Source organism: Hibiscus syriacus, unplaced genomic scaffold (assembly GCF_006381635.1).
Source record: "Hibiscus syriacus cultivar Baekdansim isolate YM2019G1 unplaced genomic scaffold, ASM638163v2 tig00110303_pilon, whole genome shotgun sequence".
Taxonomy (NCBI): domain Eukaryota; kingdom Viridiplantae; phylum Streptophyta; class Magnoliopsida; order Malvales; family Malvaceae; genus Hibiscus; species Hibiscus syriacus.
In genome coordinates this window covers 803,430-875,518 of record NW_024062672.1, presented here as the reverse complement: position 1 = coordinate 875,518, position 72,089 = coordinate 803,430, and the positions used below count along the sequence as shown (strand labels likewise).

Here is a 72,089-nt window from a genome sequence, read left to right as displayed (position 1 = left end):
ACCACTAATTTATATATATCGTACGTTTACAGCTAAAACGCCATAAAATGGTAACATTAACGGTGTTTTTGGACAAACGTTGTATAAGCTCATAGTTTAGTGGTGTTTTTCTAACAAACGCCGCTATAGAGTCGTACTTTAGTGGCGTTTTTAAGAAAACGCTGCTAAAGACTCGTACTTATTTTTAGTACATTAGCGACGTTTGTATGGTAGGCGTCATTATATCGCGTACTTTAGTGGCATTTTTGTAAAAAATGCCGTAATTCACCATATATTTGTGGCGTTTGTTTAGTAAACGTCGAGGTTTTACTGTACTTTAGTGGCGTTTGTTTAGGAAACGCCGCAATTGTTCATTCATTTATCTCCCCCGATTCCAAATCCCTAATTTTTCATTCCATTTCTTTTAATTTTACTCCCTAACGCACACCATCGACACCGCCCAACCAAGCCATCAGCATTGCGCAACCAGCTATCAGCACCAGCGAGTATCACGTCGCCGTCTCCAGCGTCCGGTATGTCTCTCTTCTCCGTCGCCATGTTTGTATAACTCAATAGATTCAACTTGAGTTAAATCCCGAAAATATAAATTTAACATGCTACTTTTCTTACTTCTTCCATCAGTTTTCAATTTCATTTTTAAAAATTTATATAAGCAAAATAACGGTAGTGTTAGTGGGAATCTGCATTTGTACTTTCTTGAAGATGCAATTTCCTATTGGGAAATAAACGAGTAATAAGTAATTTCCCTATAATCAGATTAGTTAGAATACGAAATAAAAGCTAAAAAAATAATACTCGAAAAATTGATAACGGAGTTCAGCCAATTGTGCTTACGTCTCCGGACTGCTGCAGATCTTTTACTAAAGAGAAAAATTACAGGTGTTTACAAAACACACTTGAGAGAGAACTGGAAGATTTTGAAGTTAAATGAGCTAGGGTATTTATAGTTGAAGCTTAGGGACTAATCTTTGAAAATACCCTAACGTGCAATGACTAAATGTGTGATTTAACCATTGCCAAAAAATCAACAATATCAGCCCCTTTTGACTTCCCCATTTTCGGTGCCTACATTTGAAAATTAAGCCACCCATTAGCCAAAAAAATCAAAAAGAACAACCCTTTTTTACTTCCCCCATTTCGGTGCCTAACTTCAACATTTCCAGCCTCTTTGAACAGAGAACCGGGTATTATGTCCACTGACGCTCTTGCTATTTTACTTCTCTTTAGTTTATTCATTTATTAGTGTTTGAGCATTTGAATTTACTAAGCTAACATTCAGATTTCTGCATTCCCCAGTGTTTGAGTTAATCTTGGCCTTATTTAATTTCTATCGTTTATCTTTGGTAGCAAAATTGTTATTTTATTGTTTCTATTTCTAGCATTTATAGGTGTTACTTCAGTTTCGTTTCATTCATTGGAAGTGTTGGGAATGAAACTTATGTAGTGTGATATGCTTATTTGTCGGGCTATTTTAACATAAGAATGAGGATATTGATGCTTCATCTTCTTTGCAAAACATTGGAATACTTCAATGTTGCATTAGCTAGAAGCAGTTGAATCCTTCTCCAGCATTATACTTGTATAACCAACTGGCATGTTTTGACTCTAAGGTTACAGTGTCATTTGATGTGCATGAACAATGATTATTGTAGTAACTGATTCAGATTTTGTTTGTAGGGATCCATTATGAGATATGATGTACATTTGAGCTAGTATCTCTTTTGTTCTATTTGTGTAATAGGGTTCTTCCCTGCCATTTATTCCTTGAAAGGGACTCTGCTTATTTTAGTTTTTAATAGTCAAAATTTGTTGCTCATGAGTTATGTATGCTTTGATACTAGGATATCCCCTCAAACAGTTTTTGCGTAATTGTTGATACATTTTCGGCGTATTCGAAAGTAAGAAGACTCGACACTATAATGAACTAATATTAGTGCTAAAACCAAGTTTTATATGCATGGACAGAGTAAAAAAGAAGTTGCTTGTGGATTAAATTTTTAAAATTTAATCCACAATTCTTAAGCAAAATCATCAGAATGTCCACGTGGCAGATTTTCTCACGATGGATCAAATTTTCGTCGGGATGCTTCTGGTGCGATCCTACCGTCGTAACCTAATAATGAGCCGAACAGAGCTCCGGTTGTTCCACACCCTTCCATGGCCGATCTCCTGCTTCAAGGTAATAATCTCTAAATCTTTTCACCTATATATTTCTATTTTGTGATCTCAAATTTCATAGATCCTACGCAGGATGGTCGAAGTTTATTGAGAACGATGGTGGAGTAGATAAATACCCGATGTTTAGAATTGAATTGGGGAAATCCGTGGTGTTGAAAGAATTTTCAATTGCAAAAGCACCATCTATCCTCGATGAAGACAACGCTTCCTCTACTGTTACTCCAAGTAAACGCTTTTCTCTTTTACTTTAATTTTTATATCTAAAACCATGGAATATATAGGAATTGAACTTACTTGCTACACAGGTAAAGTGATTCCATTAGAAAACGGTTGCAGTAACTCTTTCTTTTGTTTCATACTGCAGGTGGAAGGTCGTTAACTGTTTCAAGTGAAGCATTGAAGTGTGCAAGGAGTCTTCTTGGTGACCCGGAACTACATGATTTATTTGGTGAAATGGATGAAGAGGTTATCTGTTTACAATTTACACAGAGAAAAAACTTAACGATGCTTCATCAAACAAGGAAAATTGTTTTTTTTTTTACTTCCTTTCCCTGTGAAGAAGCAATGAAGAATCACAAATTGTGCATGTAACATAGGTTGAACATGTGAGAGTGAGAGGAATTTGCTTGCAGAAGTTGCCAGTTTGTAAACTATGATTTATTTATGTCAACTATTTTTACTTAATTCGAGTCGTAATTAAATTTTAAGGTTGTTGTTATTGGATATTACTACATGATATTAAATTTGGGTAACAAATAGCAAAAAATAACATTTGCAAGGCAAGTTTCATTTACGACATTTTAAGATAAACAACACCACTAATGGACTACAAAATTGTGGCGTTTTCAATTAAAAACGCTACTAAATTACCTATTTATTGCGGTGTTTATATGAAAAACGCTGCTAAATGTCTGAACCTATTAATAATACTAATGTCAAATATGAGGAATAAAATATATAAAAAACATATAACATTTCACACGTATCAATACGTATCATAAACAGATTTGTGGTGTTATATTGGCAACCTTGTCTAGTGTTGATGTGGTTGATCATCATATTCCATATCTCATGAAATAAAACGATACTCCAATTGGGCGGTTTTCATGAGAAAAAAACAAAAAACAAATGTCGACCTTTAATTCCTTTACCCTCCTTATATGTTCTGCATGCAATTGTTATGGGCTAAAGTTTCATTCGTAAAACCTTAAACGATAAATTTTGATTTAATCATTTTAAATTAATTTATAAAATAATTAATGAGCATTGTTGAACACCATTAATTTAATTTAAAATTTTTAAAATTCTAAATGATTCAACGTATAATTATAAAATAATTAAAATCTAAAGTTGAATTATTTGAATAAGGAAAAAATATTTAGAGTTTTTAAATTTAGGGGTTGGTTTTTAATCGAATTATTGTTAAAAAAAGATTGTGGAAAAATAATGTAATTAATATTTTAAATTTAAATAATTTACATTTATAATTATACATCAAATCCTTTAAAATTTTAAATTTTAATAAATTAAATTAATAGTATTCAACGATACTCATAGTTGGTGATATTCAGTAATTTTTATCGTTAGTGGTGCTCGTCGAACGTGATACACTCGTCCTATTATTTTTGGTGGAGCTCAAAATATTACTTAGAATCTCTTAGATACCTAATCGCACATACTTCTGGAACCCCAACTTGCATTTTGTGACATAATACATTAATAAATGTTAACTGTTATATAGAGTAAAGACTAGTTTAGATTAATTATTTGTTATGAATTGATTAATGTAGTCCATCAATTATAAGGATAGATTATTATTTTGTTTTATACTGGTATAGTTTGTTTTATTAATTGATTAATGTAGTCCTTCTACTTTGTTTCAAATGTAGTAATTAATACTAAATTAAAAAAAAATATATATGTTTAAATATATTAAACTCATATATTATAATTGTAATAATACTATCAATCGAATTAAGATTAAACTAACAAATAATGTATAAATTATGTAAACAATTAAACATAAAATACAATACATACATTTAATCGGCTATAATTAACCTTTTAATCAAATATTTATAAAACGCATTCCTATAACAAAAAATAACATTTAAAGCTAGACCTTGGAATTTATTTGAGTTTAATTTATTCATTAATTTGAATTATTTTAAGTTGTAATTTCTTTCATAAAATTGTTAATTTTTGGGGTTTCTCAGTGTTTTGAAAACCGGACCGGCCGGTTCAACCGGGAACTGTTGTCTAGTCTGGTTCAATCTACACCGGTTGAATCACTACTAGTAAACAGGTCAGAACCGTTAAACTGTTCGAACCGGACCGGCTGTAAACCGGAAAAAACCACCAATTTTATTTTTTTTAAATTAAACCCAAACGACATCGTTTGTTAAACGAGCCAAGTCAAACTCAAGTATTGCTGAGCTCGACTCGAACTTGAAAACTTTAAAAGTAAGCTCAACTTAACTCAAAGTCACGAACTAAAAATTATCAAGTTCAACTCGAACTCGAAATATAATATTGAAACTTGAACTCGAAAAGGCTTGAACTCAAAAAAAATTTAGAAGCTTGATTGAAGTGAAAGAATAGTTCACTCAATACTCACCAAAAGGCTCCATGATTTTGAATGCCAACTTACCTCTATTATTTATAGAAGTTAGTTGGGATGCTCTTCTATGTTTCTTAGCCATGTGAGATTGTTTTGTTCTCATATTTTTACTCTTTAGACGATGCTCTTCTATGTTTCTTAGCCATGTGAGATTGTTTTTAAAAAAAATTAAACCAAACAATATCATTTTGTTATGATTTTTAGCCCCAATTTTATTTTTAATTATAGTTATATAATTATATTTATTATTTAATATGTTTTACCTTAAATATTATGTTGTAGTTAATTTGAATCATTTTGTTTCACTTGATTTTATGGTTTTTAACTTATATATGTTATGACTTACTTTAAATATGACTTGTGATATAAAAAATTATTTTTTATTAAATATTTTTGGTATTTTTATTTAATTTTTTAAATAATTATGACGTCGTCCGGTTCTTTCGACCAATCGGACCGATTCTACCGATTGAACCAGTAAACCGATAGCATGACCGATTTCCTAACCGATCCGGTTATAAAAACCATGGTTCCCCCGTCCCTAGGTTTTAACTACTTAGAGAAGTAAAAGAAAAAAGAAACTACTTAGAGAAGTAAAGTCAGAGGAGGGTGAAAGGGGTCTATTTGTTGGGGGAAATTTCGGCAAGTGTTTTGCTTTCCTAAATTTACAACATAGCATCAAATTAAAAGCAACTTGTCCACCACTCACGCTAATTGGGTCTTAACGTGTGGAAAAATTGTAATTAAATGGATAAATGCCCAAACTATGTTTTTTTTGCCAAATAAGTACCCACGGTTTTATTTTTGACTCATTCGGGTGTCTAACGTTGTCCTTTTAGGTGCTCAGGTCGTCAATACAGTTAGTTTTCCCCGTTAAGTGCCACATGTCAACAATGGTAATTTTAAAATTTATTTTTTATTAAATATATTATTATGTTTATAAAAAACCCTAACTTTTCTTATATTATAAAAAGCCTCAAAATATTAAATCCTAACCTTAATCCGCCGTCAGCACCTTCTTCGGCCACCACCGCCATCACCGACGTAGTCCTTGACATCATCTTAGTTATATGTCATCGTAGTTGTCGCCGATTCACCGTCGAAATTGAGTGGGATCACGATTTTCATCGTAGGGTTTGTGATATTTAAAATGTCGATTTGTGGTCGATTGATCGTCAACGGTCACAATTTCATAGGGTTATGGTGGTCGGGAGGAGGGTAGGCTGGGTCGAGCTTCTTCGACGGTAAAGGGCGGCGATTAATGTGGGTTTAGGGGTTGAAATGAAAGTTTTCAAATTTTAGGGGTTATTTCAAATTTTGTTTATTCTTTTCTAAAAAAATATAATTATTTTTTTATAATTTTAAAAATTACCAGGTATTGACACGTGTCACTTAACGGGAAAAACTAATGGTATCCTGGGCACCTAAAAGGGTAATGTTTGTAACGTTAGGCACCAGAATGGGCCAAAAAAAACTATGGGCACTTATTTAGCACAAAAGGGATAGTTTGGGCACTTATTTGGGAATTAAGCCTAATTAAATAGGTAAAGCTTTGTCCCTGCAGTGCTTCCACGTAGTAAATGTTGTGTGGTTTATGTTTCTACGAAAGGGAATTACATTTGACTTGTTTCCTTGAGGTTTTCTTTTATTTATTGGGTTCGATGTGAAAAACACACCAAGGAATAAGACTTGCAAGTTGGAGCAAGCATTGGATGAGTATTGCAGAGCATTGTTTATCCTGTTTCATTTTACTTAAACCTAAATTTGGAGTTAGCAGAAATTCATGTAACACCAATCATTTACTAGTAATTAGTCGACAAGATTTGTATTAAAATTTGGTTCAATTAGTTCACACAACATAGAAAAGTGATAATTAATATATTTAAAATCTGAATCTTAATTGTAAGCATGAGGGAAAAAAAACACAATTCTTAAAGTACAGAAATTGAGTAGGGCTGTTCATTCTGTTAAAATCGAACTGAATCGAACCAAATTATTATTAACCGATTTTTTTTAACCGTTAATCGAACTGAACTTTTTTTCAAAAATATTAACCGAACCAAATAAATTTCGGTTAATTCGGTTAATTTTTGAATTATCCGAAAATTTTTAAAATTTTCAGATTTATATAAAAATTAAATATTTTTTAATTCAAAAAGTTTATAATTAATATAAATAATATAATTATAAAATAAAAATTTTAGATAAATTTTTTAATTAATTAATATTGGTTTAGGTTTAAAAGTTATTGAATCTTAAATTATTAATTGGGTTTTAAATTATTTAGACTGAGCTCATATGTTATATATAATATATATAATATTTTTTAATTCAGAAAAACAGTTTACAATTAATTTAAATAATATATAATTATAAAATAAAAATTTTATATAATTTTTTAATTAATTAATATTTATTTAGGTTTAAAAGTTATTGAATCTTAAATTATTAATTGAGTTTTAAATGGTTTGGGCTGACCCCATATGTTATATATAATATATTTAATATTTAAAATTTAATTTCGGTTAATTCGATTAATTAACCAATTTCGAACCGAATTAACCGTTAACCGAATTATAAAAAAAATTTAACCGTTAACCGACCGAACTAATTCGGTGACCGATCGAATTAACCGAACTAATTCTATTCGCTCGGTTAATCGAATTAGTTCGGTTATTTGAACACCCTTAAATTGAGTAGTAGTTGACATGGAAAATTAAGGGAAGAAAACAAACAAATAAAAGAAAAGGAAAAAAAAAATACTTTGGTGAAAGGATAAACAAATACAAGAAGATTCACGTCAAAGTTTCCTTTTCTGAATATATCGAAGTTTCCTTGATCCTTATAATTTCCTTGGTGAGATATCTAATAAGCAGTGACGACAGAATATGCAACAATTTCAGATACGTCACATTTATTTAATCATCTTTGGAACTATTTTTCTTAATTAAATGTGATTTCAAAATTTTCTTTTGCAAGTGAACATAATAAATGTTTTTTATTTTATTACTTTTCTCGACCTATAATTTATGTTTTATATTGACTATATTCATAATTTTAATTTTTGAAAAAATATATTTAATCAAATGATAAAATTATCTTTAAAAGGTGATGGTTAGATTTAAGATATTTATTTTAATAAATATAAAAGAATGAAATAAATAAGAATAAATAAATAAATATTATTTGTCGACGTTTTTAGTTGGATATTTTAGATGGAGAAAATAACTTTAGTGACCAAAAATCCTATATAATAATATACGATTTTAACCAACTTTTTCCGGATTTGCCAAAATGACCAACAAAAATCGCAATGCGATCGCTAATTCGCAACGCGATCTCCATTATCGCAAATTCGCGTTGCATTTCGCGTTGCGATAGTTGAAAATCGCATTGCGATTGTCTACAGTGTCGTTGCGATTTTCCCAATTCGCAATGCGAATAAGTAAATCGCAACGCGAATTGGGAAAATCGCAATGCGATACTGACTATCGCAATGTGATACTTACTATCGCAATGCGATAATACAAAATCGCAACGAGATACTGACTTTCACAACGCGATTCTGACTTTCGCAACGCGATAATACATAATCGCAATGCGATTTTCAAAGCGCCATTAGTATCCTGGCCAAGTATTTTATTTTTAAATTCCAAACACGAATATTAATATATTGGAACACTGAACCGTCCACAGTATATCCCGTAATCGCAACTCATAACCTAAAACCTAAAATCACAACTCAGTCTCATCTCCATCTCTCACTCTCTCACCCATCTCCGACGAAATCCGTCCCCATCTCCGGCGAAATCCGTCTATCTCCATCTCTCAGAGCCACCCTCATAATCAGAAATTATGGATAATACCGGCTAGTACCCTTCCGGTATCTGAAGTGGAGATGAGACAACTACCGGAAACAATTGTGGATAATACCCTTTGGGCTAAGACCGCAGTTGATTTTTATCTACATGAGCGGAGCCAAGGGTGTTACACTGATATAAGCAAACTCAACGATGAAATGTTTTTGTTGCTTGATCGGTCTTGGTGGGGTGTGCTATTAGGGGTTGAAGACAGTGGCTATTTCGATGGGGAGGTAAGTCTTATATTTGACTTATATATGATTTTGATTAATTTTTTTAAAAATTAATGTAATTCACTAATATATGTCTTTTTTTTGTAAAACAGCATATCGATGCGTGGGTGTCACGTCTTCTAATAATAAGGAAGCTTAGGAAAAATAAAATAAATTCGTGATATACAATAATGCCGGCGGCTTTTCACGCAGTTCACTTGAAGAATCAACGAGATGAATCATTTTCGTTGGGCAACGGACAAGCTAAACTTTATCCTGCATGGTGGGAGGTCGATAAGGTTAGTGTTTATTTTTTAAATTTTTTAAAGGTGTTCATAAATAAGTGCGCAAATAAATGAATTATTACTTATGATTGCAGGTGTTTATCCCTGTTTTAGAACGTCGTCATTAGCTTCTCGTCCAACTTCAGCTCCCATCCCTGAAGATAATAGTATATGACAGCATGATAAATTACATATCACTGTCTGATTTGAGAGATATTATCAAGGGATGGAGCTCTCATTTGGCTAAATTCTTGGATGAGATTAATTATTGGACTCATTCTGGACACAAGAAGCCAAAGAATTTCAATGTCACAGTTTTCAGAGATGAGACCGTGCCACAACAATCGCCGGGAGCCAGAGGGGATTGTGGTCCTCTCGTATGCATGTGCTTGGCGTGTTTGACGACGGGAAGCACAGAGTTTCTACCTCCCACCGATATAGATAGAGTTGCAGTAGGCTTGTGGTTTCGACATTATATGGCTAGAGCGATATATTCGAGACGCTGCCTACCTGCATTCGCGTTATGAAAGTATCCATTGTTAATTGGTAAGTCAAATGCAAGTTTTGTTAACATATATACTCCTTTTGGTTTGAAAATGTTTGGTTAAGTACCTAGAATTCAATAATTTGCTATTTGTAGGTTTTAGATGTGTAGGAAGTCTTGTTTGAGCAAATGTTTGGTTTATGCAGGTTAATCCTTAAGTGAGCTGCGTGAAATGGATGTACGGGTGCAAAAATGATTCGTGAAATGCAATTTTCTTATTATTATTTTTTGATTGTTTAATTGATTTGTAAAAAATGATTTGTAAATGTTCATTTGTTTAATTGATGTGTACATAATTCTTATTTGTGCTTGTTTAATTGATTGAAATGTAATAGTTGATTTGTTGATTTTCAATCTGCATTATGTTGAAGGCAAAACAGACTGTCGCAACACGAAACTGACTATCGTAACGAGAGAATCGCAATGCGAAATGAAAATCGAAACGAAAGAATCGCAATGCGAAATGAAAATCGCAACGCGAAATGAAAATTGCAACGACAAAATCGCAACGCGAAACTAAATCGCAACGCGAAACTAAAATCGCGTTGCGATTTTCATTTCGCTTTGCGATTCCCTCGTTGCGATTTTGATTTCGCATTGCGATTCCCTCGTTGCGATTTTCATTTCGCATTGCGATTCTATCGTTGCGATTTTCATTTCGCATTGCGATGGTCAAATGATTGCCTAATAAGTGATAACAACTAAACATATCATGGTAATTTTCAAACTCAAGTTACTAATACATGCCTAACTCAAAATGTTAAAAGTTCACACATAAAATCTACATAATACAACGTTTGCATTTAAAAATCACCTAAGTTAACAGTCCCAAAAGGTGAAGCCGGTTGTGATTTGGATTTTGAAGAAGATGATTGCGATTTTGATTGCCTTTCGCAACGCGATTCTGACTTTCGCAACGCGATTCTGACTTTCGCAACGAGATAATACAGAATCGCAATGCGAGTTTCAAAGTTCGCAACAGGTTTTAGTTTCGCAAGCCAAATTTTTTGTGTATATATCTACGCAGCAGCAACAACTCATAACCTAAATCCCTAAATCGCAACTCATTCCATCTCCATCTATCACTCTCTCCGGCGACATCCGTTCCTATATCCAACGACATCCTTCCCCATCCGGCAACAGGTCTTAGTTTCGCATCTCGTTTGTTTAGTAAATTAATTTACAATCATGAAATCATCTAATGTTGATCATGTTTGGATAGATTTGTGTTTTGGAGGGTCATGAGAGAATGTTCATGGTGTTTTACAATATATGCCTTTACCCATGAATCTTCAACTAAAACTGTCATTAAAAAAGTTAACTTATGAAACTCTAATGTTACGTGTTTCAAAGAAATTGAATTTAGAGCCCCTAAGTGGATTTAGGCTATCTTATCAGAGAAATGGTAAAGTTTATTTGTTAACCGACAATGAAGATGTTGAACGATTCATTGCTTACATTAGTGTTTCAAGTGATGATGTTACATTGTATGTTGTTGAACCTAGAAGTAGTATTGTTGGGTCAGTAGCAGGTAGTAATCAACTAAGTGGGTCTCAAAACCCACAACCTTTCTCTAATCCAAATCCAAATCAGCTTTCAGCACCAAATTCCGGTTTTCGTATTGACCAATTAGACGATGATGAGCCAAGAGAAAAAATTATGAGTACTAGTCAGTATTCGAAATTTGATCTTGGTCAATACCCGGACTTTGATATTGGTCAATACTCGGATTTTGATGATGTTTCAGAAGAAGAAACTGACCCTGCGTGTAATGATTTTGATATTGGTCAATACCCAAATTTTGATGATGAAACAACCGTTGCCGAGGAAGATATTGTTGATGATAATGAGGAGGAAGTTACGATTGTGAATGAACATGTTGAACATCCATTCTGTAATTCATATAATCCTGAAGAAGAAAAAGAAGAAGAAAAAGTCCCGAAGAAAAGAAAATGCCACGGGAGTATAACTGGAATATGCCAGAATTACTTCAGCTACCGGAAGAAGAGTTGGTAAAGAAAGCAGTTGATTGTTACACAAAAGTTATTCGTATCAAGAAAGATGATTGTTTTGATACAAAGGAAGACTTGAAGATAGCTTTGTATACGAAATGTGTGGAAGATGGCTATCAACTAAAAGTTAACAAATCAAGCAAAGATCGTTTCGAAACAAGGTGTATGATTGACAAAAACTGTACATGGCGTATGATTGCAAAGAGGATAAAAGATTGCGAAATGTTTCAAGTTAGGACTTTTATTGATAAACATACATGTTCAAGAACCCAAGTTTTTTCTCACCATAGACAGGCAAACAAAAAGGTGTTGGGTGGTTTTCTGGCTGAGTTAATGTTTTTGAATGGCAGAGTATATCGGGGACATGAAATTATGACTGACATGAATGCTCGGTTCAAAATTAGTATATCATATTCTCAAGCTTGGAGAGCCAAATGTTATGCCTTGGAATTGTTGAGGGGGTCGCCAGAAGCATCGTTTGCCCAACTGCCGGCTTATTGTCACAATTTAAAGCTGAAAAATCCTGGGTCGGTAACTCATATCAAAACAGATAGAGATGGACGCTTTGAGTTGCTGTTTATCGCCATTGGTGCTGCGGTTAGTAAATCAATATAATTCTGTTGACTCATTTTTGTTAGTTACATGCATTTCACATTTAAATGATTATATTTCTTGTATATATTATTTTGTAGATTCGTTCGTTTATTACTTGCATGCGCCCAGTTATTATAGTTGACGGAGCATATTTGAAAGGTCGATACCTTGGAGTAAACTTATTAGCAGTGGCCATGGATGCTAACAATGGGATATTGCCAATAGCTTACGGGGTTGGCAAATCTGAAACCTCTTATTCATGGACATGGTTTATGGGGCATCTTAGGGATTGCATAGGTCCTATTAGCAATCTGACAATCATATCCGATAGGGCAAACTCAATTGACAACGCTGTTAGAAGGTGTTTCCCAGATGCTTTTTATGGACTTTGTGGTGTTCATTTTTATAGAAATCTAAAATCAAGGTCTGCTGGTATAAAAAAGCACAAATGGACATACTGGAAGGCTGTAAAAGCTTATCGGGAAGTGGATTTCAATAAGCATATAAACTGTTTAAGACGTGTTTTGCCTCAGTGTGCTCAAACACTAGAAGATGTCGGGTTTGAAAGATGGTCAATAGTACATCAACTTGGAGCAAGATATGGTTTCATGACGTCTAATAGTGCAGAATCAATAAACGCTCTAAGTCGTCATTCCCGGAAATTACCCATTACTATGTTAATGGAGTTTTTTCGAGTCTCTATTCAACAGTGGTACTACAAGAAAAGAAACCATGCAGGTATTATTTCTTTGAATTCGTAACTTATCATATATTTTACTAAGTATTATTTATTTAAATTTACAGGAACATTGGAACATCGTGTTACACCATGGACTGAAAAAAAGATAACGAAACGTGTTTTGAAGTCAACGTCATGGAGAGTTGAACCATGTTCAAACACTTTGTTTGAAGTACTGGATAATAACTTAAATGGGCTTGTCGATCTAAATGCAAGGACGTGTAGTTGTATGAAATGGCAAACATCTGGTTATCCGTGTGGCCATGTTATAAAAGTTGCTCTTCATCTAAACCAAGATGATTCAAGCACATACGCTATGGATTGCTACACTACAGAAGTATATCGACAGACTTATGCCGAGATTGTCTACCCTATTCCACATCCTTCTGAGTGGGACATACCGGATGACTTACAAACAGTTTTGCCACCAGCCATGGACAGAAGGCTACCTGGCCGACCAAAAAGTCACGATCGTATACCGTTTAAGGGTAAAGAGAAGAAGAGATCGACATGTACTCGGTGCAAGGAAAGTGGTCATACAAGGTTGACATGTGGATCACCAGTGCCATCACAATCATCTTTTCCTCTACCAAAAAATGGATTATCATCAAAATCCAAAGCTCATATGGTGTCAAGAAAAAGGCAATCAAAATCGCAATCATCTTTAAAATCCCAATCACAACTGGCTTCACCTTTTGGGACTGTTAACTTAGGTGATTTTTAAATGCAAACATTATAGTATGTAGATTTTATGTGTGAACTTTTAACATTTTCAGTTAGGCATGTATTAGTAACTTGAGTTTGAAAATTGCTATGATCTGTTCAGTTGTTATCACTTAATAGGCAATCATCTTAATGTCTATCGCAACGCGGAAATTATTATCGCAATGCGAAATGAAAATCGCAACGAGAGAATCGCAATGCGAAATGAAAATCGCAACGCGAATTTCGCAATGCGAAATGAAAATCGCAACGAGTGAATCGCAATGCGAAATGAAAATCGCAACGCGAATTTAATTTCGCGTTGCGATTCTCTCGTTGCGATTTTCATTTCGCGTTGCGATTCTTTCGTTGCGATTTTCATTTCGCATTGCGATAGTACTTTTTGCATTCAACATAATGCAGATTGAAATCAACAAAATCAACCATTACATTTCAATCAATTAAACAAGCACAAATAAGAATTATGTTAACATCAATTAAACAAATCACCTTTTACAAATCAATTAAACAATAAAAAAATAAGCAATAATTCTTAGAGAAAATAGCACTTCTACTATTGAATCAACTTTTGCAGCCATACATCATTTTCTCCCAGCTCACTTCTGAGATTAACCTGCATAAACCAAACATTTGCTCAAACAACACTTTCTACACATCTAAAACCTACAAAAAACAAATTATTGAATTCTAGGTACTTAACCAAACATTTTCAAACCACAAGCCTATAAACATACCAATTGTTTATGGACATTTTTATAACGCGGATGCAGGTAGGCAGCGTCTCGTATATATCGATCTAGCCATATAATGCTGAAACCACAAGCCTACTGCAGCTCTATCTATATCGGTGGAAGGTAGATACTTTATACTTACTGTGATCAAACGGTCCAACGCCAAGCATACGAGAGGACTACAATCCCCTCTGGGTCCTTTCGTTTGTTGTGGTGCGGTCTCGTCTCTGCTAACTGTAATATTGAGCTTCTTTGGCTTCTTGTTTCCAGAACGAGTCCAATAATTTATCGCATCCAAGAATTTAGCCAAATAAGAGCTCAATCCCTTAATAATATCTCTTAAATCAGCCAATGATATGTAATTTATCATGCTGTCATATACTATTGCCTTAAGGGATGGGATCTGAAGCTCGACGAGAAGCCAATGGTTACGTTCCAAAACAGGGATAAACACCTACAATCATAAGTAATAATTCATTCATTTGCGCACTTATTTATGAATACCTTTAAACTCAATCTAAAATAAACACTAACCTTATCGACCTCCCACCATGTAGGATAAAGTTTAGCTTGTCCATTGCCCAACGCAAATGATTCATCTCGTTGATTCTTCAAGTGAACGGCGTTAAAAGACGTCGGCATAATTGTATATCGTGTATTTCTTTTATTTTCCTTAAGTTTCCTAATTATTAGAAGACGTGACACCCACGCATCGATATGTTGTTTTACAAAAAAGACATATATTAGTAACTTACATAAATTTAAAAAAAATAATCAAATTAAAATATAAGAAAAATATAAGACTTACCCCTCCATCGAAATAGCCATTGTCTTCGACCCCTAATAATACGCCCCACCAAGACCGATCAAGCAACAAATAGATATCATCGTTGAGCTTGCATATGTCAGTGAAACACCCCTGGCTCCGCTCATGTAGATAAAAATCAACTGCGGTCTTAGCCCAAAGGGTGTTATCCAGAATTGTGTCCGGTAGTTGTTTCCTCTCCACTTCAGATACCGGTATGGTACTGGCCGGTAACTCATACGAGAGCCAACTTGAATCCATCATGTTCGGCACGTCAGAGGGTTTCTCAAGAATCCTACATATGACGCCATATGAATCGGGCTCTTGAATGGTGGGAGGGACCTCTTCAACGATGACAGTGGCCTCTTGAACGGTGGGAGGGGACTCTCGAGGAATGATAGGGTCTCTTCAACGATAGGAGTGGACTCTTGAGGGATGACAGGCGAGTCGGGCTTCTTCTTGCGGTGTCTTCGCACTATTGGGGTATACGGAGACTTAATAGCACGTGAACGCCGTCTGATGCGTGAACTATGTCGTGCAAGAAAAACCCGACGTAAAGCATCCACCTTATCGGTCCGCTAAATAATTAAATACAAATATCAGTAAATAAACAGACATGATATTTAAATAGTGAAAATAAAGACAAATATATTTCAAACTTTCAACCAAAAGACAAAATAAAGACAAATACTAACTTCACAGTGTTAAAGAATACACAGTTTAGCAGAATTGGCAGCAACCGAACAAATTTACTTTCAACCAAAAGACAAATCAAAGACAAATACTAACTTCACAGTGATAAAGAACACACAGTTTAGCAGAATTGGCAGCAACCGAATAAATTTACTAAGCAATCTAAGTAAAATGGTTAATCTAAGTGAAATTACGAGTAAATTTATCATCAAGTTAAATATGAAAAATCTTAAACTTACCTCGTTGCGTAGAGTATGAACCTCATTATGCAACGATACTACCATCTCACGTAGAGCGGCAACCTCACCACGTAAAGTAGACACCTCCACACGCCATGCACCATCGTTATCGCGTAGAGTATCGATCTCCTCACGCAAGGCATTGACTTCATCACGTAACTCCCTTGACTCATCCCGTGGAGGTGGAGGTGGAGAACAGGGAGATAGAATTCGTGGTATCTTTGTCGGTCGCCTATCATGAGGTGATGGTGGAGAAGAGGCTCGATGATGTGATGGGATAGGTGATGGCTCTCGTTGTAGAGGTGTATAGTCGGGTCGATCAGGTGATGGCTCTGGGTGAGGTGATGGCTCTCGAAGTGGAGGAAGTGGAGGCTGCTCATCATTCGTACCATCAAGAAAACGCTGACTAGCTTGCCACCAATCAGTGGCAAGCTCAGCCTCCGTGGGTGTCAGTCTCATTAATGGAATGTTGGCCTCCTAAAAATATATTAATAGCAAACAAAGTTAAACGTTTACTATTAATAACTTGTTTATATATGATAGTATTTGTGTTAACTTACATTATTTATTGTCGCATATGGTATTAAGTCTTCCCAATCCAACAGACGTTTCCTCTTCCAGGAAATAGCCCTGGGAATATCATTTGAAGTTTTTATTGCATATGTCTTCATGGTGGGAAAGGCCTCGAATATCCAAATCTACAAACAATATAATAACAAACATTAGTAATTGTTAAATAATTAATTATAATTTTGAAAACATTATATAGAAATTCTTACCTTAAAGGCCCAAACAAAGCCTGACAAAGTGTATTTTGACCCATCGCCCCGCAAACTTTTGCGGTCATCAAAGGCAGACGACAACTTAGTCCAGGTAGCTTTCCATATATATGAACCCCACGGAAACAGATTCCATGCATTTAGGTCCTCTACCAATAATATTAGCTCCTGAGGAATAGGTTGTCTGGCCTCTCTGCCTAAAAAGCCGGCATACAAAAGTATTAGAAGGCATACTCGGACAACATCGACGTCATTCATCCGAGTAAAACCATCTTTCTTATTAAACAATTTCTTCATGTCGTCGACGTGTAAGTTCGGCTTCTCTATTGACTCATCAGGAAAAACCCTGGATAATCATGATGGGCGGGTGATATGACGAGTGTACCGGCCTACATCATCGTGTCCGAATCGTAGACCAGTGATTAAGCAGAACTTCTTCCGCCCAAAACAAGTATACACCGGTAGAAAATGAAACCATATCTCTTCCTCACCACGTTGTATACTGTCGGGTAGATCGCTAGTCATGGTCTGAAGCCACAAATGGGTCAAATTAGCATCTCCACCCGGATGCTGTACTCTCAGCCATGGCCCGAAGCAGGTTTCCTCAAACAATTTTCTTTGTGCAGGTGAAAACTTCGAAGCAATCGTAGTGGCTAGGCTAACTTTATTCCTTAATGTCAATGAAGCCGAAAAAAATTTCTACAAAAACAATAAACATACCAAGTTAGATATACCAAAAACTACACTGTCAAGATATACCAAAAACAATAAACATAAATAGTAGTTTATTCTTGAAACTAAAATTTGCAACACTGTTTTGTCTTTTGGTTGAAATGAAAATCGCAACGAGATAATAAGAATCGCAACGCGGAAATGACTATCGTAACGAGAGAATCGCAATGCGAAATGAAAATCGCAACGCGAAATGAACATCGCAACGAGAGAATTGCAACGCGAAATGAAAATCGCAATGCGATTTTGGTTTCGCGTTGCGATTTTTATTTCGCGTTGCGATAGTTATTTTCGCGTTGCGATTTTATTCTCGAAACTATTCTTCTTCTGCATTACTTCAACCAAAAGACAAAACAAAGACAAATACTAACTTCACAGGCTAAACAGTTTAGCAGTATTGGCAGCAATCGAATGAATTTAATAAGAAATCTAAGTGAAATGGTTAATCTATTATTGAAATTACCAGTAAACTTATCATCAATCTCAATATGAAAAACCTAAAATAATGCAAAAATTTCAAAATAAAAATAAGACAAAACTAACCCTCGGAGGTTGATTTTCCATTTCTGAATGATTGTGAGGGATTTTTGACTATGAATGGCTGTGAGGGATTTCGACGGCGATGGGGATCGAAATCTTCGGAGATGGGGACGGATTTCGCCGTAGAGAGTGAGAGATGGAGATGGGACTGAGTGTTGTGATTTTAGGTTTGAGGTTATGAGTTGCGATTACTGTGGACGGTTCAGTTTCCGATTTATTAAGAAAAAATTCGTGTTTGGAATTTGAAAAAAATATACGCGTTAATACGAATGGCGCTATGTAAATCGCATTGCGATTTACGTATTCGCATTGCGATTTACGTATTCGCATTGCGATTTACGTATTCGAATTGCGATTTCCCTAATTCGCATTGCGATTTACGTATTCGCATTGCGAATTATGAAAATCGCAATGCGAATACGTAAATCGCATTGCGATAGTAAGTATCGCATTGCGATAGTCAGTATCGCATTGCGATTTTCCCAATTCGCGTTGCGATTTACTTATTCGCATTGCGAATTGGGAAAATCGCAACGACACTGTAGACAATCGCAACGCGATTTTCAACTATCGCAACGCGAAATGCAACGCGAATTTGCGATAATGGAGATCGCGTTGCGAATTAGCGATCGCATTGCGATTTTGTTGGTCATTTTGGTAAATCCGGAAAAAGTTGGTTAAAATCGTATATTATATAAGATTTTTGGTCACTGAAGTTATTTTCTCTTTTAGATGAGATAGATTTTAAAATCAAAATAAATGTATCCAGGAAGAGAGAAATGTATCCAGGAAGAGAGAGAAATATTTAAATAAAAAAATGATAAACGTTATTTCCCAACATAAAGTCACCAACCATGTTTAACCATAGTTTTCAGAACCGGACCGATTAGCGAACCGACCATGTTATCGGTTCACTGGTTCAATCGGTCGAATTGATCCGACCGGTCGGAAGAAACGGACGATGTCATAATTATTTTAAAAATTAAATAAAAATACCAAAAATATTTAATAAAAAATAATTTTTTATATCACAAGTCATATTCAAAGCAAGTCATAACATATATAAGTTAAAAACCATAAAATCTAGTGAAACAAAATGATTCAAATTAACTACAACATAATATTTAAGGTAAAACATATTAAATAATAAATATAATTATATAACTATAATTAAAAAATAAATTTGGGGTTAAAAAAATCATAACAAAATGATATTGTTTGGTTTAATTTTTTTTAAAAAACAATCCCACATGACTAAGAAACATAGAAGAGCATCCCAAAAGTCTAATGAGTAAAAATATGAGAACAAAACAATCCTACATTGCTAAGAAACATAGAAGAGCATCGCAACTAACTTCTATAAATAATAGAGGTAATTTGACATTTAAAATCATGGAGCCTTTTGGTGAGCATTGAGTGAACTATTCTTTTACTTCAATCAAGTTCGAATTTTAGGCTTCAATTGAGCTTTTAAATTTTTTTTAGTTCAAGCCTTTTAAGTTCAAGTTTCAATATTATATTTCGAGTTTGAGTTGAACTTGATAATTTTTAGCTTGTGAGTTTGAGTCGAGTTGAGCTTACTTTTAAAGTTTTCAAGTTCGAGTCGAGCTCAACAATACTCGAGTTCGACTTGGCTCGTTTAACAAACGACGTTGTTTGGTTTAATTTTTTTTAAGAAAAAAAAACAAAATTTCTGGTTTTTTTCGGTTTTCAGCCGGTTCGGTTCGAACGGTTCAGCGGTTCTGGCCGATTCACTAAAAGTGGTTCAACCGGTTTAGATTAAATCGGACTAACACACGATTCCCGGTTGAATCGGCCGGTCCGGTCCGATTTTCAAAACAATGTGTTTAACTCTATCCTCGACTCTAGGGGTGTAAACGAGCCGAGTCGAGCTCGAGTATTGCTGAGCTCGACTCGAAAACTCTGAAATGGAGCTCGACTCGACTCGAAAACTCGTGAGCTTAAAATTTTTAAGCTCGACTCGAACTCGAAATCCTGAACTGAACCTCGTGAGCAGCTCGAAATGAAAAAAAAAATCTTAAACTTAATAAGATCGAATCCTCAAACTCAAACTCGAACATGAACCTTAAATATATGAAAGTCTTATTGTCTTTTTAAAAAAAAAAATCAACACATAAATGTTAATATTATTAATAATTATTTTTTTAAAAATAAAATCTTAATATATTATATTTTCGAGCTACTCACGAGCTTTTCGAGTCGAGTATCAAGTAGCTCGTTTCGGCTCGTTAAGAATTCGAGTCGAGATCAAGTTCGAGTCGAGTCCATTCGATCCGAGTATTTATCGAGCCTTGACTGAGTCAATCTCGAGTAGCTCGCGATCTGTCTCATCTCATTTACAGCCCTACTCGACTCTCTTGGCGTACGTTCACATGAAAACGAAAGTGTAAGTAAAATTATACAACCAACAATAAGCCGCCGCGCCTGCCGCCCAGAAACTTAAAAAGCTTATAGTCCACGTGGAAAGATGTCATTCCGTTTGATTAGTCACCATATTTTTCTGAGAAAATTAGAATCTTCTAGACGATTGAAGATTCTAACGAGGACTTTCAACTCAGGATGCTTGCTTGGCTCAGCTACTCGGTCATGCTGACGCGTACACGAGTCGAACTGATTTCACATCCAATGATCCAATCCCTCCACCCGCCAGTCCAATCTTTTATTCCAAAAATCCCCAATACTTGATTGCCTTAGCAGACAAATAGTAAGGGCACAAAAGTCATTCCAATAAGTCAACTATAAAAAGTCAAAACTTCCCATCTTGCCTAAAAACCAACCTATAAATATATCAAACCTCACCTTACCTCGAAGTCCTATTTCACTTTCTTTTCCTCTGAAAAGTAAATCAAAATCAAATACCCAAACAAACTGATATTTTCACACCATACCAAAAAAAAAAAAAAAAGATGAAGCGAAGCTTTCTCAACAGAGAAGTGGAGAATAATATAGCTTTGGCAAATTGTTTGATGCTCCTTTCACAAGGAGGAATCGGGTACGAACAAACCGAGACCAATATTATCCCGACTCGGATTTTCGAGTGCAAAACGTGTAACCGGCAGTTTCAATCGTTCCAAGCTCTAGGAGGCCATCGGGCCAGTCATAAGAAGCTTAAGTTGGGGGAAGCGGACGGCGAGAATCAACCATCGCCAATTAAGCCTAAGACGCACGAGTGCTCGATTTGCGGGCTTGAGTTTGCGATCGGGCAAGCGTTGGGCGGACATATGAGGAGGCATAGGGGCGTTGCGAGTGAAAACCAGCATGGTTCTTTGAATTCGTCTGGTGAAACGGTGATGGTGTCGCCGATTGTGAAGAACTCTAATAGCAGAAGAGTTTTGTGTTTGGATTTGAACTTTACTCCTTTGGAGAATGATTTGGGATTGTTTGGCAAGGCAGCTCCAACAATAAATTTTTTCTTATAAACTATATTATTAATTATTATTGTATATATTTGTTAATTTATTTACATATAGAAATCAGTAGCATACATCTTTATATTTCGATTTCATTCTAAATGAAATATATTTTAAATAATAATCATCAAGTGGAAACAGTAAATGTTAACACAAACCAATATTCAAATATTAATGAGATTAAATAAGTATTATTTTGACTAGTCATAGTGATATCAAATCAACCCTTAAAAAAAGATATATGAAAAAAAGGGATAGACAACGACAAAAACATGTCAAAAGACATAAAGAAACACGCAGTGTTTTGAAAATTGGATCGGACCGGCCGGTTCAACCAGGAACCGCTGCCTGGTTTGGTTCATTCTACACCGGTTAAACCGCTACTAGTGAACCGGAAGGAACCGTTGAACCGGCTGTGAACCGTTGAACCGGACCGGACCGTGAACCGGTTGAAATCCGGTTTTGTTTTTTTTTTCTAAAAAATATTAAATCGAATGACATCGTTTGTTAAACGAGCCGAGTTGAACTCGAAAACTTTAAAAGTAAGCTCAACTCGACTCAAAAACTCACGAGCTAAAAATTATCAAGTTCAACTCGAACTTGAAATATAATATTGAAACTTGAACTAAAAAAACCTCAAACTAAAAAATGTTTTAAAAGCTCGATTGAAGCCTAAAATTCGAGCTCGATTGAAGCGAAAGAATAGTTTGCTCTGTGCTCACCAAAAGACTCCATGATTTTGAATGTCAAATTACCTCTATTATTTAAGTTAGGATGCTCTTCTATGTTTCTTAGCCATGTCGGATTGTTTTGTTTTCATATTTTTACTCTTCAGACTTTTGTGATGCTCTTCTATGTTTCTTAACCATGTGGGATTTAAAAAAAAAATTAAACCAAACTACATCATTTATTATGATTTTTTAGCCCCAAATTTATTTTTTGATTATAGTTATATAATTATATTTATTATTTAATATGTTTTACCTTAAATATTATGTTGTAGTTGATTTGAATAATTTTGTTTCACTTGATTTTATGGTTTTTAACTTATATATGTTATAACTTGCTTTGAATATGACTTGTGATATAAAAAACTGTTTTTATTAAATGTTTTTTTATATTTTTATTTAAATTTTTTAAATAATTAATTAATTATGACGTCGTCCGGTTCTTTCGACCGGTCTGATCGGTTCGACCGGTTGAACCAGTGAACCAGTAACACGGCCGATTCGTTGACCGATCCAGTTTTGAAAACCATAGAAACATGTCATGCATGTATACTTATTAAGAAAAAGAAAAAGAAAAAGAAAATAGAGATATGATATAATAAAAGAAAAAGACAATAAAAAATACTGATGACAACAACAACATTCTATAAAAAATAAAAAAAATAATACACCGATAAAAATAAAATTTTCAATAAAAAATTATTATGGCTTCTCTCTTTATGTTGGTTACATGTTATTATATATTCAATCAAATCCAAATGAAATTTAGTTAACCACAAAAAATTAGGAGAAATTAAGTTAACCGTGTTTCAATAGGTGGCTTTCCACCTCCATAGAAAATAAAAGTTTTGTAAATTTGTGTTATAATTAAAAATAATAATTAATTGACACGATAGTGAATTTTTTTATATTTATAATTAAGTTAACCGTGTTTCAATAGGCGGCGGCGGCGGCGCGCGAGAGTCCCCTTGTTCTCTATCACTCAACAAGGAAGTGGGAAAGCCAAGCCTTAAATATCATTCCCAATAGTGTTTCCAATACTATGTGGGATTGAGCATTACACTTGTTTTCAATACAATGTGATTATTCAGGAAACAATTAACAATCATGCACCTTAAAACAACTGAATCAACAACCAATTGCATTAGTATTATACGATTAAATATGTCATAATTAAATGTCAATTTACAATCAATCGCGATTATTGTAATTTTAAGCAAAACATTCAAAAATAATATCACTATTTAAGGCTCAATCCCACATAGTATTAGGAACAAGTGTTGGTAATGGTCAATCCCACATAGTATTGGAAATACTATTGGGAATGGTATTTAAGGCTTGGCTTTCACACTTCCTTGTTGAGTGATAGAGAACAAGGGGGACTCTCGCGCGCCGCCGCCGCCGCCGTCTGTCTCGTCTCGGGTCGGGTCGGGTCGGGTCGGGTCGTGGTCGTGGTCGTGGTCGTGGTCGTGGTAATACGTGTCTTCTACACGTCCGCGCGAATACTATCTTTTTAGAGAAAATTCTTAAGAAACAAATGCAATACCGTCGTTGCGATTTTGGACTATCGCAACGAACTTGGAATAAATCGCAACGCGAACTTCTACTATCGCAACGAATTTGGAATAAATCGCAACGCGAACTTCGACTATCGCAACGAACTTGGAATAAATCGCAACGCGAACTTGGACTATCGCAATGCGAATATGTAAATCGCAATGCGATAGTCGAAGTTCGCGTTGCGAATCTGGAAACTGATTTGCGATACCGGAGATCACGTTGCGAATTATCGATCGCATTGCGATTTAGTTTGTCATTTTGGCAAATCCAAAAAAAGTTGGTTAAAATCGTATATTATAAGACATTTTTTGTCACTGAGATTATTTTCTCTATATATAATTGCTTGGTGGGTTCTTCATAGATATAATTTTCTGATAATATTGTTGTAATATGTGAGTTTGAGTATGTTTAAAAATGTATTATCTTTTAGTTTATGAACGTAAAGATCTCAATAGTTTAGATATTATATAAAATATATTTTAAATTATTTAGACTCAAATAAGAATAATTCTCTTAACCATGAACTTTGAGATTTTAGTTTATTTTTTAAAAATATATTCGATTCAAATTAGAATTTTTTAAACAAGGTTTACACATAATGAAATTCAAGTGTTTAATAACTTGAAGAATTAAGAATTGAATTTAAATTATAATTTGATTTAGTGTTTTGATTAAAAATTTAATATTGGATATATTAAAAAAAATAAAAATTGGTCAACGATGCATTGAATGATTAGTAAAGGTTGCTTGAGGTTTTGGTTATGTTGATGGACTTCTTGATTCATCAGTAAGAAATTTGTGAAGTTTTGCCGCTAAACAATTGAAGGATACCACATGCATTAGGCTATAGCAATTAATCTCATTAAAGTCGAACCGAAAATCTCCTTTATATGGATACCGTATAATTATTCGTACAAATAATATTTTATAGATTTCTATCAAATAAACAAAAAAATATATATATATATATATATATATATATATATATATATATATATATATACATATATATTAATTTAGGTATATTATACTTTATGCCTAACCTAATTTTAATTTTTATGTTTTTACGAAGTGAGTTAATCAACTCTATCTCCACCTAAAAAATTCCAAACCTTTGTGGCAAGCTTTTATGGAAGTATTAATTACATCTTAATTAAAGTTAACTAAACCACCATTAGTTTGATATTTACCTCCTACCCCTACGGTTGACCAACTATTGTCTTCGAAAAAAATTATTAGATGGACTTGGCTTCCTATGTTATTTATGGTTCTAACCAATACAATTTATATATCTTATTTTTTCTAAGGTGAATTGTCATCTCTTTCCTACATGTAAATAAAGAGTGTAGCATGAACTAAACGACATTAGTAGTCAAAAAATCGTTGTTATCCATTGAGATCCCGAGTTTGAGCAACAATAATACTGAAAGTGTGAGTGTTCAATTATCAATGTCAAATGAATGAGAGTTATCTTTAAATAAATATTATCTTATATTTTAAATTAATAATAAATAAGTATGTATTTATTTAAAAATTACTTTAAAATAGATGAATTTTATGATACCATAAGTTAACGTGGTGAGTCAAATCATGAAATGATTTCTCGTGTTCCTGGGATATCTTAGTGAAATTAATCAAAGCATCAAACATACAAAGATGATTTGGCAAGATCATATAGGTCCGAGTGTACATGTCAGTTTTCTTTCCCTACCCTTAACCGCAGAGAATTTACCGCTCCAATTCAATAGGTTTCCATACAAAGTCCAACCAGGTGTGGAGGCCAAATTTAACGGTTACGATACCCTCTCATTCTCAAGTGGAACCCACTTTGTAATCTACTGCCAGGTATACGGTCAAGATTAAAATGCCTGAAATTTAATACACTGCGCTGGTGCAGATTATATATTCTTTTTCTTCCCACTATCTAAGGGATCGAAAGTTCTCCCAGTTGCTTTCTCAGTGTATATACTGCGACTGCTTTCCTTCAAAGTAGTTGGAGGAAAAAGAAATTAAATCATTTTATAGAGGAAATTTGATTATCTCCGGCAAGTTATCGCCGGGAATCCTAACCGGCGATCTTTCCGGGAAAGGTATTATTTATAAGCGCCCTCAACTATTTTCATTTTTAGATTTTAGTTCGCGCCATTGCTCGGAATAACCTGTTTAAATTATCGTCTGTAAAATACTGAGGAAAACGGAGAAAATTCATAAGATATCGTTTCTAAATATTATAAATGTTACTTTTTGGATTAATGCATACGGAATTTGTGATTGAACTTTGATTTGATTTGATTAATTGATTTTTTCCCTTTGATCTTCTTAAGGTTTTTATGGAAGGTGAAACAAGCTTCTTTTTTTATTGATCGAAGGCGTGTTCAATTGCAAGTGAGTGACTAACTAACTCATTGAGCTGCAAGATTGGGGAGAAATGGTACGAGCCTAGCACTTACAGAAGCTCCTATTATTGCATGCAAGTGTTTTGTTTAAGTTCTGGCTCTTTCTTGTTAATGATTTTGAATTTCCTTTTCCTCTTTTTTTTTTCATTTTCAGGGTTAAAAAAAAGATTTCACTTTTTGTTTGGTTTTCTTGCATCAATTTTGATTTTTGTTTGATTGATTATTGTTTGAAAATTAATTAAAGAACTTAATTGGAGAATTTTTAATTTGTCTCGCTAGGGTGAATATTATTAGTTCAATGTAACTTTTCAATTATCATTAAAGATTCGGTACGAGAAGTTTAAATGTATAAATGAATGGAATCAAGATGATTTTGTGCTTTAAATATGCATGTGTGGTGATTTATGTTAGGTTAAAGTATGAAGAAGTTTGAGGAAATTGAATATTCTATTAAAACAGTAATCTCAATGATTGTTTGCCTTAAATATGGGCATGCTGATTTGTATTTGGTTCCTTTCTGTCGAAACTTTAAAGACTTTGGATGTATTATCATCTCATGCTTCTTCAGACACTTGATTATGACGATTAATGTTAGATTCCATTATTCCGAGCTGTAAGTAATTTAATTGTCTTACTAAAAGTAGTTGTTACTGATAAAATGTCTTAGAGATGCATATGTTACAATCAACTTTATGTTCCATCTTTTAGCAGATTTGGGGAATTCAGATTTTGTAATATACCCTGCTGTACTATACGAGTAGCACATTGATGCCAATGTTGCTGATTTACGTTAACATCTGAGCTTAAATGCTACGTGCCTTATGTGTGAAGATAAAGGTGAATTTTGTGAGGTTCCATTATGTTGAAATTTAGGACTTCAAATGTCTTACTAAAAGTAATTACAAAGGCAAGATGTCTTAGATTTAAAAATATTGTGACTTATACTAGGTTTTCTGATGTCAGATTTTTGAGTAAATTAAATGTCAAACATGATGATCATGTACCATAGATATACGTGTATAATGATTTCATGTTAGGTTTCATTATGTTGAAACTTGAGGATTTAAATTCTTAATGAAAGCAATGCAGATGGTAATGTGCCTCAGATATGTAGACATGGTGATATATATTGGGTTAAAGTTAAACAATTTTTTTACTATCTTACATGCAGTCCCTGCTACTTATATTGACATGCTGATTGAAACCACTTGCCTTTACCAGCTCCTGTTTTTTCTGCATGTTTCCCTTTTGATATGCATTGAACAATGGTGTGAGTGTCAATTATCCGTTTAAAGTGAAGTAATATCCTTCTAAAACAGACAGGACAGATTTCCTTTTGAGTATGTTTTATCACTTTATGTAAAAGATATTTGTCGTTACTATAGACTTAAACATGATCAAATATATTAACTCAAATTTTCTTCAAATTTCGAGATGGAATACATGAACTAACAATACATTATAAATGTAATGAAATTATACAAAACAACACCTTTTATAAATATAAATAAGTTTCCTTTTTGATGTCTTGACCAAGACCAACCATAAAAAAGTGATCTCTTTTCTTTTTTCTTTTTTATCGACCATCATCATCGGACAAACACGTAAATGAAATAACATATGATAAATAGGACATTGTACGTGCTTTTCAAAACTTCAAATGGTTCTCATTTTAATTCTGTGATCTGGTGCATATATCCATGATATCTGTAAATAAAGCGATTATTGTATTAATATATGTCCTTTTTTTTGGGTAAGTACTTGTCAACATTTCATCTTCATTCTTATGACCAAACGCCTAGCCATGAACGTGCTACTTGTCTGTCACATATTACTCCTGTACTTTCCTTGTATCCGCTTGCTAAAATATTTAGATAACATATCAAGATATAAGGAAAAAGAAAATAGAAGTAACTGTTTCAATGTTGCAGCTTGCGGGGTTGGTAATGACTTTCTAACTTGCAGGGTATTTTATTTACTATATTCAGCATTCCATTACTATAGAATATTTGTTAGTGTTATTCTGTCCTTCTCATTTGAATGTCTTACTTTTGATCCAAATACTCTGATGAAAAACTTTATCCCATAAGAAATCACATGAATCTAAAGTTGCCTCTATACCAATAAAGTTCCCAATAAGAATTATTGTATAGTTAGCCTATTTGTTATCTTTTGATAATAAATGCCTCTGCTTTGATTCTCTGTTTTATTGATTTTGGCTGTCTTTCCAGAAAAAAGGTTTTTGGACGCCAAGAGATGGTACATGTCCAACTAATGGAGAGGTGCATTATAATAATTCTTCCAGATCTGAATCAAAGCGTGCTCATCAATGGTTTATGGATGCTGCTGCACCAGAATTGTTAAGCAACAAGAAGCAAGCTATAGAATCAGTTAACATCCAACCTGTTTCAGGAATTGCAGACATCAATGTTTCTCCATGGCACAATGCTTCCAGTTTTCAGTCAGTTTCTGGCCAATTCAGTGATTGCCTATTTGGATCTGAGCCCATGCGAACTGTCAACTTTGTTGATAGCAACATTTCTTCTGTTGACAGTGGAAATATGGATGTGAGAAGAAAGGATTTTGAAGATCGATACATCAATAGTTCATCGGGTTTATCCATGTCTCATACTGTTGGCGATGCCCCGTGTCTCAGTTTTGGTGGAATAAGGAAAGTTAAAGTTAACCAAGTTAAGGATTCAAACAATGGCATGCCAGCTTTAGTGGGACACCCCTACAGTATAGGAGTTAATAGCACAGTTTCAATGTCTACTGTTTACAGTACAAGTGGTAACAACGATATATCGCTGGACCCAACTTATGGTAGTGGGGATGAAAATTCCATCTCAATGGGTGCCACATTTACAAAGGCAGATGCCGATTTTATTTCAATGGGGCACACCTTTAACAAGAGAGATGCTGATTTCATATCAGTGGGGCATAATTACGACAAGGGAAATGAGAGTATCTTGTCGATGTGTCAAACTTTTGACAAGGAGGATGGCAATTTTATATCAATGGGGCAATCATATGAGAAAGGAGACCCCAATTTAGCTTCTTTGAGCCCTTCCTTTGCCAATTTAATTTCAACGGCCCCCTCTTTTGATAAGGAAGATGATAATATACCAATGCAACCTTCCTATCATATGGCAGAGTGTAACATCGCAACAATCACTCCTACACAAGGTAAAGGAGAGTCCAGTATTCTATCCATTCATCAAAACTACAAGGGTGAGATCAATACCATATCTTTTGGGGCTGATGAATCTGAGACAAATCCTTCTGGCAGTATTATTAGTGGCTATAACTTATTGATGAATAATCAGAATCCAGTACAAGCTTCAGAATTGCCTAGCCAGCAACAGTTAGTTCAGTCGAATCCAGAATTAAACGTAAACAGTGCCCCTAAAAGTATTCCTAGAACTGATACCAACCCAAAGCATAAAGAACCAAAGATAGCTAAAAATGTTTCTCCCAACAATTTCCCTTCCAATGTCAAAAGTTTGTTGTCAACTGGTATGCTTGACGGGGTTGCTGTGAAGTATGTTTCATGGTCACGGGAGGTGAGTTATTTCCTGTGCTTAACTTTTCACCAATGGAATTTAAATCATGTAAGCTAAATTTTTCCTTTGCAGAAAAACCTTAAAGGGTATATACAAGGGACTGGGTATATGTGTGGCTGCAAAGATTGTAATTTTGAAAAAGTAAGCAACTCAAACAGTCATCTGCTTTTCATTTTTTAAGTAGCCAACCAAAAATGTTCATTGTCGCAAAGCTTCTGGATCCCTTCCCCTTTCCCCAGCTACAGAGTATTGAGAAGAGGATGAGATTATTAAACCCGGGTATCATTGCCCCATGATTCGAAATTTATATGCAGGCTTTGAATGCATATGAGTTTGAGTGCCATGCTAATTGCAAGACCAAGCACCCCAATAATCATATTTACTTTGAGAATGGAAAGACCATCTATGCAGTTGTTCAGGAGCTCAAAAACACTCCGCAGGAGATGCTTTTTGATGTAATTCAAAATGTGACAGGATCCCAAATTAATCAGAAGAACTTTCGCATCTGGAAAGGTAATGTAGTTGTGAACCTGATGCATACATGAAAGGTTTATTTCGTAACTTCTCTTACTCGGTTTTCTTCTTTTGTTTCTCAGCTTCATATCAAGCTGCGACCCGTGAACTTCAGCGTATCTATGGAAAGGTTGATGCTACTGTGTCATCTTGAGATGAAGACTTTGCCTTGCAAAGCTTGTGAGGCTAATCAGATTTGTGCATAGGAGGAGTATGTATCTTATACATGTTTTGGGATTTAATTAAGCTGAACAGATGGATGCTAACAGACATCATGGGTTTCCAAAATTTTCGAAATGAGACATTTATATTTTGAGTAGAATCTAACTTTTCTGAATGCATGCAATTGAAATAGAGTAGCTGAATCTGTGTCCCTGTCGACCTTGTAATTCTGTTCTCCATTTCTTTATGGAAAACTAGTGCAACCAGGTACGATATCCTGCCAAGGTTGCATTATATCCAATATGCTCTCAACCGGAGTGGCATTTGTGCCCAGATATAGAAGTCGGCATAATATGCAAAAGTTTAGTGATAAGTAGCCTTGGTTGAATAGTGATGCCAAAGAATATGCATTAAAGGAGATTATTCTCATGATACGAATAGTCCACACTTCCCGTGCTAGTATGCATTAGAGTTGTCCAAGTCTTTGCTATTATATGTCTTTTCTTCTCCGAGTGAGATGGATCAGTTGATTCTGCCGCCATGGACCAACCAACAAGACCCCCTGCCCAATTTTCCTCGGAGGAATAAACAAACTTGATGTTTTGATGGAGTGGCTGTAACACCGACTTATTATCTACTAATTTGTGTGGTAGTATAAGAATGTAGATTAATGTGTTGTATTTTATTCAATGACTGAATCCCATTAGTACATACTTGGGCTCTTTCGTCGAACAGTTGGTCCTATACACGAGAAGGATGAAATCTTCTTCTAAGCTTGCAAGACTTTTGATTGAATGGACGTTTATGTAAAGTTTGGTATTCTGGTTACACTATATCGCCTCAGGCTCTTATGTCATACATAATCTAAGGATGAGGGAAGGGATGTCATGGAGTCAAGTTTGAGGTTATTTATATATGTTCTTTAGTACTTGTATTTCATACATATGGTCGAAGCAGGTGACATTGAACCCAAGGGCACCAACCCTTCAGGCCAAGTGTCAGAGACCTATCTTAATCTAGGGTTCAAATCATTGAAGCTCATGACTTGAGAGTTCTAAACATAAAAATGTTCTCACCTCAGCTGGATAATGACATTTCCAAACAACGTAGGCATATTAGATCATGGGATTACATATTACATGAGTGGACTAACAACTCCTAGGCTTAACTCGATTTAGGGGTGTTATTAAGAAGATTTGGAGTTTGAATCCTGACATTTCGAATCTCTACCACTCTACTTAGGTTTGGAGTTTGAATCCTGACATTTCGAATCTCTACCACTCTACTTAGGTTAAGACCTTTGTACCGAAACATGAATTCGGATTATCTATATACACAAGACAAGTACATATCAAGGGTTGTTTGAGTTCAAGGAGATTAAAGAGATAAAATTCCACAACATTAAATGAAAAAGAAAAGGAACTGCCTTTAACGAGCTAATCCTGGCAGCTGGAAAGAAAATAAGAGATAAATACATGAACGATTAGTTTTACGTTAGAGCAACTGTGAAGCTGAACCTTCCATTTTGAATCTGCATACCCTTTTTAACCCCATTACTACCCGCAGCAGTTCGACTTTTGAGCAACTTGAGCTCTGCTTGCTCCAGGGTCATTCTTATTGATTTTGATTGCGGTTGGCTGTAACCACAAAAACAAGGCATCCATCATTTTGACAAGGCAGTAGAAGGAAGAATCAAGGTGAATAAAGAAAAAATATACATTCAGAAGAGAGAATACCTCAGCCTTATTATCAGATTCTGTAAGCCTTTGCTTAATGTCGCTGGCTATCGAAAAGAAAACCTCCTCCACATTCAAATTCGTCTTTGCACTCTGCAGAATTACATTGTTCCAATAGTATCCAAAGAAATGATCAATAGCATTAAAAAAAGAAAAGATCCAGTCGGCAGCTAACGTGCGACTTACAGTTTCGAAAAACTTGATACCATACTCATCAGCAAGAGCTTGACCCTTTGAGGTTGGCACAGCCTGCGAAAGAGGAGATTAATTCTGATTATTACTCGATAAATGTGTCTGGTTCATGTGTATATATAAGACGAATAAGGGGTTGCCTCGGGATAGATTGAACTGATAATCTAACCACCAATACAAACAAGATAAGCAATTTTTCTAAATAATCAAAAAGGGAAAATCCTACCCTTTTGCTCTCATCCATGTCAGCCTTGTTTCCGACCAGTAACTTGTTGACATTGTCTGAAGCATGTTGTTCGATATTGCGAATCCAATTCCTAATATCTGTACATGAACAGAAGTTGGCTCTATAAGACTCGCAATAGATGTAGGATCCACTGTAAGAAACTCCATACCAACAGAAAGAAACCCTAAGCCATCACGACAAAAGCAGTGATGAGGAGGATCAACTACAGACCAATTTCACTGCCTAACTCAAGGTAGCAGATGAGCATAAAAATGATGGAAATCATCCAACAACAATGGCTTATCAATCCATAAATTAACAATGTCACCTATATGCCAAAAACAGAATTAATAAAGCCGGAACATTACTATTGAAAGATGACTCATCAGTAACATCATAAACCAGCAAAATCCCCATAGCTCCACGGTAGTATGCTGCAGAAGCATGATTCATCAGCAAAGTCAGACATCAAGCTTAATGGTCCTGTCGTAATAGTTTGAAAATAAAATAAAAAAGCCAGCCAGAAAAAGCTTAAACACACCTGTTGTAATAGTTCGAAATCGCTCTTGACCAGCTGTATCCCAGATTTGCAATTTGACTCTCTTACCATCAAGCTCGATCGTTCTTATTTTGAAATCGATGCTGTCAAGGAAAATAGAACAGTCAACAAGAGAAAACGTTCCATAAAGTTACCAAACTTTTTAAATCTCAGAGAATCAGCTGAAAAGATGCCTCAACCAATATATAATGTGGAGTACTGAGAAAATGAGTGAAAGAATTAGAGACTACTGCTGTAAATAGTTCATTGAGCACCATCTTTAAGGGTGTGTACAAATTTTCAAGTTGAATACGAATTACCAAGGTATTGTCCAGGACAGATAAATTGAAAACTTAGATTACAATAATTATGAACTCCATTCCATCCCTAAAACGCTGCAGTTTCATTGGAAGTAACCAAATGGTGCAAATACATGGAAATAACTTTGGACAAGTCACTGACAGGAGTTTCCAGGAATACAAACCCGATGGTCGTTATGAAACTAGTAGTAAAGGAACCATCAGAAAAACGTAAAAGCAGACAACTCTTCCCCACCCCTGCATAGATTCAAATGCGAAAATCAGTCGGGAAAAATATTTAAAGCTATGTAAAATTCAAGCCCAAACATGAGATCACATGATCGTTCTCTTTAACTTGTAAGCCAAGCCATACAGATTACACAGCGTGCCTCTTCAACAAAAACAATTCTATTTCCTACTCCGCATCAGATTCGAATCATATTGCAAAGCTTCCCACCAAGTTTTTCATGACACAGCACAACAATGATCCAGATGCATGTCTTGGCATCAAGATTCCACATCAAAGAGTACAATTAAGAAATTCAACAAAAGGACGTCAACAATTAAGAAATAACAGAAGATCAGAGTTTTTCCAATACCCATGTTCCATTTTTCAATGGTGTGACAATAAAAATTATTCTTTTACCCAGGAACCTAAAAAAGAAAAGAAGAGAGCTTACCACTATCGCCAATCAAAAGAAGTTTAATGAGATAATCATAATCAGCCCGAGCTCTAGCAGGTGGTGCAGCCATGGATCCTCTCAAATACCACACACAAGTATCCAAATTTAAAAACGAAAAAACTGATCTTTCCTCTTACAGTCTTACCTACCTGCACTTATAAAACAAAAATAATACTAATAATAACATTCACTTCAAAATAACATTAAAAAAAGAAAAGAAAAATATGATTGAAGAGATGAGACAGAGAACCCAATACGCAGAGGGTAGCAAGCAAATGAGACAGAAAGTCCAACTAATTTGGGATTTTCCTTTTTTGTTGTTCTTCATTTTTTGATTTGGTTTCTGCAATGTGATTGGCTCACAGAACTTGTTTATGTAAACTCGGACACATGTTATTACTTCTTAAGCTATTTTAGTCGTTTTGGGTTAAACTAAAAATTCTCTAAACTTTAAATTTTTTAAAATTAAAATTAAGACAAAATGTTATAAGCTAAATCATTTTTAAAATATTTGTATATGTAATTGATTATTTGTATTATTATTTTCAAAATAAATTTAAAATTATTAAATTAAGAAATAAAAAACATAAATGAAACAAATGAATCAGTTATATTAAAGATATGAAATCTTTCTCTCTCTGAGATTCCTTCCGAAACTGTAGGGAACCCTAATGGTAATTTTGTGGTTGCCCTGAATGGTTAGCTGCTGGATGGCCTGAGCCTTGTCAACACAACGACTTCCCTGGAGCGGACATGACATGCGATCCCGGCGGAAGATTTGCGACTGGAAAAAACCAAGGAATAATGAGAATTTGGTTACAATCATGGAGAAGGATTCGACTGGCTTGAATTCACAAGATCCTGATGAAGTCATGAGGGATATGCTAGAAGAGGGGACTACTCAGAATACGAACAAAGTATCTTTTAGGGACATAGTTACAAGTCAAAGTGGAGTGAACCAAAAGGTTAATTCTGTTTCGGATTTAGATGTAGAGTTGCTTTCGGAGGATGTTCGAATTGATATAGGAGGAGGAGTGCCGGATATCAGCTTTTCTGAGTGGATACATCGATCCATAGACGAAAAATCGTCAAAGTCTATGATCATGCGGCTCCTGGGAAAGTCGATCGGCTACAGATTGTTAAACCGTATACAATTGTTATGGAAGTCGTCTGGTGAGTTACAAGTAGTTGGTTTGCATAATGAGTACTTCCTCATTCATTTTGCTTGGATGAATATTATCATAGGGTCATATCTGGTAGGGGTGTATTTGGTTCGGTTCGGTTCGATTTTTTATTAAAAATTGAACCGAATCGAAATAAACGGTTTTTCAAAATTTAAACAGAAACCGACTCATAATGAGCCTTACGGACCACGGATGCAAGTGGTTAACAAAAGAAAGAAGGCATCATCAAACAAGAAAGTGGGTAACTCTGTCGAAGCAGATAGGAACAGAGGTAATAAGTGGGTCGCGTTTTGATGCTTTGGCAGCAACAAATGCTGTGGAAGAGCATGTTAATATGGAACACAATGTAGTAAATAAAGGAAAGAAAGTGAGGAAGGACGAGTGTCAGTTGGAAGGGGAAAAGGGTCGACCTATGGACCCTTCTAGCAGTGGAACAATGACTCAGCTCAAGGTTGTGGAACCAAATGAAGCATCGAGGAGGATTACTGAGGTGACCGAGAAGAACAGGAAGTAAATAAAGAGATAGTTATGATTGCTGCAAAGGAGAAAATAGTGAAAGTTCAAACTGATTTGACCGTGGGGAATCACACAACTATACAGATTGTGGATGAGAGCCGTGGGGGTGTGCTACGTGAGAGAAATGACAGGAATCCACCAAAAGCTGGTCATGGACCAAACTTAAAAATTGGTATCAAGAATGCGGCAGTAGCTAAAGGCCCCATCAAAAGAGGGGTCATAGCTAAGAAGAAAGAAGAGAAATGACCGACCAAACTGATCCTAGCATGCTAGGTGATTTTTCTGAAAAATCACTTTTTTCTTAAATATGTATGGGGCACCCTTTCAAAAAAAAAAAATATTACGGATTTAACACTCTTTTAAAAAGGTACGGTCATGCATCTTATGATACGTGTGAAAAAGATAAAGTGTTAGTTTCGTAATTTTTTTAAAATAGTGTCTAATATTTAATTAATTTCTGCTAGAGTAATTTTTATGTAAAACGTCAACTTTTTATTTATTTTTTGTGTGTGCAAAAAAACTTTCTACATTAAAATCTTTAAATATTTTTTTTGTAAATTATTTTATAACTCGACAAATTTTGATTTTTAAATGAAATTACACAATATGTATAATCTAGTATAGGAAAACTTTGATGGTAAGTAATTTAAAATATGAATAATTTTATAAAAGTTTTATAACTAGTATTTTTTTTTACAAAATGATGATGATGATAAGAAATATTTTATAATTTAAAAAATTATAAATTTCATATATTTTAGAAAAATTTATTGACTTTTAAAATTAATTGTTTAAAAATATAAAAAATGTTAAAATAAACTTTTAATTATAATTGAGGGATCAAATGAATTATTATTCATTAATTATTATTTTTTAACAACAGTTAATAATGTTTATTTATTTTTAATAAAATTAAAATTTAATATTTTTTTAATATTTTTTAAAATTAATATTAGAAAGAATATTTTAAATATATAGATGATATTTTTTTGCTTTACATTCTTTTTTATTGAATTTTGTTACAAGTTTAGAGAGTAACATAAAAGAAAGGAAAATGTTGGGATTTTCGGAAGCTCGATTCGACAACCGGAACGGTTTGCAGAGAGGGGTCGAAACGGTTTTGTATTTAGGGAGTAAGGAGATTGAAAGATAGAGAATTTCATAGCGATTTATGGTGGTTCGACTTTCTTAACCAAAGTCTACGTCCACTACCTTAGCTCCTCACCAAGGATTTTCCAACAAATTCAGTAATTTGTTCTTTCTTTTGAGGACAAAGAGATAATCTTACAACTCCCTAGTTTTTCCGGGCTAAACTAGAATCTTTCCCTAGCTTTTACACGGGATAAGCTAGAACCTTTCCCCTTTACAAAAGGATAAAATAAGTAAACAAAAAAACCTCTCTAAGGTAGGTGTTTACAAGATTGAGCTCACAAGAACAAAATATTTACAAGAGAAAGATGAAATAAGAATGAAAAACTATTCTCTTGTGTTTGATTGCTTGGATAGTTGTTCTCTTACTTCTTCAAGTGTCCTTAGCTTGTATTTATAGCTTGGAATGTGTTTGATGTTGTATATAGCCGTTGGGGATGTTTTGGAGCCGTTTAGGGATGATTTTTCTACTCAAAAAGGCTGCCCATAACATGGTGCATCGGTGCACTATCAAGGTGCATCGATTACCCTACATTAAATTCAAATAAACTAGTCGTTACTAGCCGTTGCAGCCTTCGTGCATGGATACACAACAGGATGCATCGATGCACATCCTTGATGCATCGATGTAAGAATGATGCATCGATGCACTAATTGCATTCGGTGTTTGAGTGCATGGATGCACTTCATGGTGCATCGATGCACTGTAGGGGTGCATGGATGCACTTTGACACCCTTTAGCATTTTGGCTCAAATCCGAATTTAATGGACTTTGAATTATTTTTGAAACCTTTTAAAACTTTGAATAAATTCAATTAAGTCTAAAAACATTTTGTAAATTCAATTCAAGTCAAAAAACCATTTTGCCTTAAATTGTTATATCAAAACATAGTTCAACAGAAAATCTTTAGATTTTCATGTATTTATTTATACTTTTCTTTTAGAAACATTTTACCATAATTTTTATTAATTAATTTGAAAAAAAAGCAGAATAAATGATTAATTTGAATTATAACTCATATATTTAAAATTCAATAAAAATACAATAAAAAAAGAATTAAAAACGAATAAAATTCAATAAAAAAGAATGTAAAGATAAAAAATATCACCTATATATTTAAAATATTCTTTCTAATATTAATTTTAAAAAATATAAAATAAATATTAAATTCTAATTTTATTAAAAATGAATAAACATTATTATCTGTTGTTAGAAAATAATAATTAATAAATAATAATTCATTTGATCCCTCAATTGTAATTAAAAATTTATTTTAATATTTTTTATATTTTTAAACAAATAATTTTAAAAGTCAATAAATTTTTCAAAAATATATGAAATTTATAATTTTTTAAATTATAAAATATTTCTTATTATCATCATCATTATTTTGTAAAAGAAATGCTAGTTATAAAACTTTTATAAAATTATTCATATTTTAAATTATTTACCCTCAAAGTTTTCCTATACTAGATTATACATATTGTGTAATTTCATGCAAATATCAAAATTTATCGAATTATAAAATAATTTGCAAAAGAAGATTTAAAGATTTTAATGCAAAAAGTTTTTGCAAACAAAAAAATAAATTAAAAAAATTGACGTTTTACACAAAAATTACCCTAACAAAAATTAATTGCATATTAAGCACCATTTTAAAAAATTACGAAACTAACACTCGGTCTTTACACGTATCGTAAGGCGCGGTTCATGGGCCACTCCTTATCCCACGTGGCTCCACATCAGCGTAAGGCGCAGTGCGTAGCCCACGTCTTTCTGTAAAGGGTGTTAGATCCGTAATATTTTCTGAAAGGGTGTCTGACACGTATATATTTAAGAAAAATGGTGATTTTTTTGGAAAATCGCCGGATTGCTAATATGGCTAGTGAGCTCAACCAAACTATACCTAGAGCAAATTAGAGTTGTAAATGAGACGAGACAAATTTTGAGCTACTTGAGATCGACTCGGTCAACGCTCGATCAACAGTTGAATCGAATGAACTCGAGCTCGAACTCAACTCGAATTCTTAACAAGCTAAAACGAACTACTTAATACTCAACTCGAAAAGTTCGCGAGCTACTCGAAAAAATGTTATATTATAATTTTAGATTTTTGAAAATTACATTATTAAAAATATATTAAAAATACATCATTGATAATTATAAATTTTTAAAAATATATTTTTAAATGTAATATAAGATTTTTGTAGGTTCAAATTCAAGTTTGAGTTCGAGCTTAAATTGATCTTGAATCTCAAAATCGAGCTTCAATCGAGCTCGAGTTTCGAGCTTCAATCGAGCTCCTGAAATGTTTTGAATTCGAGTATTTTCGAGTTCGAGTCAAGTTTCAATATTATATTTCGAGTTCGAGCTGAGCTTAGCTTTATAATTTTTAGCTCGCAAGTTTTCGAGTCGAGTCGAGTCGAGGCTAATTTTAAACTTTTCGAGTTTAAGTCGAGCTTAACAATACTCGAGCTCGACTCGGCTCAGCAATACTCGAACTCGACTCGGCTCGTTTACGGCCCTAGAGCAAATACGAGAGATCCTGATTTGAGGGAATTAGGCAGTGGCAATTCTAGAATAATGCAGTGAAGGGAAAACACTACCTTCGAAGGAGACTCAAGTGTTGCTCAGCAGAACTGATCCTGGTTCGTTAGTGTATCTCCGTTTATCTATGGTTATAACTATCTTTTGGAATACCCAATGAATTATTGGTCTTGTGTTTAATAGATATTTTAAAATGTTAATGAAAGCTCAGAAACTTGATATTGTTGCTCTTCTTGAACCGAAAGTAAGTGAAACTAAGACGGATGATTTCATCGGCAAATCAGGTTTCGATTATTCCTTTATAATCGAAACTAATGGGATTTTAGTAGGTACTTAGATTCTATGGAAAGGTATAATTTCAATGGATTTTTTGGTGGTTTCGAATCAATATGTCCACGGTTATTGTGTTGACAGGTCGAGTTCAACAAGCTTCTTTGTCTCTTTTATTTATGCAAGACCAGATGGTAGTATTCGGAAGTTGGTTTGGAATCAAATTCGAGCTCTTACACCGGATGACAATTCTCCTTGTTTGCTTATAGAAGATTTCAATGCTATATGTAATTCGTCTGAGAGGAAGGGAGGTTCGCATAGAAGAACGAGAGTTTGTCCGAGCTTTGGTGAGTTTGTTTTCCAAGCTGAATTACTGGATATGGGGTTTGATGGTCCTCAATATACTTGGCAGCAGGGTAATCTTAGTCAGAGGTTTGATCAGTGTTTGTCTAATAGCCGTTGGTATAGTGTTTTTAACTCCACTAAAGTATTACATTTGCAGAAGATGGGATCAGATCATAAACCGATTTTAATGTCAACCGAGGTTCCAGAGTTGAAGCAAAATAATTGCCCTTTTCGTTTTGTGGCAGCTTGAAACGAGCATTCGGATTTTGAAAGTTTCATGACTAACTTGTGCAATAAGAATGACCCTTTGTGCACGATATGAACCCCTCTCCCCTTGTATCTTTGTGCTTTACATGGAAGATTGTCTCATGCAATTAATCAAAGAGTTGCAAATGGTTCTTGGAAGCAGATTCATCTGTCAAGAAATGTTCCTGGAATCTCCCATCTTTTTTTTTTTTGCAGATGACTTATTCCTTTTTGCTGAAGCATCCATGGAACAAGGAACAAGAAGTGCTTATAAGAAGGTCATGGAACAATTCTGTTCCTACCTAGGACATCCATGGAATGATGATTTTCCAACGAATATTTGTCGACAAAGGTGTTCCCGACTCTGGAAGGGGCAAAGTTGCATTTGGGAGGAGATTAAGAATAATATTTTTTGGAATATTCGAAATAGGTGCCAAACTGATTTCTGGAGAGAAGTTTGGGTTGGTGAGACTGGGCCCTTTGCTTATTACTGCTTGCAGAACGTTGATTCATAACCGGTGCCTGTGTGCAATATGACAACTTTGACCGGTTAATGAGACTGGGAGAGGCTAAAGACTCGTGTCCCTATGCATATATGCTATCGTATAACTGCTACCTGCCCTCCACGGCCAGAGCTTGATGACGATAATCCTGTTTGGAAAGGGGAAACGAATCATAACTTTTAGGTTCGCTTAGTTTACCTTGTGTTAACCCTAAGAGTAGTTTATGAGAATGACGATTGCTGGAAAATGTTATGGAAGTTGAACATTCCTCAACGAATAAAGAAAAAAAAGAAAACTTTCAATACGGAGAATAAATTCTTACGAGAGTAAAGCGTTCACCCCCACTTATTTAGAACAAAGCTTGGGCTTAGAGCTTATGTCATGCAAATGCGAGTAATGTGTGTGAAGAACATACAAACCTTTTACTATAAAGAAAAAAAGAGAACTCTCAATAGAAACTTAAACACTGCTGAAAACAAAGATTAAAATATTAATATCACAATTAAAAATGAAGAAATTAAAACTTCAATAGATAAATCATACGTTAAATATAGACTCAAACACAAAATTTCAAACACAACTACAATGCATAAGCGACTTACAACATGACTCTCTAAAAAAAAGTCCCCAGCAGAGTCGTCAAGCTGTCATAACCATTTTTTTAGAAAAACAATTAAGTTTAAAAAAAACAATTATGACTTTATAAAAAATTGGCGAGTTTGAAAAAATTGAATTGAAGTCGCCATCGACCTTTGAGCATCCTATTTAATGGGTCCGAAAATTGATTACGTGTGGGGAAGGATTAACACCCCCATAACGCCCAAAATTAACACTTAATCGCTTATATATTATCGCAAATGATGGAAATTATAAATTGAATATAAAGTTAAAATATGATTCATTTATTAAAGTTTAATTAATTTGCTTGGAATTATTTATTAGGAAAAATCCTTTAATTAGAAAAAAATATCAAGATTTGCTCATCCTCAGACAGGAAGACTATTTATTCTATTTCTTTCCTAAAAGAATATTCCCTCATTGATTTAAAAAACACAAATCTTATATAAGTTGAATATCGACATTTGCATAAAATAAAATAAATTACTATTTAGAGAAACATGCATTGCATTATTCAACTTAAAATAAAAAGATGAATTAATTAGAAAAATAAACTCGATTTATTTCAAATTCACATTTCGTTCGAACGTCGTATCGGATCGCACTACTTCGATCAAGCAATGCTTTCCACGCCCATTCTACAAATTGGAGTTTTTGAAAATATTTGAATAAATAACATTTAACAAATTCTTAAATAAATAAGCATTTAAAGGTACATAATTATAAAATACTACAAAATAAATATGTAGACATACACATATAAATATTTAATATGACATCGCATGCTAGCAATATTTATAGTAAATATGGTACATGCTAAGTTGGAGGGTAATATACAACAAACAAGCAATACCGGGATCAAAACACGTGAATACAAAAATACAAGGAGTTAATCAGACAACGATCCGAATTTTCAAGCATAAGATGATGATCAAATTGCATATAAACAAAATTTCGAGGAACTAAAAATAAAATAGATCGATTTTTAACAACATTTGAGATAGGGGGCTAAAATATAAACATAGAAAAATGAGAGTCAATAACAAAAATATATCAAATTTCATATATAGCAGCAACAAGTACCAAAATAGAATGAAATAACAATTACATGTCCTATTATGTAATAAATACAGGAGTTAAAACTCAATATATTTAAAACAATAAGGACTAAATTGGAAATAAAATAAAAATTAACACCAAGTCAAAATCAGTGACTAAAATGCATACATAACCAAGCACGAAGCATGAGTTAAACAATTTAAAATATTTGTAAGTGCAAAGGACCAAAAATAAAACGAACCCGAAATTTGCAAGGGTGAATAATAATTATACCTAAAAGCAACAATATACAAAGTGATGACTGAAATAAAAGATTTACAAATATTATGACCAGAGTCAAACATTAAAGAAATGGCATAACATATATGATGGTTACTTAAATACAAACATTAAAAGGTAAGTACTCGAAACCAAAATAACATAATACTTCATTCAATGGCCGAAAGATGAGACTATAAAGACAGAGGGACCTAAATCGTGATTATCCCATGCGCTAAAATGCAAACCCACCCCTATCGAAACTAAGTCGTTTTGCAGATGATATATATGTTTCAAACACAACAAAAAAAACGGTCATCCCTTATTTTTATCTCTTCCTCTCTTTCTGTTTTGGAGTGAATCCAAACTCCCCTCTCCTACCGAGATAAACTGTCGAAACCCTCTGGCCACTGTAGATCGATGGTTTCGGGGAGAAAACCAAGCCCCAAAATCTCCTCTTATTTCTTTAATAACCTTTCAAACACCCAAAACCCAAAACCAACCCCTATTCGAAACCCTAGAAATCAAAAATCTAAGGGAAAAGGAAAAGGTTTACCTCTAGTGGTGGTTTTTTGGTTCTGGTGAAGCTATCAACAGTTAAATCTCCCTAAAAGGTAGGTTTTTCCTTTTGATTATCTTCTTTTTCTTTGTTCGAAGTTCTCTCCCTTTTTTCCAGTCTGAATCCCCTTTTTTTTGTTCTTCAATTCTCTCTGTTTTTAGATATCTCTCCCTTCTCTTTGTTCCACTTTTTCTTTTTATCTTGCATTTGAGAGTTGATTATGGCTTTGTTGCTATCGAGAAGATAGGGTTTGAGTGCCCTATTTTAGCTTGATTGACAACCCTAATTTTCTTTAGGATTTCACTTGGATTTGTTCATATTTTTTATGGGGGTTTTAAACTGATTTACTTGATTTTTTACTGATTTGGTGCAGTTTTTTGTCATTGTTGATGATAGAAGTGGCGGAGGGATTCATCGGTGGCGGCTCACACGACGGGAAGCTAGAGGATGAGCGTGTGCATCTCACACACCAATCGGACGATCCAGATCCACTGGCGGCGACGGTTGGTTGTAGGATTAGGGTGAAATCTCTAATATTAGGTTGCATCCAGCCGTTGGATCTAAGCAGATCTGATGGCTAGGAGTGGTTGCGTAGAAAAGGGTCTCAATAACCCTAAATCCGAGTCAATCTATGCCATTAGATCATCCCCAGATCTAGCGACTCTCGTTCGTGCGGCGCTAGGCAGAATGAAAAGAAACCCTAGCTGTGTTGGGTTGTCAAGTTGGGTTGGGTGCTGGGCCTTAACCAAGTCTGATGTAGTTTGGATCCGAATTTGGGCCTCTTGCTTGGGTCTACTATTGGGCCCGAATTCTTTGTTATTTGGGCCTTGGGTAGGCTGGTTGTAACCTAAAAATAATAATAAAATTAGTGTTAGTAAATAATAATAATAATTATTATTATTATTAATAATTTAAAATCGGACAAAAATGAGTGTCTACAATTAGAATAGAAGAGTGGACAACACTAAAGAGTAAAAATCAAATCATTATACAATAAAAATCTCTATAAATTAGTAATGTTAGGATCATGTAATTTTATTAATTTAAAGAGGTGTTAATTAATCAATAAATTAATAATTTATTAAAAAAAATTAATTCAACAAACTTGTATTATTCTTTATGAACAAAACATATACATTGCATTAACTAACTGAATGATGATCATATACAATGTGACCAATTAAATAACCAGACGGTATTGACCGGTCAAAGATTAGTGTTCTTACGTGGGAAACCAGGCAAAGGACTTTAACTTTCGAAGAAGCTGAGTTTCAATTCGCACATCGTCTTAATAATCAGGCGACGCATCTGCTTGCGACGGAGACATCGTTGGATGAAGGAGACCATTTTTAGATGGAGGATGCTCCGACGAGGGTCCTTGGACAGATGGAGGAGGGCATGCGGTGGTTAGACCCACTGAAGTTGGCATATAGGTCGGAATTTCAACATGCAGGAGATTCGATCAAGCTTGAAGAGAAGATTTCTTTTAGTTAGAAGGTAAGGATGAGAACTTCTTTATTTATTTTTATTTTAGTTTTGTACTGCTTTAGTTTTTAGCTTCTTTTTTGACGTTTTGAGAAGTTGCTGGTGTGTCCAAATCAAATCAACCATGGCATATTAAATACGTAAAGTACTATGCGAGTATAAGAGAAATCACTCTACGTACACTCAAAAAGATTTGTAACAGTGGATTAATGAAAATTTTTATTTGAAAGTTAGTTAAGGTATAATATCGAACACACTCAAACGATTATTTAAGCATCTTTCGGCTAATTAAGAAAATGTCATAGTTATATTTGTAATTTAATAGACTTATTAATTTGTAATATTGAAAGGACCATAAATTTATATAAGGGTCTTCCGAAAAACTGTTATCTTATTAATTTATCAAAATTACTAATTAGACTTTCGGCGTAAGTCGGGACCAAAAAAATATTATTATAGAGAAGTTATTAATTTAACGAGTATTAATTTTTAGAGGTTCTACTGTTTTTTATTTATTTTTTCTTAAAAATATATTTATAATTTAATAATGGTTAACTGATTGTTAATTGTTTATCAAAAATCGTATTTGTAGTTGTAACTTGATCTTCACTTTTAACGGTTTATTTAACTAAAATTGTATAATCTTAGGGTAAACTATGCATTTAATATCTAAACTATTGGTTTTGGTTTGTTTAGTACTTAAACTTTCATTTTTTTTCCAAAATCATACCCGACGTTTAGTTTTGTTTAATTTTAGTACCCTCCATTAAAAACTTAACGCGTTTAGTACCTAAACTATCAATTTTGGTATGTTTTAGTACCTAAAATTTCAATATTTTCAAAGTTGAATGTTAAATTTTGAACAAGGGTACTAAAATGAAACAAAAAATAAACTTTAAATACAATTTTGAAAGAAAATGTAAGTTTAGATACTAAAATGGATCCAAACTGATAATTTAAGTACTAAACGCGTAATTTACCTTTAATTTTAATAATCTGATTTAATAATTTATAAAATATAACAATTTTACCAATTAAAGATTATTGTTAATGAGTTAATCTGGTTACTCCTAATTGTATCAAATTGTTGAACCGGACGTAATGTAACAATTAATTTAACCCAACAGTTAAAATAGTAAAGAGTAAATATTCGAGCTCTTTTCGAAACGGTAAAAATATCGGCGAGTTAATGAAAAATCAAGTACCTTGGCCTGCACATCATTTGATTCTTTCAAATAAAACAACATATGCTTACAAATCATCGATTCATTATATGGACGGTGAAAGAGTTTTTGAAATCAAACTATATAATTAATAAATTTAAAAGATTAAATTTATTATATTAATTAATAAAATATATAAATATTCAAAAAAAATTATTATATTAATTTAAAACTATCACATCAATAGTTTTATGAATTATTTAATAATATAATATTAAAATGAACAAATAAAATTAATTTAATGAACAAAATATTAATAACTGAGTGACTAATTTAAGTAATTTACGAAGAGAAAATTTATTTCACTGGTTGAATGTACAATATTATTTAAAAGAAAATCAACTTACCGGAGAAAATACAATACCTAAGTGACAATCTTCATTGACCTTGAAATTTTTATAACAGTTGATTTATATATTTTGCATCTCATCCAATAAGTAAATCTTAATTAATTAATTATATGTATACATGCATGAAATCCAACAACTTAGCCATTTTGGTTAATAATTGGTATAAATATATATATGTTCTTGCCATGATTTGTTGACACGTGTTAATTGTTAAGTGTTTTCATCGTACGTTAAAAAGACATTTACACTGAAGACAGAGAGAAAACTCATTTGTTGACTTTCGAGTCTTACTTGGTCAAATGCTGTATACTATTCGAACAAAATTATAAAATTATTTTGACAAAATCACAGTTATCAATCTCTTTCCAAACCTTTCCAGATATTAAAATACCAGTTAAATTTAATTAAATTATAATCATTAATTTTTTTCTTTTCTTCTTATTATTTTATTATGTCACAATATAATACACATTGAGTATGTAATTATTTAGAGCCATACATATGGTATTAAATATTAATCAATTAATAGGTTCCCAATTAAAGCAAAACAAAACTATATATGAAATAAATTATGATGTCCAAAATATATTATTCCTCCATTTTAAGCAAATGATAAAGAGTTAAAGCAGTTTCCTTTATGGGTTTTACACCCTTTTTTAAAATCATTCCTTTTGAATTATATATACCGCTTCAAACAACTACTTTTTTCTTTGCATTATTAATTGAAAATCATAATTTTCACTCAAATTTTATGTTTTTATGATTTATATTTGATGTTCAGTAAATAATAAGTTAAAATAGCAGATAGTTTTGATTATTTTATAGCTAACTTTGAGTCCATGGCTAGAACTGCTCCCACAAACTTTAAGAGCTTTGACTTGTAACAGTTTTTTAAATGTTTCGGTCATGATTATGATAATTAAATTGTGATTATTAAAACAAGTCAAAATCTTACGTGAAAGCGAAAGTCATATAGAAAAGGCCACCTATTACTGTAAATATGTAAAAAAAATAAGGGGTTTTGATGAGTCAGCTCAGACGTTTCATATAATTTGCATGCAATAAATACGCTGCAACCTCACTCGTCTCTATGAAAGGAAATGAATAGTTCCTACACTCAATAGAATTAGAAAACCCCATTGAGAAAATCTTACTATATAGCTTTGATTTAAATCAATCCCCTTTCACAATTTGCTAAAATCAACACAAGGGTTTAACCCTTTTTTTCATTTGCCCGCCGGCAGCCTCAGATCAGAGGTCAGAGATTCTGTAATCTCATGTTTCTGGTGTTCTTTCTTTCTTTTTTCAGTAATTTTATGAGCTTTTTGTTGGTTTAATTTAAAGTGTTCTTCGTAAAAGATCATGCTGATACATGTATATATATTATGTCTGTGAATTTATGAGATGTTCTCAATGGAGTTGACTCACTGAGTCGAAGTACAGGCTTCTGCAATTCGAAGGCTTTGGGGGTAAGGCTTTTGAGTTTCCAGCTTCTGGTCTTTTGGGTTTGTGAAAGAAATCCGAGTGAAGATCATGAAGAAAGCTCATCTTTCGCCATTTTCATCACACTCGTACAACTTTGGTAAGAATCATTATTCTAAAATCTAAACCCTATGTGTATATGTGTACGTATATGTATACGATTGTTAACTTTTCTGGGTTTTTTTGGTTGCAGGAAACAATGAAGTTCAGATGCCTTATTTGGATGTCCTTTTGCAGATGGAAAGCAAAGGGTATATGTTCTGTCCTAACTAAGAATATCAGTTGTATTAATAATATATTCTGCATAATACAAAACCTCTATATATGTTATTAAAACTCGAGAGTCAGGGGCGGATCCATGACAAAAATTCAGGGGTTGCAAGAGCTTCATGGGTGGCACTTTTGATGGGTGGCACTTGTGGAGGGTTGCCTGGGATATCCCGGGCACCATGGAGGTCCGCCCCTGTCGAGAGCTAGTTTTGGATACGAATATGTATCGGAAACAAATATATCTAATACAAATATTTTATCAAAAGTATGTCAAAAAAATATTTTATCAAAAGGAATCATTTATATACGTTACATTAATTGTCCAATTCTAACAAACTCTTCAATAAAGTTGAACCAAATACTTGCAAACTTGATTTGAAAATTGCCCCATATATTTATATATGCTTTCTTGTGTCCTGAATTTAGCTCAAAATTCAATTAACCATTAAAAAGAGTACTTGAAAGATACCTTTTCTTTTGTCGGGGAGTTCATTGATGAATCATGAATGGCTATCTTTAATTGCCAAAAAGAATATAAAAGTATGGTAGGTCAAGTTATACAAAACTAAAGTTATATACTTTTTTCTTGCAGGTCAATAACTTTTATGTGTATTGAAGAAAAACCCTAATTTTGATGGTTCTTTTTCCACTTTTTTTTCTTTTTGCAGGAACGTGGAGGGAGAAGCATTTTGTATGGAACCCAAAATCTTGAACAATGACAACCAAATAAGAGATGGGGCCTTTGGTATTCCTTACCAATCCCATTTCAACTCTAATTTCTTGCCAGGTTTGGTTCATGTCTTTATCACATTTGTACCACTTTTAGAAATTTTCTAACCCAAATGCTTTGCTTGGTGTTAGATTATCAGTATGGCAGCTCCAATTTTGACCACAATTTCCAGCAACCAATGTCACTTGGCAGCAAGCTAGCGATTCCACATTTTGAATCGGTACGCTGCCATATAGATTTAACAAATCTTAAACTTCATATTTTAGGTTGGACCGAACATAAGTAAAATTTAATATGTTTAAAAGATGTTATTTTCTTATATGTATATCAGAATTTAGGTCAAATAAATAAAACTATTGATTTCATCTTTACCAGGGAAACACACACAACTTTCAAAATGGAAGGAAACATGAGATTAACGATGACCCGATTAATGGAGTGGATGAGAGGAACAAGAAGAAGAGAAAGAAGTTATCCTCCTTTGAACAACAACTATCTCATCAAACCATTGAGGAATTAGCAGAAATCAAAGATTTCAGGGTATGGGAATTTGCAGTTTCTAATTAAAAACAATAAACAATTAATAAATTCTTTTTTCTTTTTGTCTGTGCGTGTTTTTAGTTGGATATGCCTGTAAGGAGAAGCCAGAAGCTAAGTGACAAAATCACAACTCTTCAAAAGTTGGTTTCCCCCTATGGAAAAGTAACCTTCCATTTTAACTACTTCAAATGATACATACATAAATTAACGTTAGAAAGAGCATATTTATTCAACTATATATTTTACGTGGGTCTGGTTTGATAAATTACTGCAGACAGATACGGCTTCAGTTCTTCAAGAGGCTTCTATTTATATCAAACTTCTCCAAGAACAAATTCAGGTATATCAATTGATTTTTGTTTGTTTTGTTTACTCTTTGTCTTTTTTACAGTCCCCTGTTGAATTTCTCTCAGATGCTGAGCAGTTCATACAAGAGTCCCAGAGCTATTCATCCACAGGTAAATTATTTCAACATTGTATAAATTAAGTCATATTCTTAAACACTGTCAAATATTTAAATTGCTTATCTGAATTTATCCTTTAAGTACTATATAAATTATTTATTTGGACTAAGTAATGACATTATAAAAGTAGTAGAGGCAAAACCATAATTCAACATATCTTTTGGGTTTTATTTTTCATTGTAATGATGTATAATTTAAATCTTATTTTACAAAATTGCATTTATTCAGCAGGAAATTGGAAAGAAGCAGCAAGATCTAAGAAGTAGAGGACTTTGCTTGGTTCCCATCTCATTTTCCCAGAGTGCGACGAAGGAAGAACAATCATCGCTGGAAAATTCAAATAATATGTGAATGCAAATTGCAAAAGCATTGCCATAGTTTTATCCCATTACATATACATACTATATTTCCGATTTTAATTGCCGAAATTTATTGGGTGGAAATGAATAGTAGCATTTGGCTTGATTTATGGTTTTTGATGGTAATAGTTTTCGGTAATATTGTGGGGCTAAATTCATTTTAAAAAATATAATTTTAATCAATGCTATTATATATTAATTTTATTTTTTCTTTGATATTTTGATTTATAACATTTATTCTCATGCAATGATTTATGCAATCTCTTGTATGAGTAAAGGTGAGCATTCAATCGAGTCGAATAAAATTTTTTTCGAGTTAACGAGTCTTATTTTACAACTCGGAGTTGACTTAAATCTTTTTGAGTCGAGTCGAATTTTTGAGTTCCTATTTAAATTTAATTATAAATATTTATAATATTATGGTATTATTTTATTTCAATTTAAATGGGTTTTTTATGATCATATACAATACATATATATTACAATCCATTCTTGTGTAATTTTTTTTATAAAAAAATACAATACATATATATTTCTTTCATATGTGACATACATATATCATATAGAATTGAACGACTCGGCTGAAACTTGAAAATTCATTCACTAATTATTAAAAATTTCGAGTTATTTGAGTTGTATTTTACAACTAGATTTGAACTTAAATTTTTTTTCGAGTCGAGTCGAGTTTATGAAATTACAACTCGATTATTTCGAGTCGAGTCGAAAAAAATTAATTTTTCAAATCGAGTGGAATTTTACTCCCCTATGCAAAGCATGCAAAGGTGATTTCCAGCTGAGTTGGTAGAGCGCAAGACTCCTAACCTTGTGGTCGTGGGATCGAGTCTCACGGTGGGCAATTCATAATTTTGACTGTCGGAGGTCTTCTACAGAAGCTACTCTCAACCTGTCGTTGGGGGCAACTACTACCTTACCTCCCCCTCACCCCATTACATATTGGAATAGGGTCAACTAATTTGTGGAGATAACCATGCATTTTCTTTCCTACTATTTTTTTCAATCATATTTTAGTTGATAGTAATATACACAAAAATATAAATATATATTTACTTTTTTTAAATAATTTAGGGTGATTCAAAGATAATATAACTTAATAATTGGTAAAGTATAGAGGGCAGATACAACACTTTGAACTCAAAACTTTTAGGAATTATAACATTTTCTTTAATCAATGATACTATTAGATTTAATGAGTTTGAATTTAAATTTATTTAAAAATAGAATTTATTGAGTGATCTCAATAATAAAAAAGAATGTTATTTTTTAAAATAGATTTTAAATACGAGCACTTACATCTATATGGTGCTTGTGAGTTCTCATATGTTAAGAAAATTATTAACAAACTATTTAAAAAATATTTTAAAAATGTTATTCAATTTATAAGTGAAATAAAGTGTAAAATCATTCAAATATTGTGATATAAAAAAATTCACGCAGGATGTGAAGAAAATTATTTTTTCAATTAGTGTAGTTGTTACAATACCCATTGGAGGACACTCGAACGACACAAATCTTCTAGAAGATGTTCAGAAGATATAATGTCTTTTTTTAATTACATCCATACATGAAAACTTGTAACTCTACAGTCTTGTCAAAGACGCCTTATCGTTCGTGCATCTTCTCAAAGATATTATATCGTCTGACCATCTTACAACGAATATTGTAACAACCAGTCAACCACATTAGATAAAAAAAAAATAATTCACCCAAAATCTTTGATGATTTTTTTCATCATATTATTCAAAAAATTACCTGAAACAGTAAAGTTTAAATCATTAATAAAACTAATTTAATTATGAGTAAAGTACAAAAATAGTCACTTAACTATATGATACTACTTATTAAGTCCCTCAACTATTAAAAGATATAAAATGGTCCTATGATTATAGGGTGTTGCTTTGTTGAGTCCAGTGACTATTAAAAGTTTCAAAATGGTCACCCGACTATTCATTATGTTCCAAACTCGTCATTTTCATTAAAAAAAATTGACGATATTTTGAGTTAAACGTTAACCAGACTGTGATATGATAAAATATGATTATAAAATCTCAAATAACTATCATATCTCAATGATCATGTTAGACAACTACTAATTTTTTAACGGAAAATGATGAGTTTGGAACATAATAAATAGTCGAGTGACCATTTTGTAATTTTTAATAGTTGACTTAACAAAGAAATATTTTATAATTGAATGATCATTTTGTAACTTTTAATAATTGAAAGATTTAATAAAATAATACCTTATAGATGGAGACCATTTGTGTACTTTACGCTTTAATTTTATAAAGCAATATAAAAATTCAAAGCCCATCATACGACACCGCATTGACTCATCGACATTCTTTCTTGACAAGAATTTTCCCACTGTTAATCCTCATCTAAAAGGAAAAGAAAGCACCACTATCACCGTCCAACAACGTGGCACGCTTTCTACGTAACAAACAGTACGTGGCAGCGTATTATTGAGAATATTTCCTACCCTTGGGATAGTCGCTGAACGCGGCAACGAGCACGGAAAAGAAGAAACGTGAAAGCAAAAAAAAAAAAGGTAAATTACGTGTTTAGTACCTAAACTATTAGTTTTAGTTCATTTTAGTACATAAACATTTAACTTTTTTAAAACCATGTCTAATGTTTAGTTTTTATTTCATTTTAGTATCATTCCATTAAAAATTTTAGTTTTTGTTTCATTTTAGTACCATGTTAAAAATTTAACGCTAAATTTTGATTTTTTTTAAAAGTTTATGTACTAAAACGGACCAAAATTAATAATTTAACTACTAAACACATTAAGTTTTTAACACTGGATACTAAAATAAAATGAAAACAAAAAATATGTCAATTTCATCCAACTGTTCCATACTATAGGGCAGGAAAATAGAAGATGTGCTACTGCTTCTGGGAATTTACCACATAGAATGCAAAGATTGTCCGTCAAAGAAGAAATATCCCTCTTTATCAAATCAGTTTTAATGGGAATGCGATTTTGAATCGCCAACCATGTGAAAACTTCAACTTTCGGAGCAGCCAACCCTCTCCATACTAGTCTAGACCAATCCCCTCGATCCTCCTGATAATGGAACACTTTTTTGCATAAAGAACTTACCGAATATTTCCCATCGCTTAACCAGTCCAACAAATACAGTCTTTATTCAAGCTAGAGGATCCAACACCCTGTAAGGCATTCATTAAGATGTTCCATTGAACTATCTCCCAATCAAATAGTTTCCTACGTAAACGAATCCTCCAAGACCATCTCCCTCATTCTTAGAACCAAAATCTGCAATGACACCGGCTTGATTACAAGATAACATAAACATACGAGGGAAAATGTTTTTAAGAGGGCTGTCACCAGTCCATGCATCAGACCAAAATCTACGTAAAATTTGTTTGAATTGATTTAGTAACACGTGAGAGAGATTAAAACACTCTAACTATAATTAAAATTATATTTTTAAAATCACGCGTTATCTCAATTTTTTTAAAATAATCAAACACTTATAAAATCAATTTTTTAAAAAAGACATAAAAAATTTGTTTGAAAAGATCATTGTCGGAACCAAACGACATTGGTAGTAAATGAATTGTTCTTATTCTTTGAAATCCCGGGTTCGAACTCTTAGTATGTCATGGATATAAATGTTTAATGTCAAACATTTGAGAATGTTCTTGAACATATACTATTTTATACTTACCTCAAATTAATAGAAAAATTAAATTAAATTGAGTCCACCGGAGGGCATTTCATAATTCGGAGGACTTCTACGGAAGTTGCTCTCAACCTGGTGTTGGGGCAGCCTACTATCTTACCTCCCCTTACCCCATTACATATGGGAACAAGGGACAACCATTATACTCCAGATTAATATATTTTAAAATCATGTGTTATTCTAATTTCTTTTTAAAATAGATTTTTTTGTGAAATGTTTATTTTTTTGAAAATAAATGATATTAGATGAATACGCAATAAAAATATACATATCCAATCACTTTAATTTTGGTTATTATATCTATCATTATCAACATCATCATTCATATAGATTCATTTTTTATATGTTCAATTCGTTCATTTATCGAACAAAAATAATGATTGTATAGATGTCTAATCAATAATTTTATCACTCGATCATTCAAAAGATAAGATCAAAAAAACATGACATTAGTGATTGGAATGGTAGTGGTAATATTGGTGGAAGGCTCTCAGACAACACCGATTTGTATGCATCATATACCGAGTTGATAAAATTATTATATAATAATTTTGTGCAACATTTTTAAAAGGTATTATTTGAGTAAAAATATTATATTTTTATTAAAACCTACTTAATAATATATAAATATTTATACTTATTTAGGATCAAAGTTGATTTTTGAACTCAAAATTAAAACCTCATAAAAACTCCAATCTAATATGATTGTATCATATATACATAGTCTTTTACCATTCTATATTTTATTAGACACATGATTTTAATTAGTGAAGACTTTCATTAATTATATCTCCTAAAAGAGATAACATAACAAAAAACATTTTTAAAAATTGAAAGCTTAGGGTTTTTAAGGAGATTTAAAGTAACCTTTTAAATGGCCAAGTAGAGAACACAAAACTAATAAAATAATTGGTACTTTAGGACTTATTTAACTTTCATATTACCCGCATTTGAACATCCCCAAATGAGTTATGGCTTTGAGAAAAGGCATCCTTGACTAAATGTAACATTATGCTCGACTTTCACGGTACATTTTCTTGGGCAAACTCACACAGTACATTTAGTTTTGGGGATGGAATAAACATACATCCTCATAATTTTCAAAAAAATAATGAAATAATTACATTTGATTTACCGATAGTGTATTGATATTTGTTATTCATTAATATTAGAATATAGAGAGTTTGCTAATCATTAATATTAACAGAATATAGAGAGTTTCTAGAGCATTGATTTAGAAGGATCTAAAGAGTTTGTATTGTCCTATATATATATGGTTTACAAATGGAAAATGAATGTGGCATTATGCATATTAAAAAAAATTGTTATTTTCTCAACATGGTATCGAGAGCTTTGGGAGCTGTAGGGTCTTCTTCTTCTCCCTCGTTGTTCTAATCGTTATTCTTTGTTTCTATTTTCCATGGGTGATCAGGATGAAAGGTCGATTGCAGTCTTTCAAAAGACGTTCACCAATAAGCGTTCGAGTGTCGTTTTAGGCTTGCGTAATTACTTACTATGGAAACAACAAGTTCTTTTGGCTGTGAGGAGCCACCACCTTGAGAAGCTTATCACTGGTGAAGTTACTCCGTCGACTCCAATGGTTACTCTAGAGGATGGTTCGGTTACTCTAATGAGGCGTACGAACTCTTTGTGGCACAAGATAATTCTTTGGCTTCGTGGTTTTTATCCACAATAACTTCGTCGATTCTTCCTCATTTAGTTGGGACTGATACAACGGCACAAGTTTGGTCCACAATGACTAAGTCTTTTGCGAGTAAGTCAACAACGACAATGATGAACCTTCACTTTTGCCTAAAGGTCATCCGTAAGGGTGAAATGGGCATGAGAGAGTACATCTCTCTGATTAAGGAAATCTGCGATGCACTCGCCATTTGTGGCTATCTGGTTTATGAGTTTGAGCAAGTGGCTACTATCTTGAATGGTCTCCCGTCTGAATATTGGTTGTTCATCACGGTGATAACTGCCAGTCGTGAGTCGTTTTCTCTTGAATGAGTTATTTCGGTTCTTGTTGATGCTGAAATCTAGCAATGTAGGTTTGAAGAGGTTGATATTCTCTCAATTAACGCTAATGTTGCTCAACTTTCAGTCACTGATCACCGTGTACATGACAATCTTTAATCTTCTGGTTTGTGTCCTGCTTCTTCTTCGTTGCATTAGGCAGGTTGTGGTCGTGGCAAACCAATGATCCAATGCCAGCTTTGTGGCAAGATTGTTCACTTGGTCGATAGATGTTGGCACGATTTGATAAAAAATTCAGCGTGCTTCACCTGGTGGTCGTCATTCTTCCAATATGACTCGTGTTCCCTCTGCTCAATTATGTTCTTTTGTGCCAAATTCTTCTTGTGGTTATGGTCATTTTGGAGCATGGAGTGGTAACTCATTTGTCATGGTTATTGAGCTTGGTTCACACTCTTCTATGTGTACTTGATAATTCCATAAAAGGTCACAATTTGGGATATTTTCACTTAAGTTATTGAATGTCTAAGAGTTGTCCCCGACTTTCACGTGACCTCTGCCCAAGAAATCTACCTCGAAGATCCACCTAGAGGGATCGACGCTGCTACATCCGACCTGCCGATCGCGCTGTCTGCTCTGTAGATCCTGTATGTCCTTGAGCCTCTGCAGCGGGATTATGCCGAGTACTCAGTCGGTAACCCAGGCTGGATCACTGCTATGCTCTGCCCGATACCCATGTGATTTAAATATGGTTTGGGGTTTCTTAGGAAAGTAAACACCAAGTCCTATGGTTAATTTTCCCCTATAAATAGAGGATGAAGCCACATTGAAGAAGACTTTGGTTCCACCCGGATTTGAGATTAAAAAGTTAGAGAGAGAATGTCTCACTTTTCTCAGTCAATCCTACTTGCCGTGATATTTTGCTGTGACAAGCCTGAGGGAGTGGCGTTCTAGGAATCCGAGAAGAGCTAGTTCGCTGGGGGCAAATTGTGGTGGCCGAGGGAAGCTCCGACTGTGCACGTCGAAGGCTTTTCCTCCTTCCCTTAGTTCTTTGCTTTCATATTTTATCATTTGGGTTGTAAGGAATGTATAAACTTGCTTTGTGCTTGCTTATTTCAAACCCCACCATGAACTAATCCTATTTGGTGGGAGTTCATTTTGGATATTTAAGTTTCATTTCAATGAATGATTGTTTTTCTATCCTATAATCTATTTTGTTTATGAAGCTTAATGCCTTAAGGTTGTAGGAGCTACGAGAGTAGCGTTTCCTTAGGAGATTCTTGGGGTTCAATAGAATACCTAGGTAAAATATCCTTAGTGTTCAAGAGAAACTAGGGAGGAACCACATAAGCAAGGGGTTCTAGATAGTAACTAGGCCTAATCCACGCTAGAGATAAGGCTAGAATTTCATTCGACTAAAAGGAGTTGTTCTTAAACAATAGGTTAGATGTTAATGCTGCCCCAAAAAGGTATTGCCGAGACATATCCTGTTATCTGGATCAATATGATCACTGCAGGGGTTTACGCCAATCGATTTTGCCAGGGCATCTTCAATCTATCGAGTCCCTTACTAGAGATAGCATAGGGCACCTTAGTATACTCTGTCGGGCAGAAGAGGCATAGAGATAAGATCATTCTGAGAAGTAAACTTAGGTTTTCCAGAGTGACTCCCATCACTCATTCCCACAGTAGCTTGTTGTGTGAGAAAGACAAAGTCCTATAAATTAAATCCATTATTTATATTTTATTTTGCCTTGATATTTCCTTTTGTTTGCACTCATCACAATTGGATTTACCACGACATATCCATTTGCTACCACATTACCATCGTTCCATTTCCTCATCAGTCATTCCATTTTGCCACAACATTATCATTTGTATATACCATCACTTACTTTACTTAGGTGACAGAGTAAAGTGCCTTGACAAACTTATTTGATTTCCTCTAATCCTTGTGGAGACGATACTCAACTTATCATTGTATTACTTGTTCGATTGTCTATACTTTCACATATATCCGCACTTATTTATAGTACTCACAAATAGCGGACAGTACTCAAGGTGCATCGAAATCGACTGGGAAATGGTTTGTGGACTCTGGAGACACACATCACGTAAATTCTGAAGCTTCCAATGTTGTTGGAGGTGAGGAATACACCAGAATGGGTAATCTTGTTGTTGGTAATGGTAATGGTTTACAAATTTCTAAAGCTGGTCAATCCAGTTTGATTACTTCTACTCACACTTTACACTTGAACAATCTTCTTCATGTTCCACATATTTCTCAAAATTTGGTCTCTGTTTCTACTCTTGCTAAAAATAATCATGTTTTTCTTGAATTCCATGCTCATAGATATGTAATTCGGGATGAGGAAATGAAGGTGATCTTACTTGAAGGTCGTGAGATGGGTGGACTTTATGAGTTTGATTCTCCTTTTTTGCATAATAATATACATGTTGAATGTAATGTTGCATGGGGAGTTGTTTATGTTGACTTATGGCATAGAAATTAGGGCACCCTAGTCGTGATATTGTTCTTGATGTGTGTAGAAATTGTAATGGTAATGCCACTTTAACTAATGATATCACGAATTGTTCTGCCTACCAATATGGGAAGATTCATTACTTTCCTTTTTCTTCTTCTCAAACCATTTATGTCTATCCATTTCACTTAATTTTCATTGATTTATGGGGTCCTTCGCATGTTACATCCAATGGGTATCACTATTATGTATAATTTGTTAATGCTTGCACAAGGTACTCTTAGGTTTATTTGTTGAAAGACAAATCCCAAGCTATGTATGTTTTTTTTATTGTTTCAGTGGATGGTTCGGGTGCAATTTGGCAAGGAAATTAAAGAGGTTCAAAGTGATTGGGGTGGTGAATTTTGACCTTTCACCAAGGCGCTACAAGAGGAAGGAATCTGCCATCGACTCACTTGCCCTCACACTTCCGAACAAAATGGTATTGTTGAACATAAACATTGACATATCGTCGAAACGACACTAGCATTATTAGCTCAAGCCTCCTTACCTTTAAAATTTTGGTCATATTTAGTGGTGACGACTGTGTATTTATCAATCGGATGCCTACCCGAGTTCTTCAGAATTCATCTCCGTTCATGAAGCTATTTGGGAAATATCCGTCCTATGAGCATTTACGAGTATTTGGATGTAAATGTTTTCCTTGCCTTCGTCCATTTGAATCTCACAAGCTCTCATTCCAATAACAAGCATGCACATTTCTTGGCTATATTGTGCAACATGAGGGATACTTGTGTATGGCGTAAAATGGTCGGATTTATATCTCTCGACATGTTAAGTTTAAAGAAACCATGTTTCGATTTGCAAGGCAAAATTCAAATTTAACAGGTTCTTGTAATACCTCAAATTTTGTCTAGTGACTACAATATAAGTTTTGAAAGTTTAGTGGTTAAAGTATAAACTTTGAAAAGTTTAGGGACCAAAATTGTAATTTTTAAAAGTTATATATTTTAGTCTGTAAATAAACAATTTGGATTAAAACAGAGATTTTAGTGAGAAACAGATTTTTGGTATGAGAATTGTGTTAAAAGCTATAAAGCAGTAAAGTTCGATATTGAAATTAGATATTCAGATCGAATCGAAATTTTACGAAAATTTGAAGGAGATTATAAAATGTTTGAAAATATTATTTTCATATTTTAGACCAGAGAAATTTGGCCCAGAACAGCACAATTTTTTAGATTTGATCGAACAGTTAAATTTTAGTGACTAAAATACAATTTTTGAAAATTGCATGGCTAAATTTGAAAGTCAAAGTTAAACTGATTCATCTTTGACATAGGAATATTTTAATGGATGATATGACAATGGCATTTGGTAATTTTCAAGATTCATTAAGGGTATTTTTAAGGGTATTTTTTAGATTTCTCATTAATTGAATTTTAAATTCAATTAATTAAATAAATGACAAGTGTCTTATCTTTTAAATACTAGAAAAATCAAGAGAATTAGCACATTTTCAGCTTATTTTCTTCACTTGGGCGAAACTTCAAGCCCTCCCAAGGTAAGATTTTGATTTTTAAAGCAATATACTTGATTTTTGGATTTAGCTATTAGATAGAGAATTAATCTGCATGAAATTCTCTATCATTTGGTATCAATATTTCATGGTGAAGATGATTATGTGATGAAATTTCATGATTAGGGTTTATGGAGGTTTAATGATCTTGAAGAATTGATTAAGGATTTTTATGTTTTTGATGTTAGTAATTATTTCTAAAGTATGTGTGATGATTAAAATTAATTGTACATGCATAAATAAGGTTTGGCTTAATTAGGATTTATGGAAGTGTTAGGATTTGGATTCAACTTGATGTTGTTATGGTTAAAATAGCATGAAAATGATGCAAGGAGGATGAATTCATGCTTGAAATTGAATGGAATCTTTGCTCTTTTGTATTAGGTATATTCGGCCAAACAAGGAAAATTAAGGGGAAATATTGAAAAAATTTCTATGGTCTAGAAATGATATTAGAAGTATTCAATGTGATTTGGGAGTTCATTTGGATCAATTTGGAAGCATAGATAAGAAAAAAAGGCTAGTTTCCAAGTTTTGAGAATTGTGAGACTTTATTGAAAGAATGTAATTTTTGAAAGGTTCGATGCTGATTTTTAGTACTTGAAATGCTGAAAATTTAATTTGGAAAGTTGATTAGAGCTAAATTGTAAAATTTGGAAATTTTAGGTTGGAATTCGAAAAGCCTTGATAATATAGGGACTTGGGTATTAATTTTTAAATGTAAAAGTACCATTTGAGTGAGTTAGAATAATTCTAGAAATTTTGGAAAGTGTGCTGATTTTGGAGTTTAAGTATTAAGATGGGATTGAATTTCAAGTTTATCAAGTTGTAAGGTTGAAATTGAAAAGTCTAAGAAAGTTTAGGATGAAATCGTAAGCTTTTGAGTGTTGAAGTATTGATTTGAACTTTTATTTTAGTTGCTGTAAATTTTATATTTAATGGGAAATGATCATGATAGTGAAGAGCTATTATGAAATTAAAGGAAAAGTTGAGTTGAATTCTAGAAAGAATTTAAAATATGTGGTTTGATTTTATAATTGGTAAAAGTTGAAGAATCATGTTGTGAATAATTATTTATGGAATTGAATAAGTGTTTCGAGAAGTTTGAAGTTATAATGGAGTTATGAGTTAGGTTTATATCAATTTAGTTATCGATTTTATTTTATAGATTTTCAAATGTTAAAATGAGCTTATATTAGTGCGATACTAATATTTAGTTCAAACATTTTTTGTTATAATTTGGTATTGACATACTACGATAAATATAGCAATCTGAACGATCCCAAAGGAAAGGAAAAAAAGCTCTTGACTAGGATTATTATATACAAGTTCTGTAGTGAGGCAAATGTGAGTGCAATTATTTATTTAATTATTTTGATCGATGATGACTTACGATAAGTCAACCTCATTCCAATTTACAGTATGATTTATAAAGTTTATAAAGAATATTTTTATAATATTCTATATCAGTGTTATGAATGATTTAGGGTATGAACTGCCCAAGCATAATATTTTGATTATGGATTTAATTATGATACATGAGACTTTTGTATGTGTAATGAGAATTATTGATACACTTGGCATGTCATTAGTTGAGTATTTATCCATTATCAACTTCGATACATTCGTGTATCAATGTTATCATATCAGCTTTGGTACATTCATGTATCAATGTTATTATATCAGCTTCTGTACATTCGTGTAACAATGTTATTATATCAGCTTCGGTACATTCGTGTATCAATGTTATTATATCAGCTTTTGTACATTCGTGTATCAATGTTCAACACCATTGGTGCTTATTCAGGTTATAATGGCACTGAAGTGCATCGTATTTCAGTATCAGTTATGATTTGCACCGTGTTGTGCATAGTGTGCACTTTACTCACGTATCTTATGTTCTCATAAATATGCATTGGGCTATGACAATGAATATGCAAGTTGTGAATGATTTTCAGTTGACAGAAAGCATGATATGCTTATTTTATCAAATATGATTTATCATAATTTTCATGAGTTCATGATTTAAAAGAAATTTCAGGTCTTAGTGAAGAAATCGATTTGGTTAAGTTGGTTTTTCAGTTTAATGTTTTTAATTCGAGATATTTTATTTATGTTTATGATATTTTCAGATTTTTCTCACCTTAGATTATTATTGCATCACTAAGTTATACTTAACGCGTGATGATTTTCATGCGTAGGTTCTAACAAGGATAATTACGATCAGTAAGGAGCTATCAGAGCATCTTTTTGGACAAACACACATATCATCAATATCAATAAGACATCTATGCTGTTACTTTTGACTTTGTAGTGGCATGTATCGTTATATCAGTAGTTTTTACTTATCATATTTATTTTAAATAGTTTGTAATAGTAAACTAAAACTATTTTAGTTTATTTTACTTAGTTTAGTTTTATCAGTATCTATGCATGAAAAGAATATATATTATGTTATTATATTTTTAAAAGATTTCTCGAAAAGACATGATTTAGTAAATTACTAAGTAACAAATGGATTTATTTTCATGTGACAAAGAAATAAATTATAAGTCGAGATAGACTTTAAGATAGATTTTAAAGTTAGAATATGAGTGTTTTCAAATAAAACAAAATTTTAGGCAAAATTTCAGTTTAGTAAATGTTTTTAAGTTGATGTGACATCTTTGACTTGTATATCGAGACGTATACGGGTTAAGGGTGTTACACTTCTTCATGTTGCTCTCTTCCTTGCACCTCATTTGATGTGGTGTCTGGTGTTGCATCTGCTTTACGTAATCATGTGTCTTCATTACATCATTCGAATAATGGTGTTATCCCTTTGGTAGATTTTGCTTCATCGTCTACTGCTCCGATTGGAATCATGGTGGGTGATATTCCTCTCGCTTATTCCCCTGGGCAGTCTGCTCTCGCTGAGCAACCTGAAGCAACAAATGATAATGATTCACAAGAGCCAAATGATATACCTACTACCAGTACTGCTCCTTCCTTACCTTCCAATATTCACTTGAAGCAAAGATGGAATCTTCAAGCCAAAAGTTTTCACTGTTCAAGCCTTGCTTGATGGTGATGAACCCATCACGGTTCATCAGGCATTGAACTCTCATACTTGGAAAGTTGTTGTCTTGGAAGAGTACAATGCCTTGGTTTGCAACGACACATGGCAACTTGTTCCATTACACTTGGGTAGAACTGCCATCAGTTGTAAGTGGTTGTTTCGCATTAAGAAAAATGCAGATGGGTCGATTGCTAAGCATAAAGCTTGGTTGGTGACGAAAGGTTTTTCCCAAGCTCCCGGTCAAGACTTTCATAATACATTCATTCTAGTTATTAAGTCATCTACTATCAAAGTGATTTTGTCTCTTGTAGTCATGCATGGATGGTAACTACGACAAGTCGACATCAATAACGTTTTTCTTAATGGAGAACTTAGTGAGGAGGTCTTCATGGTTCAACCTCCGGGATTTGAACAACATTCTTCTGATGGTACCCAATTGGTGTGCAAACTTAATAAAGCGTTATATGGTCTTAAACAAGCACCTCGCAGCTGGTATGCTAAATTACGCTCATTTATCACTCATATTGGATTTTGAGGGACACAAGCTCATGCTTCATTATTCATTCGACGTAAGGGTGATTGCTTGATTTTTTCCTTGTATATGTGGATGATATTACTGTCACAAAGCATAATATTGATGATGTGGAACAAGTTATCTCCTGTTGGGTCGTGAGTTCGCTCTAAAAGTCTTGGGAGAGTTAAACTTTTCTTGGGTTTGGAAGTCTCTCATGATGCTACTGATATTGTTATGTGACAACACAAATATATCCTTGAATTGCTTAACAGGACGGGCATGCGAGGTGCACATCATGTTCCTACTCCAATGGTCGTGGATCCGAAGCTTTGCAAAGATGGAAGAAGTTCACTGTCAAATCCTCAACTGTATAGGAGTTTTGTTTGAGCTCTTTTGTACTTGAATCGCACTCGTCCTGATATTGCTTTTAGTGTCGATAAAATCGGTCAAAATATGCATGACCCACGAGAGCATCATTGGGTCGTTGTGAAACGTATCTTATGGTACTTGAGTGGTACACTTGACTTTGTCTTGGTCTTTCGAAAGTCAACATTGGGATTGAACTTGGAAGTCTTTTGTGATGCTGATTGGGAAAGTAATATTGAGGATCACGCTCAATTTTAGGATTTTGTGTTTTTCTTGGTGGTAATCTTGTTTCATAGGGATCAAAATGCCAACGTTCGGTGTTTCGCTCGACCACAGAGGCCGAATATCGTGGCATTGCTAATGTTGTTACTAATATTACTTGGATTCAGACGTTATTAGAAGACATGGGTATGTCCTGCACCAAAACTCATGTTGTATGGAGTGATGAGACAAGCGCAATTGTAATGAGTGTCAATCTGGTATTTCACTCTCATTCAAAACATGTTGAATTAGATCTTCATTTTGTTCGGGAAAAGGTTGGAACTGGCACGATTTTCATCAATTATGTTCCTGATTATCATCAACAGGCAGATGTTACCAAACCCCTTTCACGTGCTTATTTTTCCTCATTTCGCCAAAAAGATTAGGGTCTCGGATGGAGCTCTTGAAGTCCTGTAAAGTAGGGTGAATGTTAAGCATTAATAATAAAATATAGAGAGTTTGTTAAGCATTAATATTAATAGAATATAGAGAGTTGCTAGAGCAATGATTTAGAAAGATCTAGAGAGTTTGTATTGTCCTATATATATGTGGTTTACAAATAGGAAATAAATGTGGCATTATGCATATTTAAAAAAATAATTGTTATTTTCTCAACAATAATTGATACTTAATTCTTTTCGAGCGTATTAATTTATTTTATGGACTCATTATCTTATTAGGACAGTCTTATATCAATCATATTATTTTAAATTGAGATTTTATTCCTCTTAATATTTTAATTTTTATTAATGACAATAATTACTTTAATGGTTGTTCTTTACAATAATTTAGGATTAAGTGTATTACTAAACTTTTTTAGCTTAGAGTAACAATCATTTAATGTTTGGATTGTTATATTATTGATTATTATTTTCTTATAAATAAGATTTTAAAATTAAAAAATAATTACTATATATGAGAAATAATGTTTTAATTTATTTTAAAAAATAAACATTTTAATTGAGTCGTACAAATAATAACAATTCAATTACAAATGACATTTGAGATGAAATTGAGTTTTGGTGTTAACTCACCATTTTCATTAGTTATGGTGATCGATACACGTGGTGGTTATCGTAAATATTGTGAATAGAATAAAGGGTAAACTACGTCAATGGTCACTAATGTTTGGGTTAGTAATCGTTTTCACCATTGATGTTTTAAAAGTTACAAATTGGTCACTAATATTATCGTTTGTTACAAAATGATCACTCGACATTAACGACCTTTCTTCTTCTTCTTCTTACACATTTATGACCCCTCTTCAAGCCCTTCTCTCTTTATTTTCAAGCATACGGTAAACCCAAAAAAGTCTCCCCATTTTTACTCCATTTTTACGCTCTTTAAAGCCATGTTTTGCATTCAAATGTGATTTATCCCAAATCTTGGCTCTTCCAGTAGTTCCTCCCAAAGTCCCAGACAACTCTTGGCTCTTCCATAGTTCTTGACTCCTCCCCAAATCTTGACTGAACAAATCCACTCCAAACTCACCTTCTACCTTAATTCTCGACAACCCAGAATCTAAAATCTTCGCTCTATAATCAAAATCAAGCAACATTGTTGAGCTTGATATCTCCATGAATCACCGAAGGATCACAACTGAAGTGAAGAAACTCGGGAGCTTTAGCAACATCGATGATGACATCAAACATTCTTTTCCAGTTCATGCTCAAATTACCATCTCCAAAAAGTGATTCTTGCAAGCTTTTATTAGGGATATACTAGTAAACTAGAAAACACTTTTAACACAATATCCCAAAAGGGTAACCAGAAAAGGTGATCTTAGCCCACCGAAAATCTGCAACTCATTTTGAAACTCTCTCTCGGTTTGTAAGGAGAGCGAAACGTCAAGTTAGTGTTGATGTTGGTTCCATGCTATGTGAGCGGAACGGTGGTGCGGAAAGAATTGGGAGTTTTCAAGGAAGTGTGTGGGGTTTAGATGGAAAGGGTCCGAGAAGGGATTGTGACCGTCCATTTCTACGACTTGAGACATGCTGAGAGAGCGTTGAAGGAGATAAGAGAGCAGCACATGCAACAACAAACCTAGGTCCGGGACCACGACATTGCATCTACTGCCGAGTACGACCCCAACGCTCGTGGACTCGTAGCGGGGATACACATTCAGGCGCACTTCGTTATTCCGGCAAGTAACACTGTCCCGACGGGATTAATCAAGGAACTATTGTGGTTTTCAATTTGGACCCCTCGTTTCAATTTCGAAATTCAAAAATATTTTCCAAGCTTATGGTATGTTTCCCTTCATTTCTCGACCTTTAATCTTTTTGTCTGTAAAAAGGGTTCGATTAGAGTTAAGTTTCCATGATTAGTTCAGTTTTTGGTCCGTTGAAATAAGCGGTCTCTTGCTTTGTTTAAAATTTGGAACTTTGTTGTTCTTCTGGGGAAAGTGGATGAGTCATATTTGGGGTTTGTTGTTCTTCTAGGGAAAGTGGATGAATCAAAAGTTGAAAAGGTAACATTTTTCTTGTTCTTCTGGGAAAGTTAATGAATAACATTTTAATGCAAAACATGGCTTTAAAGAGCGTGAAAATGGAGTAAAAATGGGGAAGATTTTTGGGGTTTACCGTATGCTTGAAAATAAAGAGAGAAGGGTTTGAAGAGGGGTCATAAATGTGTAAGAAGAAGAAGAAGAAAGGTCAGAGGGTCAGTCAAACGTGCTGAGTCAGTAGTGTAACGTGACACATCAGTATTCCATAACGATTGTCAATGGCCGTTAACGGTGAGTGACCATTTTATAACAAACAATAACGTTAGTGACCAATTTATAACTTTTGAAACATCAATGGTGAAAACGATTACTAACCCAAACATTAGTGACCATTGGCGTAGTTTACCCTAGAATAAATTAAGTTAAAGGATCGTCATATTATAAATTTTTGTAAAATTCGATCCGAATTCAAGGAGACGCGTGGCAGTAATTGGCTCTTCTCTTTGGGCTTTGTTGCGGCATGGCATGAAGGTGCAAATCATGCTGGTCTTGTGGCTCTTGGGTTTTGGATCTGCGCTTTGGCAACTAGCGTTTGGTTACAAGCTATTAATGTACTATTATTCTCATTTTCAAAAGTTAAAGTTTTTTTTTTTTAAAATTAATCACTGGTATCTGATATATTAACCGACTAATTCAGATCGGGTACTACAGAGGCGATGACGACCCTCCCAACCCAAATTGCTCCATTCGCAAATGTCATAATTCGAATCTCTGATCTTGCTTAAGGGACCAAGTACAATATACTTTATGTCAATGTTCAAATCTGTGTTAAATACAAAAATAACGCACAATACACAAATATTGAAATAAAATATTATACAAATAAGTTTAATAAAATCATAATTTTTTTTTATTTCAGTTAAGAAATAATAATGTAAAAAAAAATTATGTATGTACATCAAAGTTTGAATTTTGTTTTGAAGATGTCAGGTTCATGTTTGTTTATAGAAACACATTTTTATTTTGCAGCAAAAGCCTACGAGTATCAGAATGATGGCAAAACGCATAAACAAACAAATGACAAAATGTCATAGACGTAGTACCAAAGAAAGTTGTCAATTTTCTTACATTATTGAATATGAAAGCAATATCATATAATTAAATGATCATTTTATAACTTTTGATAGTTAGAGGACTCAACAAAATAACAACATATAGTTGAGAATGTTAACTATAGAAGAAGCAAAGATCAGACGAAGGAAAAAGGATAATGAGCTATTATTCAAAGAACTGATGAATATACACTGGTAGAGCAGCTATTTAAAGACTATGGCTCAAGTCTGTTACAACCAATCAACTACTTAACCAACTCTAATCACTTAACCGAAAGTGGTTTAACATTCACCCTGCTTCTTACAAACATCCTTTAGTTCAAAGACACACAATTTACTTTTGAACAAATCAAACTTAACCAAGGGAAGAGGTTTAGTTAGTATGTCTGCAATTTGGCTACTTGTTGGTACATAATTGATTTGCACTTCATGTGATGCCACCTTCTCTCGTACGAAATGCAGATCGAGCTCGATGTGCTTGCTTTTTGCATGCAATATGGGGTTTGTAGCCATAGCTACTGCACTGGTATTATCGCACCACAGCTTAGGTTCTTCAAGGAGCGAGATATGCATCTCTTGCAACATAACCTTAATCCATACAACTTCAGAAGTGGCATCCGCGAGACTCCTGTATTCAACTTCGGCAGTGGACCTGGACACTGCGCGCTGTTTTTTCGAGCTCCATGCCAGTAGGTGGTTCCCGTTGTACACACAGTATCCAGAGATCGACCTTCTGTCATCTGCATCTCCTCCCCAATCAGAGTCCGAGAAGGCATTAAGTGTCACCAGCTTTTGTGCTTGAGCAGGAAACCAGAGACCAGTTTCCAGTGTTCCTCGCAAGTACCTCAGAATACGCTTGACTGCTAGCCAATGAACCTCAGTGGGCTCCTGCAAGAACTGTGCAGCTTTGTTGACAGCAAAAGAGATATCTGGCCGTGTATGGCAGATGTACTGTAGTGCCCCAACTACACTTCTATACTGTTGAGGCTTGTGCAACACTTCCCCATCATTCTTACAAAGTTTGGTTGTGGTTTCCATAGGAGTGGATGCTGAATTCACACTTGACATTTGATTCTTATGTAGAAGTTCAGTAATAAACTTTTTTTGACTGAGGAACAGACCATTATCCGATCGGTGTACTTCTATGCCAAGGAAGTACTTGAGTTGTCCGAGGTCCTTTAGAGAAAATTTCTCATGCAAAGCATGAACTATTCGATCAATCTCAAGTTGGGAACTGCCTGTGATAAGAATATCATCCACGTACACGACCATGCACACCACTTCACAATCTTCTTAGCGAACAAATAATGAGGAGTCTACTCTCGAAGATTTGAATCTTAAGCTGAGCAAGAAGTCTCTTAGTTTGAGAAACTAATTTCTTGGAGCTTGCCTTAATCCATATAGTGCCTTCTTCAATTTGCACACTAAGACAGTTCCATCATTGGACTGTTCTTCAAAGCTAGGAACATGCTCCATGTATACATCCTCGCTTAGATCGCCTTTTAGAAAGGTATTGTTGACGTCCACCTGTCTAATTTGCCAGTGACATGAGACAGCCAGAGAGATTAGTATATTTACTGTGAAAAAACGAACCACTGGACTAAAAGTGTCCATGAAGTCATAGCCTGGTATTTGAGAATACCCCTTGGCAACTTGTCTAGCTTTCAATCTCTCGACCGAGCCATCAACATTCTTTTTTACCTTGAAGAGCCATTTGCAGCCAATGGCTTTTCTACCAGCTGGCAATTCTACAATGTCCCATGTATTGTTGCTGATAAGTGCATTATATTCAGCCATTACAGCAATCCTCCAGTCATCATCTTCGAGAGCAGCTCGAATGTCACCAGGCACTGATTTGCACTGAACTGAGTAAATTTTTGGCTTAACGATCCCATGCTTGCTACGAGTTATCATTGAATGAGTATTGCTTACTCGAGTTGCTGGTACAGTTCCTGAGCGTTGAACATGCTCAGTAGAGATAGAATGATCTTGCTCAGCAGAGACATATTGTTCTTGTTGAGAGAGGACATCAGCAGAAGATTCATGACCAGTAGAGCTCGATTCAATATTCGCTGAATGCTCTTCAGAATGTGTGAGAAATTCATTTCCTGAAGATGGACTGGCACTGCTTGCTTCCACTCCTTGACCAGTACTGATGTCGGTAATAGTATTTGTCCTTGGCACAATCCTGGTATGTTCGTGTGGACTGCTAACAACTGGTACAACCCTGGAACGAACAACTTCATCACCATCTTTCGTACGAGCTGCTGCTTTGATAGCAAAGGGAAAGATGTGTTCATTGAACACTACACTTCTGGACACATAGATCCTGCCATGCTCATCCATACATTGATAACCTTGATGCATTGGTGAATACCCTAGAAAAATGCAAGCCTTAGACCGAAAATCCAACTTGTGTACATTGAACACTCTAAGGTTGGGGAAGCATTGGCAGCCAAAGATCTTGAGAAGACTGTAATCAGGAACCTTGTCATACAGCTTCTGATGAGGAGAAATATTGCCAAGAGATTTAGAAGGCATTCTATTGATAAGGTACACTGCACTAAGAACTGCATGAGACCAAAACGTTAGAGGCATTGAGGCTTGTGCTAACAGAGTCAGGGCAGTTTCAACTATATACCTGTGTTTTCTTTCCACCACCCCATTTTGCTGGGAGGTATGTGGGCAAGATTTCCTGAGTTGAGTACCAAGTTTACGTGTAACAGCTTCAAGAAAACGAAACTCACCTCCATTGTCAGTTTGCAAGGCAAGAATGGTTGTTTTAAATTGATTTGAGACCAAGGCAGTAAATATTTCAAAGGCTACAACAACCTCACTTTTATTCTTTAACAGATAAACCCAAATGTTTCTCGAATACAAGTCTACAAAGCTCACAAAATATCTGAAGCCACTAGAGACAATAGGAGCAGGGCCCCATGCATCAACCTCTACTAATTCAAACGGCTGTTTATACACAGTTTGAGACATAGGAAACGGCTGAGTTTTGCATTTTCCCATTTGACAGGCTGCACATACTTCACACTTATCTACATTTAGTCTCTTGTTGAGGATTGTCATCACTACCTCAGCTGCTTGATGCCCCAACCTTTTGTGCCACAACCATTATTCATTAGTACTTTTTACAACAGTGTTGTTGAGTGTTGCTGTGTCTTGCAGGGTTTGACAATCAAAGCTATAGAGTCCTCCATCAAGCTTTCCTTCTACCAGTACGATTCCTGTGCTTTCATCCTTAACATAACAAGTATTTTTGTGAAACTCAAGGAAAACTGAATTAGCTTGAGTAAATCTCGAAACTGACAAGAGATTTTTATTAATATTCGGAACATGCAGAATGTGATCAAGCAAGAGATCTCTGGAATTAGTCTTTAAAATTTTTGTACCAGTATGTGCAATTGAAATGGTAGAACCATCTCCTAGATGAATCTTACCACTGCCAGTGTAGACTTGTTTGCTCGAGAGTGCAGAGGTAGTGCCAGTCACATGGTGAGTGGCTCCTGAATCAGGAAACCATTTAGCATGACTCAAAGAACCATTGGCTAGTAACGCATTGACCTGTGCATTGTCATGCGGCTCAGTGTCAGTTGTTTCTTCATCTCCAGTGTTGGTATTTATAAAAGAACTGTAATGACAATCAGTTCCATGAGGAAAACATGAGCACACGTTCGCCTGCATGGTATTAGACAAGGAGCTTTGCTGAGCAGTCACGCCTTTGAAATTCTGGTCAAACCTGTGCCAGCACCTGTCAACGAGATGGCCTAACTTTCCACATAGTTGACATTACTGTTTGGGTCTCCCCTTATACTTGTTGCTAGTCGTGTTGTTAGACTTAGGAGACCCACGATTCTTGTATTGTTGAGTGTCCGAGCCCTGATTAGAGTTGTAGTGTGTGAAATTTACCCCTATTGGAAATCTTGAGGAGTCATCAAGGCGAGACTCAGCATCAATGAGAACTGAAACCACATTGTCGAGAGCAAATAGTTCTCTACTCGCAGTAATCGCAGCCACTGTTGACTCATACTCGACTGGAAGACTATTAAGAATGGTGGCGATGTGATCAATATCTGAGATAGG

The 72,089-nt window shown here is 34.0% G+C and overlaps 4 protein-coding genes across 6 annotated transcripts; 3 read left to right on the top strand and 1 right to left on the bottom strand.

Moving 5' to 3' along the window:
• The first annotated feature begins 21,133 nt into the window (after positions 1–21,133).
• On the top strand, positions 21,134–21,744 carry LOC120116704 (zinc finger protein ZAT12-like). Its single transcript, XM_039137113.1, has one exon. The coding sequence runs from the start codon at positions 21,213–21,215 to the stop codon at positions 21,723–21,725; it is 513 nt and encodes a 170-aa protein (XP_038993044.1). The 5' UTR covers positions 21,134–21,212; the 3' UTR covers positions 21,726–21,744.
• A 4,199-nt stretch (positions 21,745–25,943) lies between these two features.
• Positions 25,944–30,771, top strand: LOC120116722. 2 transcript variants are annotated; one of them, XM_039137132.1, is made up of 6 exons: positions 25,944–26,094; positions 26,329–26,435; positions 28,632–29,963; positions 30,036–30,104; positions 30,278–30,476; positions 30,560–30,771. In XM_039137132.1, exons 2-6 carry the CDS (start codon positions 26,433–26,435, stop codon positions 30,628–30,630), a joined length of 1,674 nt encoding a protein of 557 aa, XP_038993063.1. In that variant the 5' UTR covers positions 25,944–26,094; positions 26,329–26,432; the 3' UTR covers positions 30,631–30,771. The 2 variants fall into 2 exon arrangements, with proteins under 2 accessions (XP_038993063.1, XP_038993062.1); XM_039137131.1 differs by lacking the exons at positions 25,944–26,094; positions 26,329–26,435 and adding an exon at positions 27,119–27,237.
• A 1,327-nt stretch (positions 30,772–32,098) lies between these two features.
• Positions 32,099–34,461, bottom strand: LOC120116752 (ras-related protein RABE1a-like). Its single transcript, XM_039137163.1, has 8 exons — positions 34,310–34,461; positions 33,815–33,887; positions 33,334–33,434; positions 33,161–33,226; positions 32,793–32,890; positions 32,561–32,623; positions 32,375–32,467; positions 32,099–32,275 (listed from the first exon to the last, which is right to left on the bottom strand). The coding sequence occupies exons 1-8, from the start codon at positions 34,380–34,382 to the stop codon at positions 32,195–32,197; spliced, it is 648 nt and encodes a 215-aa protein (XP_038993094.1). The 5' UTR covers positions 34,383–34,461; the 3' UTR covers positions 32,099–32,194.
• Positions 34,462–47,734: 13,273 nt separating this feature from the next.
• On the top strand, positions 47,735–50,576 carry LOC120116751 (transcription factor bHLH111-like). 2 transcript variants are annotated; one of them, XM_039137162.1, is made up of 10 exons: positions 47,735–47,882; positions 48,069–48,207; positions 48,301–48,358; positions 49,046–49,164; positions 49,239–49,327; positions 49,483–49,647; positions 49,729–49,809; positions 49,922–49,987; positions 50,061–50,105; positions 50,343–50,576. In XM_039137162.1, the coding sequence occupies exons 2-10, from the start codon at positions 48,159–48,161 to the stop codon at positions 50,460–50,462; spliced, it is 792 nt and encodes a 263-aa protein (XP_038993093.1). In that variant the 5' UTR covers positions 47,735–47,882; positions 48,069–48,158; the 3' UTR covers positions 50,463–50,576. The 2 variants fall into 2 exon arrangements, with proteins under 2 accessions (XP_038993093.1, XP_038993092.1); XM_039137161.1 differs by having other exon boundaries at positions 50,340–50,576.
• The last annotated feature ends 21,513 nt before the right edge of the window (positions 50,577–72,089 follow it).

Coding starts and splice junctions, on each gene's coding strand:
- LOC120116704 (XM_039137113.1), top strand. CDS start 21,213: ATGAAGCGAAGCTTTCTCAACAGAGAAGTGGAGAATAATATAGCTTTG.
- LOC120116722 (XM_039137131.1), top strand. CDS start 27,208: ATGCTACGTGCCTTATGTGTGAAGATAAAG. Junction 29,964..30,035: donor ATGTTTCATGGTCACGGGAG/GTGAGTTATTTC, acceptor TTTCCTTTGCAG/AAAAACCTTAAAGGGTATAT. Junction 30,105..30,277: donor AAGATTGTAATTTTGAAAAA/GTAAGCAACTCA, acceptor ATTTATATGCAG/GCTTTGAATGCATATGAGTT.
- LOC120116752 (XM_039137163.1), bottom strand. CDS start 34,382: ATGGCTGCACCACCTGCTAGAGCTCGGGCTGATTATGATTATCTCATT. Junction 32,891..33,160: donor TGATGAGTCATCTTTCAATA/GTAATGTTCCGG, acceptor GTTCATGTACAG/ATATTAGGAATTGGATTCGC. Junction 32,468..32,560: donor GTATCAAGTTTTTCGAAACT/GTAAGTCGCACG, acceptor GTAATTCTGCAG/AGTGCAAAGACGAATTTGAA.
- LOC120116751 (XM_039137161.1), top strand. CDS start 48,159: ATGAAGAAAGCTCATCTTTCGCCATTTTCATCACACTCGTACAACTTT. Junction 49,165..49,238: donor CAACTCTAATTTCTTGCCAG/GTTTGGTTCATG, acceptor GCTTGGTGTTAG/ATTATCAGTATGGCAGCTCC. Junction 49,648..49,728: donor CAGAAATCAAAGATTTCAGG/GTATGGGAATTT, acceptor GCGTGTTTTTAG/TTGGATATGCCTGTAAGGAG.